The following is a 64526-nucleotide window of genomic DNA, read 5'->3' on the forward strand; positions in this document are numbered from 1 at the left end:
CTCGTTTTCGTCAGTGAAAACATGTCGTTAACGAATACTTTTCGTCATAGTTTTCGTTAACGAAATTAACACTGGTGCACTATGACCCTAAGGTTTGTCGCATGTGGTGACATCACAAGCCGCGACATTGGATCTCCGTTTGCGGTATGCTGTACGTTCTACTCGTCGTTGTGTCTCTTTATCATTACAGTCCGTTGCTTGATCATTTCTTTCACACATGCACATTTACAAACGCAAGTGCAAACACACACACTTGGATGCGTAACGTTATGACTGCACGGAAAAAGAAGTATACGAGCGCGGAGGATTTGGAGCTACTACTCGCGTCCGACGAAGATGAACTTTCCGACTGCTCATCTGCTCCAGTTTCAATCAATTTCCATTCATGTGCGAGGCCTGCCAAGTGCCCCTCTGTGTAATTCTGGACAGGAACAGCCACATGTCTCATCACAGCTAGGCTGTGTATATGTAGCGGTGTCTTTCAGTATGTTTAGGTTTGTTCTGGGTTATTTATGTTTTATTTATTTATTTATCTTTTTGAACCCACAAATTCAAATGCACTCCATTTATGTGTGAAACATGTCAAGAGCCCCTCTGCGTTATTCTGGTCAGGAACTGTCACAAGTGTCATCACAGCCTTTTTGCATCTATAGTTCTGATAAAGTACAGATATTAGGATAATTTATTATTTTACATGGTCTGTTTTAGCCGTTCAATCAACATTGCTCTCAAAAGCAGTATTTTATCTGTTTTACTTCACAACGCACTGTTTACAAAAATGATTATATCTCACAAACTATTTTATGTAAACAGTCCAAATAAATTGTATGTGTTTTTGAAGTGTTTGAAGCAAGTTTTTTACATTGACAAGTATGAGGTTGATATTTGTGATAATTCTGTATTTAGTCAAATATATTGGGAAAAAAACAATTTTCCTTTTTTTGGGGGGTTTATTGCACTTTTGACCTGTTTACCTAGTTATTATGGATCAATTACATACATAGCCTTCAAATTGGGGGTGTAAGGATTGTATTGAAGTATGACATGTGAAAATACTCAAAAGCATGACAGCACAGTATATAAAAATACTAAAATGTACTCTAGCGGAATTGTTCAATGGCAGGTCATAAAGGGTTAATGAACTACAGTTTGACTTAGATAATGAGCATTTTGGTTGAGAAGTTAAATTTCCACTTTATTTAATATGGACTCCACGCTCAGTTTTAAATTGGATTTTGAATATCAGTTTTTACCAGTGTGGTCTTGGGCTTTTGGACATCACTGTTGATTTTTTTCTAAAGTTCCACAAAATTTACAGTTTGATAGATATTTTATCTGGTTCTTTAGTGAATGCAAATATATGTGTTTATTTCTAATTCAAACCTTTATTTTTTCAGAGTGCCTTGTTCTGCAGCCCATTTCCTCCCCTGATTTCCCCCCTGCTCCTTATTTGTCTTATTTTCCCACCACCAACATATTTTGTCTGTTCACTATTTCCTTTTTATGCAGGTGTCAGTGCATTGTTTACATGCCACTTTTATTTTTTGCTGGGAGGCTGTGTGGATGGAGGTGAATGTGTATGGGCTGGGAATATGACTGCTACATTACACAGCCAGAATTATCTGTACACCCCATCTGGATTTAGCTATTGTACTGTTGACAGGAGCATTAATCCGAGAGCACAGTCATGCATGCAATTGTAAATGTTGTTGACTTTCAATTATGAATTGTGACATTCTTTCTCAAATTTATGCCCTGCTAAAGGTGCTGAAGGTCCAATAACATCATGATTTCCGTGTCCATTGCCAAGCTTACTGCTAAGCATGTTCTTAGCAGATGGTTTTTAAATAAATTTACAAATAAACATATGTAACGCGGTCTCTAGGCAAGGAAGGAAGGAGGCGGGAACCGGCGAACATTTAAACAAACTTTAATCAAAAATAAACAAACAATAACACGGAAGTAAAAGGGCCGACAGCCACCTCACGGTCGACTGCCGGCCACACAAACATAAATAAAACTTAACATGTCCGGGCCCAGTCCTCTCTCGTCGGCAGTCCTGTCGCTCGTCCTCTTATGCTCCCGAGCTCCCCCGTGAGGCATGCGGGACCGGTGCGCATACAGCTGATACTCATTATCACTCACGCCTTCCTGCCCTACGGCTCTCGTCCCGCCTTCCTCGCTACAACTTAAATACAGTGGGATTTCATTTGAAATCCAGTTCCTATGTTAATGCCTATGCAATTTTTCGATTCTTAATCAGTCACAAAATTCCAAGGTATATTATCATACCTGCAAACTACTCGCTTTTTGGCGAAATTCGCCGTTTTGAATAAAAAATAGGTAATTTATGTGAATTGTATAAATCCGAAGTTTTTTTTTTCATGGGTAGGTCTTGGCGTCTACTCTGAAGCATCTGAAACGTCTTTGGTCCAGCACCTGGATTCGTTTGGCCAACCAGAATCAAGATAACAGCTAACAGCTTCGTCTTTTTTGGTCCTTGGGCCAACCAGACTCAGCATAGTCTTTTTTTTGTCCTTGGGCCAACCAGAATCAAGATAACAGCATCTTCTTTTTTTGGTCCTTGGGCCAACCAGAATTACGTGTTCTAAACGCATTCAAAAATTTTTGTGCCCGTGAAAAGCATTGCTGAAAGGGAAGAACGCAAAAGTGTCGTCTCGGATAAAGAGAAAATGGCATTGACATTTATTATTCAGTTTGCCCGTGTTGTCACGATCGGCAAGGAAAGAACCCAAATGCAGGCAGCGGTAAGGGGTAACAAAAACAAGACTTTAATAATATAACAAAAACTCCCGCGATGGGGAAAAAACAGGGAAACAGGATAATAAAATAAGAATAGGACGAAGACTGACTAACACTAAACTAAAACAACACTTGACATAGACTAAATTAGACACTTACTATAACCGACGAAACAGGAACAAGTAATAACAACTTTGGACATCAGCACAAAGTACCAAGCGAAACAAACGAGCACAGGACAATGAAACATGAGGGCATTTTAAAAGGTGACAAACAAAGGAAGATAACGAGGGGCAGGTGAAAAACATAAGACACGGCAAGGAGGCAATACGGGAAACGAGAGGGGCGGGACCAATGACAGGACACGAGAAAACACATGGAGTGTCAAAACATAAACACCCCATGGCTTTCTCACACTAAACCAAAGGCTTTGTCACGACTCTGCCACAAGACCAAGAAAACCATGACAAGATAAGGCAGAGTCGTGACAGAAGCCCCCTCTTTAATGAGCACCTCCAGGTGCTCACCAAGGGGTAGACTGACGTGACAAGACAGACTAGGTGACAGACACGATCCAAATACACATAGACAACATAACTAATGGCAAACATGACAAAATGACAGCGGGGTTGGGGTGAGGTAATAAAAATAACAAACATGGGAGGGGGGGGTGGGGCAAAACAAGGGTTCATGGCAGGTAGTCCAAAGGGGGGAAGTCCAAAAGGGTTGGGACTCGGGGAAACAGTCTTGGATCGGGGCGGCGCTTGGGAGCGCGAAGTCCCAGGGGGCTTAGTAGGGGCTGGGGCAGGCTTGGCTGCCGGCCGGACATGGCTAGGTGCCGGCGGAGTCACCGGCTGAAAGGCCGGCTGAGTCACCGGCTGAAAGGCTGGCTTCTGCACCGACTGAAAGGCCAGCTGGAAGGAAGCGACAGGGGGTGTGGCTAGCTCTGTGCAGGAGGAGTCGGACGGGGAGTCCCACGACTCCCTGCATCCCCGCCTGCCCCGGAGGCTCGATGGCGGTGGTGAGGCTGTCGAGGGGGAGGTGGATGGTGCAGAGGTTCCCAGGGTGATCGTGCCCAGGGCGCAGTGCTCCGTGACGGACACCACGCCGGAACGAGAGGAGACCAGATAGCAGCTGGGAGAGGAGCCTTTAACTAGCTCCTCTCGAAGCTGCAGCCATTCCACTAACTGCAGGAACGGCTGATAAACCATCTCCTCCCGCTCCGGAAGGGGTGGAGGGTTGTCCATCCCGGCCACCAGGTAGGTCCGATCCAGCACCTCGGGAACGGACGCCTTCCTGGCCTCGACGTCCTGGGCATAGCCCAGCAAGGGGCGCTGGCACTGGGCAGGGAATGGTCCTCCTCCAGCATGGGACTGGGAGGCGATCGCCTTCCACCACTCTGGATTGGAGGTGCAAGGCCACCGGGAAATGGTTGCACCGTCCATGGCTGCCTGCTGGGTTCGGTAATGGCTCATTTGTTCTGTCATGATCAGGAAGGAAAGAACCCAAATGCAAGCAGCAGTAAGGGGCAACAAAAACAAGACTTTAATAATATAACAAAAACTCCCACGATGGGGAAAAAACAGGGAAACAGGATAATAAAATAAGAATAGGACGAAGACTGACTCACACTAAACTAAAACAACACTTGATATAGACTAAATTAGACACTTACTATAACTGACGAAACAGGAACAACAGGAACAAGTAATAACAACAACTTTGGACATCAGCACAAAGTACCAAGCAAAACAAACGAGCACAGGACAATGAAACTTGAGGGCATTTTAAAGGGTGACAAACAAAGGAAGATAACGAGGGGCAGGTGAAAAACATAAGAAACGGCAGGGAGGCAATACAAGAAACGAGAGGGGCGGGACCAATGACAGGACACGAGAAAACACATGGAGTGTCAAAAGTGTGAAACGTGTGAGTCGTGACACGTGTGATCAAAACGACTATGTTATGAGAGACAGTTGCCATTCTCCCTTTCAAATTTCCACTTCTAGAGCTCTGCCCTTCTAAGTGAGTAAGGCACTTGTGTGCGATTGATATTCCTCCAAAATTTCAGTCGCAGAAGCTGTAGTTTACAGATGATATTTAATAATATTTAATAATATAATTTTTATCTTTTTGAGCTCTTAAAACTCGCATCAATCAGGTCCTGCACATTATCTCTCTTAAGAACTCTTTTAACATCAGTCCTGCACTTTATTTTCACAATTCTGCATGTTTTAAAACCGAAACCAAAATGTCAGACGCGCAAGCGCTTTGCCTCCGATGGACATCCTTTGTATATTAGGAATGACTTAGGAAGGTGCACCTCTCAGAAAACATAGACAAATAAAGATCATTTTAGATGTTTAATTATGACTTGGAGAATTGGGATCGCGAGATGAGGGCAATGTATTTATTTTTTATGAAAATCTCAAATTCTACCAAAATCCATATTTTTCACTTTTTCCTATAGATCAAATTTATTGTCATGTGATTAGCTGCTACTCCATAGGTGTCATGTGGTACACTTGAAAATCCCCCAACCACCACAACCAACCAAACCCATCCCCACATCCCCCCCCGCCTGTCCCCATTTTCACCTCTTCCGAGTTTGCAGGTCTGATTATTCTCTGATAATAACCTCTTAAACTAAGTGCACACTGTGATTCTGATGGTTTGTGTTTGTTACAAAACAGGTATTTAAGCATTTTGAATCAATAATTTTTGTCCTATAATTGTCTCATGTGTTAAGTAGCCATGTAATAAATGGTACATCCAGCCGGCTCACTGTACTTTATCCCGCTTATTACACGCCCACTTACCTCAAAAGTAAGTTATTGAGGTGAAATATTTATTTTGATGCAAAGAAGATCATTCCCAAATCGACAGTCACCATCTCTTGGCTTTATTCAAGGAGTCAAGTTAAATAGGTTGTTTGCAAGTGACATCACGACACTGCGAAGTGCAGATAGAGGGCAGCAAGTAATTTTCTCCATAGGAATTTACTATCTCAAACTCAAAATAACCAATTTCATGAACCAGTCTCTCTGTTTCAGGTAAGCATCAGATATAAAAGGTATGTCCCTTCATAAACAACAACATTGGGACAGCAGTCACTAGGGACAGGAAACTGTGCCACCCTTCCAGGTCATTGAGAGAAAGTGAAAGAGAGAGCAGGGAGGGGAGGGGTTTGGGACATTTCACTGTAGCTGAGAATCAGAGCTCAGTGAAATCAAGCAGCGAACGAGAGCAGAACAGAGCGGGTAGCAGGGCTCACGTTGCAGACTTAACAAAAGACCCAGAGTCACCTGAAAGAGAGATTTCAGCACCTGAGGTAAACTGTAGCTTATAAACTTGAAGTGAGAGATGTGTGTTCAGTGTGCTGGCTGCAGATGCCCAAAATCACTGGCACCAGTTCGCCTTCTCTCTTACTCTTTAAAGCTTTGGTTGTGTGTTCAGATAGTCTTGGAGCTGTTTTTGCGGGTTCCACTCATGTGTGTGCATGTGTGTGCGTGTGTGTTTTAGGATAATGTGGTGCTCTTTCTGAAGGGTTGTAAAGAACTCGGTTTGAGGACCTCACAGCTGTTTGATCCAGGAGATCTTCAAGACCCCTCCATAAGCACCAAAAAGTAAGATGAACAACGTTTTATGTGTGTGTGTATGCATACAGAACCTATGTCTACTTGTTTATTTAAACATTTGACCTCTAGGAACCTTGCCAAAAGGAAAAATGTTCATATTTATATATTTGCCAAAAGTATGATATTTGTAAATCAGACATTTTTTGCTACTGTTATGATCTGCTTACATATTTATTATGTCTTCTATGTGTTTTTAGCTCAAAAAGGTAGAAGTTTTTGATGCAATTACAAAATTACTGTTAGTGTAATAATATGACTCGTGGAACACTGAATACTTTAAACTTCATTAACCAGAAGAACAGATAAACCGGAAAGATCTGACTCTTAATTTTTAGTCTAGAACAGCTCCGGTTGAGTAACCTCTAAATTCTTTAACATTTTTGTATATATTTTTTGATGTAAGAAAGTCATACAAGTTTTGAAATATGCAACGTACACTTGTCAACAATTTCCTCATTTGTGTCCGATTCAAATTTCTACAAAAGCATTTTAGGAGAAACGTAATAGGAAAAGTTAAAGCGCAAGGCTATATAGGGCTAAACATTTTTTTTTGCGTAAACAAGGAAGTATTGTTCCTGTCCCCAAGGATATGTTGACCCCCCTATAATATTTCTGTCTCCATGATCTCGCCATCCGCCTTCAAGGGCGCAGACCTTTTGTTGTTGTTTTGCTTTGTTTATTCAGAAGTCTTAGCCACTATGTGCAGACATTAAACAGAGGTGTGTTTGTGCAGTTCATTTCATCGTATCAAATGTCCTGATCAGAGTTCATGAGTGTACAGTAGCTCTCTTCAGTGAGGAATAAACCATCAGGCATGAGAGGCCAGAGTGAAACTACAGTAAATCGAAGAGATTGCCTTTCTTGTAAGACTGGTTTGCCAAAATAAACGGATAAAAATTAGGCCCTGTGTGAATATGTGGTCAGATTTAAATGTATTTTGACTAAAGGGCATGCCGGATTATTCTGGATAATCCATCACAACTATCAACATCTCTGATAAAAGAACTATATATTTTTGTTGTTTTACATTTAAAAATAAATAAATACTTTTTTGTTTTTGATAGATGCAATTGTTGTTTTAAATTATGTTAAATTTACATGACCAGTGGAATATGTATAATATGTCTTTTCTCCCGTTTGCATGAAAGTTTTATTAGTTTGATTATTTGCTATAATACACAGCACAAACAATGATCTCAGATACATTAGGTGTGTGTTACTGGCTATAGTTTTAATATATTCACATCAAATGCAAAACACTGTCATGTGGATGTATTTTATGGTTATTCGGTGCCAGGATGAATATAGAAATAAGTTGGAAAATGCCTCTGCAACGTTGGTGTACGCTGTTTTTAATGTGTGAAGATAAGGAGCAGAAACTGCTGACAGCGAGTTGTGTTGACGGTAAAACTTCAGACTATCGTGTTTATTATGAATTTACGCTTAAGATGCATGACAGAAGCACATGCACACTTTGGTCAGAGCAGCATAAATGCGATTAAGTCGTTTACATTCTTATTGCGATTAAAAGCTGGAGTATACCACGTATGTTACTTTGATTGTGCTTACTGCAATTTTGAGCTTAGTCCCATTATTTAGATCAAATTATTGTGTTTACATGATGTAAAGTGTAATTGCAATATTTCCAAAATCCTAATATAATCACATTTTGAGGGTGCATGTAAACATAGTCATTGTTGTCACATGTAAGGAGCAACGAGTTCTTGCCAGAAATTGTTGCAATTTTTTTTTATTTTGCTGCAGGCCTCTTGGCAGTCGCCCTTACCAGTTTTAGAGGGATGTCCTGGTCTCCGTATGATCAGCTCATATGATCAGCTCTGTGCTGTCATTTCTTTGAAGTGTAGAATGATCTCATGAAATTAGATTTTTTTCAGTGCACGTGCAAGACTGTCAGTTTTGAACAGTTTTGAAATGCTAATTTTAAATTTAAACCCATCTTGATGCAGCGTAGATAATCTTGACGGTAAGCGGGTCTCTCTCGTTAGTTGGCTCGTGGGCGGGCTCTTTCTTTCCCCGCCATGCTTTTCCGGGAGAATGGCCAATAAAAGGAATAGGATTCCTGCAACGACACAGGGATCCAGAATTACAAAAAAAATTTAAGAAACAAGTTGGAGTGCTGGGGGGAGTGTATCAATTACAGAAATACTACGTCATACGTCCAACTCGTTTTTTAACAAGTTGACCATGTTAAGCATGAGAAGCCAGCATGTTTAACAGTGTAAAGAAGTCAGAATTCATGACATAGCATGATACCCGATCTTTAAGGATAACATATTTTTAATAATAAACTTTCATTCTGATTTTAGTGGATCTTTAACTAATGAATAGTTCTGCCATGAAACTCTAGACGGTGCAGTCTTAAACCTATCCGACATAATAACTACACGGTGAAGTGATTGGTTCCTTCCATATCAGCAGCCAATGAGCTTGCTGCTCTACGTTTAAATCTCGGCTAGTGATTGTTGCAGCAGTGAAGCGCGTTTCAGAACCCTCCTCCTTCCCCATCTCCACTTGTATAGATCTGCTACAAGGACCACGTAAGCTGTGGTTTATTCATATGTTATATGTGCAGCAGCAGCATTCTTTATATGCACACAGCAGCATGTTGTGGATATATTGGCAGTAGCAAGTCTCCTTACTTGCTCCGCCACAGCAGCAGCGTAGCAGATCTATTCCACCAAGACCAAATAGATTATATGTCATGCACACTCCGAGAGTTTGAAAACTTGAAAACTAAAGAAACTTTATTTAGAGTAATGTAATTGGTGTAATCTGTGATATTATTGCAAATTCTGTTTTGACTTGTTGATAATATATCTAACATCTCTAGCTCATCTTTTATAAGACTGTAATACCATATGTTTTGTACTCTATAATATAACGTAGTAGTATAAAATGCCTTCTACAGTATATGCATGTGTACATATGTAGATACATATGAGTATGCGTATGTATTTGATGTCTTTACTTTCTCTATTTGATATTACTTTTAAGGTCATGTCTTTATTTATTCTATGTGTATTTAATGTGTTTTTCTTTTAACATTCTTTTAATATTTTATGTTTTTTGTGTGTGTGGTTTTACTGCTACAGCTATTTGATACAATTTTAATTGCAAAAAGCACTATAAAAATAAAGTTGACTTGACTTAACTTGAAATGCAGAGCACAAATTCTGAATATGGGATACCATACTTGGCTGCACATTACTTTCTTTAATGCCTGTGTCTCTGTACTGTCTGCCTCACACCTGTACTGGCCTGTCTCTTGTCTCTCTTGTATATTGTCTCTCTCTCATATCTTTATGTCATCAGTCTTTCCACTGAAACACAGACTAATCTATAAAGTGAGCTCAGGAATATGGTATGCAGATATTCTGTTTGTTGATGGAAACAGTGAACACTTAATGACAGGTGAAGAGAACGAGAGGTTGAGCGACAGAAGCTGTTTCCAGATCAGAATGATCTAATATGTATTAGAAATGCTTAGAAGGCAAGGCAAGGCAAGGCAAGTTTATTTATATAGCACATTTCATACACAAGGGCAATTCAAAGTGCTTTACATAAAATGATTGACAGAGAGAAATAAGACGTATCTTTAAAATGCAAATGATTTAAGATCACAAATACTTTAGATTTTAAGAGACAATAAAACAGCAATAAAATTGATTAAAAATGTGAGTGTATATATAAAAAGAATAAGAGCAAAAGAAAAAGAAAAAGAAATTAGAGATAGAAGTGCAGTTGATGTAAACCAGTACAGTGCTCAGGTTGTAAACACAAATCACCCTGTCATTGTTTAGAAGGAAAATAGAAAAAATCTATCTCTTTCACAATCTATCTCTTTTTTTCTTGTCAGAGTGCGCCAGAACGCATAAATTGAGTGTAAAAATCACAACAATTTTCTCTTGGGGCACGATGCCCCCAGACCCCCAACAGGAGCTTAAATTGTATGTGTGTTACCTTTTTCACCTCTTCCGAGTTTGCAGGTCTGGCTAGACCCAATGCATCACTCTGCCTATATACACTGTAGACAATTGTTTTTAAAAGTATACTATAGCACGGCTGCACTTATTTTCTCTCTTTTTCTCCTGCAGAGGCCAAGACAGCAAGGGGAAGTTAAAAAGTGTAAGTAAAATCTATCTGTTCAAGTCTCTTCTACAAAAAATGGAGACCGAAAAGCCAGTCTGCATACCATAGTGACATTGTTATAATAATAGTAATAATGATGTAAATTAAAAAAAAATATATATATTTTAATGCATTTGGTTTGCCTTGTAGTTCTGGCATATACTATATACAGTATATTTGACATTGTATAGCTGATACATAAATATGACTTTTTTCTAGTAACGTTGCTCCACTACTATAAGTAATATTCTGTTTAATCTTTTTTATATCAATATATATTTTTACTTTTATATCATACATACCATCTTAATATCACTGTATGGCATCATATTTAAAGCTTCTTGAAAGCTGATCTACAGATTTCTTTGAAGGATCCTTTGTGCTGTCAGATGTAGAAATCAACTCATCACAGAGATATTTTAGATCTGTTTGGTAATGTCTGAATTAATCTTTTGATGAATGGACTGCGTTCCTTCAGATTCTGATCACTATCTATTGGCTGGGCCGAGCAGCCAATAACATCGCAACATATAACGGGCCCACCCTGGACCTGCATGAGTTTGAAGGGCTGCTGTCACAAATGAAAAAGGTGAAGACATCAAAACCTCATGCATTACTAATGCCTCGTTTCGACTGAGTGGTACAGTTCAGTACGGTTCACTACGGTACGCAATTTTTTCAGTTTCCACTGTGAATGGTACCAAAATAGCGAACCGTACCGTACCACTTTTTTGGGACCCTTTCGTAAGGGTACTTAGCACAGTAGTACCAATAGTACAGGAACCTAATGGGTGGAGCTAGTCTCACTGCAGAATGCTGATTGGTTTACAGAGAATCATCACTTGCGCGTGCTACAAGGGGAACCAAAGAGTATAGATACCAAGAGGCGAAACTCAATAGAACGTTCCATTGCGACACCTGCGTTTCCGCCATTTTTGGGTGAAAGCGACTCTACTTTCTGCTGTGGCGATGGCAATATCAGCTGCTTTGTTTAAAAAATAAAACATTAAAGCTGAAATTCAACCTGAATGATGATAATACATGACGACAAAAGCCTTGGCTCGCTAGAAACCTTGTCAGATATCAAGCATTTTCACCCCAAAATGGCAGCCGCGCTGTTTTCTCTCAAAGTTGCGCCTCTTGGTATCTATACTCTTTGGGGGAACGACAACACAGGAAGCGTCATTGTCATTACAGATTGCTTTGTTGCGTGAGAATGACGTCAATCGCTACTTTCCGGCGTACACCAAGCCTACCTGTTGTCAGTGGAAACGCAAGCCTGATAATGGTTACCCGTAACGAAGCGTACCATACTGTACTGTACCGAACCGTACTGCTCAGTGGAAACGAGGCATAACTTTCTAACTTCATCAACACAACAGATCATATACATGTTTTAAAAATGGCTTCAGTGCTATGTACTCACTAATTATGGTTGTTTGTGAAAGGTATTAACATTAATAGTCTTTTTGCATATCCTGTGTTTTCACAAATCCATTTATTACACGGCTCGTTGTAATGCTTGATTCTGATTGGCCAGTCGAGACATTTGCAGGTTCTTTATTCCCAGATAACAACCGCTCAAAACTAATAACACATGGTAACCCAGATGCAGCAAATCATTTTGACAGATTTCTATTACAAATGAAATATAAATATGTCTTTTAATATCATATATGACATTATATTTACAAATGTTTAAACCAAATTGCCTGTTCGTGACATTTGAACATCGTTTCTTACCTTACAACCAAAAGTAAATGGCTTTTCCTCGCGGAAGGTCTGCATTCGGTAAAATTAGCTAATAAAATATTTCAAATTCACATTTCATGTCCAGTTTTTATCTCATGTGGCAAGTAGCTGTGTAATAAACAGGATAATGTACAAGCAACCGGCTGTTATCGCGAAATAAGCCCCTTCATTGTGATACAAGACCCTCCGTGCTGATCACACTGTCGGGGCTTATTTCTGCAATAACAACCGGCTGCCTGTACATCAGGGGCGGAGCTACAGGTGGGCTTGGGCGGGCCTACCCAGTCAGAGCCAAGAAAATTATTTTTTATATTATTAAATATTACTTTTTAACCTTATTTCTAAATTTGAATTGTATAAATTAAATGAAAACATTTTAATTGTTTGTTTATTAATAATAATATCCAAATATTATTAAGAATGTGCTCACGTGACGTCAGTTACGTTACGGCAGTTACGCTGCGTGCCAATATCGCTGCCTGTAGATTCTCTTTCAATGATCCTGTAAACATGGCTAAACAAACAGCTATCCATGTGGCAATTTTTCAAAAAAACACTTCTAGATAAAGAAACTGAAGAAACACACACTGACACTGAGGCACCTGGGCCAGTTGCATAAACTGCTTAGACTAGTCTTAGAAGTTAGTCATCTAATTTTTTTCATCAAGATTGGTCATAACTTCTTTAAATCAGTTACATAAAAAGGTAGATTAGGCTAATTAAAATATGAAAAGTAAGACCGATTAGTCCTAACTTATTGCTAGTCAGTGAGACTAGTTGTTAAGACGCAGTCTTAACTTAGCGGCTAAGTTTATGCAACTGGGCCCTGGAAATGAAGGTGAAATACACACATCAACATCCAATGAGTTGAGTGCTAATGGCAGCATTTGTGCTTCAGCCTTCACTGATATTCTGCTAAATGTAAATGTATTCTCACTCAGCCGGCTTCCGAATTAGTAAATCAAATTTGTCCACCTCCAGATCAGTCCGCGATAGAAGAACAGAAAATATCCGATTACCGTAAATGATGGAAAGCCACGCTCCTTCAGTTCTTATTGGTATGAACAGTTTAAATGGATTGACTATAGCAATACAAAAGATACCATATTTTGTAAAGCATGAAGACATTTTCCTGAGGTACACACCGAGTTTACTTTCACAAGAGACGGGTATAAAAATTGGAAACTCCTCCGACAGGCCTGTAACAAACACGAGTCTAGTAAACCGCACGCAGTTGCGCTGACTTTTGACGCATACAGGGAAAGCCATGCACCGCAAAGCCGTGGGACCTTGTTAAATCAACTGCACGTGATGCCGTTTCATTTGCAGAGCGAAGTTTAGTGAATTGCATTTGACGCCACAATGGGACAGAACACTGGTCCATTAATTTTTCTTAAAAATTACTCTGGTTGAAAGGGAGATGCAAATTATTCCAGCCCACCCACAATTTTACAGGCCCACCTATCATCTACTTTCTGTATCCGTCTCTGCTGTACATTATTCCTTACTTAACTGACGTGAATGATACAGTACCTCAAATCATGTGATCAAAGTTTGCCTGATGGACAAGAAGTCAGACAAAATGTCCCAGAGGCTTACGTTATAGAAAGGATCCAAGAACCATGCCAGTGTAATGGAACTGGGGTTAAGCTATTTTGACTACTGAGTAACCAACCACCCAGAACACCCTAGCAACAGCACAGTAATGGCCTGGCAACCATCCACAATGTGGTGGCAAGCTTTGCATGTGCAGGAACCTCTTCCATGACCTCCTCAAAAATGTTTATCATTCATCCAATAATTGTAAAATGCATTGATTTATTTTTTTACTCTTAAAACGTTGGCCTCAGCACAGGGATTCATCCCACAGTAGATTTACAGTGCATTGTTGGCTTGGAGAATCACACTCCTCATCTGTCCATCATTGCTGATGTCATTATTGGAGGAGAGTAATATTGTCTCTTCGGGACCACTGTAACCATCCAATACTGATCTACAGGGAATACAGATTACAACACATACTCCAAGGGCCAATTAAAGATATCAATGTTTTTCTGTAACGTCTCAACTTATGTCACATTGTTCTAGTGAGTTGGGTGTTTTCTTTTATAGTAAACCACTGGATGGAGGATGATGTCACTGTGCAGCAATGTATTTTTCCATCATGTCGCGTGTCCTTTGCAAGAAAAGTGTTTCCCCATCTGGTCAGATGGTCACAAACTGATGGATCTCTCCACTGTTGCAGGACTGATCTCAGTTCACTTGGTCCAAAGTTTTTTTTTCTGTGATACAACAGTTTTCTGAGAAAGATTAGACTTTTGATTAGATAGTCTTTGTTATTTCTTTAATCAGACTGCACTTCATTTTCCATTTCCTGATGTTTACAGCTCCTTTCTTCACTTCCTCATCCATTTTCTCTGCCACACCATCATTCCGGAGAACACTTTCTTCTCTTTATGGTTTGGTTTAGTGTATAAAATAGTGAATATGTCTTTGAAAGCTGTAAAATGTCACTAAACAATTGGGGAGGGAATTCAGTGAACAAAAGCGTCTAGGTTATGCCTGTAACCTCAGTTCCCTGATGGCGGGAATGAGACGTTGTGTTGAGAGACAGACTGGGGTTTGATCTTGAGAACCTATCATCTCCGAGAGGAATTTAAAACGCCAATGGACTTTGGCGAATGGCACACGCACGCCAGTCCCCGCCCCGTGCATACGGGTATAAAAGGGAGGTGGCGGTGGCCATTCACTCACCCTTTGGGCTGAGGAACCTGAGAGACATCTCCCGGTCGCTGCAGTGGGTCGGCGAAGCGTTGTGGCATGAAGACACAACGTCTCGTTCCCTCCATCAGGGAACAGAGGTTACAGTCGTAACTGAGACGTTCCCCTTCAGTCGGTCTCTCGACGTTGTGTTGGGACGACCCTGCAGGGGAGTCACTACGTATGGGGCAACAGTCCGAGTATAGGGGTCCACCTGAGCAGAGGTGACTCTACCAGTACTAGACTTGGTTACAACAGTCCGCTCCGCCCGGTCTGTTACCATAATTGCCAATGCTTAGTGATGGATGAAATGCCTGTACTTCGTCCTAAGGGGAAAGTAGGGAGGCTAGAATAGCGTGCTAGACTCGCCCGGGGAGGGGGAGAAGGAGCTTTCGCAAGCGTACGCCCAACCCAGTTGCCGGCCTCACACGCCGGTGGTGTGTAAGACACAGGCTGACACTGGTTCCACGCAGAGGTTGTAAAATCTTGTGAAGGTACTTGTGAACCCGCACCACTACATATGTCTGCCAGAGAGGCGCCCTGCGCCCCGGAGGATGCCACACCCCAGGTGGAGTGTGCTCTCACTGCAAGTGGGCACGGGCAATCTTAGGACCGGTATGCCAAAGTAATGGCATCAACGATCCAGTGCGCCAATCTCTGTTTGGAGGCAGCCCCTCCTGGTGCTGTCCCCAGAACAGACAAAGAGCTGCTCAGAGCTTCTAAGGCTCAGTGCGCGCACTGGACACAACACGTTGGAGGTTGGGTCTTCCTCCCCAGAGGGGAGTGCCTGCAGGTTCACCACCTGGTCCTTGGGCAAGTAACCAGGCCGGGGTCTCAGGACAACGTGAGAACTACCGGACCCGAATTTTAGGCACCCATGAGACACGGAGCATGCCTGGAGGCACCCCACCCTCTTGATGGAAACGAGCGCCAGCAAGAGAGCCGTCTTCATCCAGATGAGGAAGACTGGCAGCTCTGAGGGGCTCGAAAGGTCCGTACAGGTCATGTATGACCACACTAAGGTCACAAGAGGGTCGGAGCGCGGTCGAGATAGATTCACCCTTTCCGCGCCCCTGAGTAACCTAGTGACCAGGTCATGTGGGCCGAGGGACTTACTCTCCACAAGATCGTGATGAGCAGCAATAGCGGCTACATACATTTTCAGCGTGTATGGGGAGAGGTTGCTCTCGAGTCTCTCTTTAAGAAGGCCAACGCTGACCTGATCGGGCAACTCCGTGGGTTCCCCCCATGGGAAGAACACCAGGACGAGAAGAGACGCCACTTATAAGTGTACAAACGCCTAGTGATGGGGCTCTAGCCTGCAGGACGGTCTCGTGGACAGCCAGCGGCAAGCCACTAAAGGTCTCCTCGTCCCGTTAGGGGCCAGACATGGAGATTCCAGAGGCCTGGCTTGGGGTGCCACACCGCCCTCCCCTGCGACAGAAGGTCCTTCATAAGGGGAATCGGCCAAGGGGTAACTGAGGAACGGGTTCAAACACATTTTTGCCAGAAGGGCGTCCAAACCAAGGTGTGGAGAATGCCCCGAACCTGGGCGGGTGCCTGGCGAACTGGTTCGCATAACCGAGACGGATCGTCCTCTCTAGCCAGCATGACGGGCTGGTGAGCTCAAAGCGCCCAAGAATCATGACAGTGGAACCAGAGGGGCGATCTGCTTCACTGTGCCGTGGGAGGCTGGTTCGGTGGCTGACAGAGCAGTCACATCGCACAGGGCAGAACCCCAGGGAGGTTGACTGCTCTGCTAACTTACCTGCTTGGTGTTACTGCTGGCCAATGCAACGTCAAGTGGAGATTGCGGAAGGCAGCGAGAAGTTATGTCACCCGGCGCACCGTCGTATTGAGAGTGCTGCGGGGAAGCCCAGAGAGAGAGAAGCTCTTTTGAGAGAGAGTGGGCGCCCGGTCCTAAAAAGGGCCCGGCTTGGGTGGGGGACGTGGCAGGCGGCATCCCGCTTTGACGCGCCGGCGATGACCTGGCCGGGGGATCACCCGCTGTACTCTCAATCCCCCTGGCTCATCCCGTCAGGGCCGCTCCGTCTTTAGGATGGTTCCCAACGGTGTAGAAACTCACTCCCGCAGAGCTCTGCATCTCTGGTGGGCCGTTGCATGGAGGACCCCAATACCAGAGGGGCCACCACGGGGGGGGGGGTGCTGCTGGGGGGCAGGCTATGCTCAGGACCTCAACGACCGATGCAGACGGCGGAGCAGTCTGCTTCTTCACCACAGAGAACCTCCACAGTGTCACCACACAGCCCTGCTTGCGAGATGGGCGCATCTAGAAGGCGGGCCTTCTGAGCGTCACTACTCAAGATTGAGCCACAGATGTCTCCCTTGGACCACTATCATGGACATTGTCCGATCCCAAGCACCCGCCATGACCTCTGTCACACGAGGCGCGAGGCCAGTGGCGGTGCGCAGCCGGGTCAGCCTTCCCATCAACCAGATCCGGGGAGGGTGGGGCCACTACAACCCGCAGCCGCCCGGGCAAGCACGGCCGTCATCTCTGCATCGCCTCATCTTGGGCTCGACCGCCCGGAGGCGGGAGCTCCAAGGGGTCTCCACATCCGATGCCAGGAGGTAGCTGTCTGATGTTATGACAGAAAGTTTGTCCCCATCCCTTTGTCGAGTCTGCCTGCTATGGGACGGTACACCGCCACCCATTGGGGACGAACTGGTGAACGTGCCGGGGCACGGATGATCCGCGAGGCGAAACTGGCGGAGTGACATCCATGGGAATCCCCAATCACCCCCGCCGCTCACCGAAGCGGCAGTCGAACTCGCTCAGGAAGCAGACGGAGTTTGCGGCTACATTCCGGAGAACATAGCCAACCATGACCGCAACACCTTAATCAACGAGCCCTGCCACTTCATGCTGGAGCCCCAACATGCAATACAGGTGTCGTGCCCGTTGGACTCGGGGATGAGTCTGTCATACCCAAGAACACAGCGCAGACTGTGAGAAGAAATTTGCTCTTTTAGAAATATCTGCGGCTCGCTCAGGGGAAGTCCACTACCAAGATGGAGAAATCCGCTGCTTCGCGTCGTAAATCCAGCAGTCTGAAAGAAATCTCGAAGAGATGGAGCACTTGACATGTACGTCATGCAGTGTAATGACCGCTTGCCCTTCTTTTGTTTTATTGGAAGGCGTCACTAGAGGGCGCAAGGGAACTTAAGGGTAGAGTTGCAGCACAAGAGAAGAAGAGTCTCACGTGCGTTGCATAAACTAACTTCAGAGCAGCATTTAAAAGTTTATTTTTTTATAAGAAACCCATAATGGTGCTTAGTTTCCCTTTTCTTGGCAATAACGGGACGAGGTATGTTATATTCATATTGCATTTCATGCTATTGTGTTTATTTCTCATTTTTAGGATGAATTAATTCTGTTTGAGTAAACCACGCTGTGTAATGCTGTGAAGTTCACATTGCATACGTACTGCTTGAGTTTAATTTTATGTTTCTTTTTTGTATAGTTTTACGGTGATAAACGATGCAGTAAGGATAAAGTGCAGTGTGGTGCATTGAAGTGTTGTGATGTATGGAAAGAGTAAAACAATCATGACATTCCTTGAGTTGATTGCATCAAGGCTGAATAAAACTGCAAACACCCATCAAAACTCTCTGCCTCATGTTTCGAATGCCAAAGGGGCCGCTACATGCAGGTTCCGAAGAACAAAGGATGAGTGAATGGCCGCCGCCGCCTCCCTTTTATACCCGTATGCATGGGGCGGAGACTGGCGTGCGTGTGCCATTCACCAAAGCCCATTGGCGTTTTAAATTCCTCTCGGAGATGATAGGTTCTCAAGATCAAACCCCAGTCTGTCTCTCAACGTTGTGTTGACTGAAGGGGAACGACAAGTCAGCACATGGATGTGAATCAGAACGGTTTGTTTCCTTTAACAAGTCCATTAGGTTACATGAACTTTGAATATTTTGTGTGTGGGTTTGTTAGGAGGCAGAGGATCGAGACAGCCCAAAGCGCAGCATCAGGGACAGTGGTTACATTGACTGCTGGGATTCTGAACAGAGTGAATCTCTCTCTCCTCCGAGACACGAGCGAGACGACTCATTTGACAGCCTGGACTCCATCGGCTCACATTCCTGCCAAACCCCCTCACCCGATGGCCTGCTCGCCTGTGGCTACAGCGATGGTGAGTCCTATGCACAACACCATGACCTCATCTAGGGCAGGGGCGGACTGACCAGTAGGGCATTCTGTCAAAGTCCAGAACGGCCGTCCCACCAACAGCCTATGGCCGCAACCAGGGGCGGCCCGGCCATCTGGAGTGTCAGAATTAGCGGTGGTCCGCTAATGTATGGGGCCGTAATGGACGCTTAGGCCGTACAGACGTACGTTATTAATGCGAATACACGCAACGCAAAGGCATTAGCGAGACGGACACGTATACATGTAACGCAATGACACATCACTACCCCTCAAAGTGGGTGGGGATTATAAATTTATCGTCATAGTTGCGCCGCCTCTACTGCTGTAACATCATTGTGAACGCAACATAAACACACGCACAACACAGGAGATATATGGAGCATATCGATGGCAGATGGCAGCCAAACAAAATACTCCTAAAAATACCAGTGAGTTTGGGAAATCTTACAGCCAAGAGCAGACAACGATCGTTTGGTTTGCTCGACAGCGCACAAGGATAAGCTAATGTAACATTTAGCATTGTGTTAAGGGTCTCAATCTCCATATTACTCTCACGAAGCATATAATGTAATGCCAATATAACGTATTAAAATGCGTATTCATGTGTTGCAAATCCAATGACGCTTGTAATGATTCTCTCTGCCCACTCAGTGATCTGTGTGTAAACACGTCACCTTTTGGTATCGGTACAGTACGCTTGGAACCTCAACCGAGGTGGTACTAAAAAAATAATCAGGTACTAGGTACTGTACCCAGTGGAAAACCCCCCAAAAGTGAGCTGTACTGCGCCGTACCATGCAGTACTATGCAGTGGAAAAGCACCATTCGTGACTTGAATCTGATACGGACTTCAACCGGTAGCCAGTGGAGAGAGATGAAAAGGGGTGTCACATGAGCCCTTTTGGGCTCTTGGAAGACGAGAGTGCTGCTGCATTCTGAACTTTGCTACACTTCCTTTCACATATAGAATTAAGTCTTATTCTAGAAAAATAGATTGAGAACAAGAGATTTTGAATTTGAAGGTTAAATTATTTTATTTATGAAATGCAGCTACACATGTTGTATTGCTTTAGCAGATTGTAAAGGGGAACTCCACCGAAAAAAAATCTGCCATAAATTACCCTCAAGTCATTCAACAAGCCTAGGTCATCCGTTCCTCTTCGCAATGAAAATAAAGATAGTTTTTATGAGGTTCGGGAGCTTTCTGACTCCTGCTTATAAACAGCAATACAACTGACTGTTAAGGTCAGTTATAATAGATGTTGCTATTTAAGCTAATGTGGTTAAGAATAGCTGTTTGATCATACTTCAGTGTGCTTGAATAAAGTTGGCACAAATTGAACTTTCATTACTTTCTGTTTCAATCCATATCGGTTTTGCCTTTTGTTCATCAAGGCTTACAGACAAAAACAACAAAAGGATTGTGATGATTTACTCTGGAGTTTTACTGTTCTGTTTTATGTAACCACCATATTCTCATGTATAATACTTTTTAAAATCTTAATTTTTTATGACAAAAGATGTTCATTTTCTGAATGAAATGTTTTGCTTACCAGCTTTTAACCCACAACACCACAGTGCAGTTATGACAGTGGAATTAAATTACTGTCTAATTGCAGACCACGGGAGCGACTCTGAGTGCGACACCCCCCAGAGGAAGATGCCAGATGTGGACAAGGACGACATGCTGGTGCGTCGAACCTCATGCAGCGAGCAAAGGACGGCCGTCCCTTTCAACCAGTACCTTCCTAACAGGAGTAATCAGACTTCATACCTGCCCACAGCGGTACAACACCCACGTGTCGGCAGAGAGGAGAACCGAAAGAGCTGGAGTAACGCCACCTCACCTGTAGGAGGAGAGAGACCTTTCAGGTAAATTCTGTTACATCGATGAGAGAAAGTCATATATTGCTTAAGGGGTATTAAATTGATTTTATTTGAAGTAGATCAGCATATTACAAATGGTGATTTGCTAATAAATCTACGATTTTACTCCAATATTTCTGAGACCTGTCCAGCTAAAATCTTTATTGGAGAATTCATTCATTTTGTATCAGTAGGTCAAGGATCAGGTTTATATTTTTTAGGTATTTTTAACAATTTCATTGTTGCAAAGCAGCTTTACACACATAATTAAAAAAAAAATAATAGTAATAGATGAATAAATAAAATAAAATACAGACAGCACATGGTATTAAAATACCTGGTATTAAAGATTTTTTAAATAAATACTATGTTGGATTGTTAGAAACTGCAAGTTGATCAAATGAAGTATATTATTTTAAATATTATCTCTAAACGAAACTTTAAATTACAACATGCCAGATCAAATTGCAATAATACCATAACATGCAAATAGAATGTATAAGTTAAAGGCACAATCTGCACAAACTTAAAATGTGAATATGAATGTAATAAAGTAACAGTAACTGCATTTATTTTGGTTATAATTGATCGTTTTATTTGGATTATTATTGTTTATTATGAATATTATAAATCATATTTATAATTTTGCTATTTGTTATATATACTGTACTTTGTGCAGCCGTTCACCTTTCAGTATGTATCAGAAGGTAGAGCTGACCGCATCATCTTGTAATTAATTGCAGTTTATGTATATACTCATGTTCACAGTCAAAATGGTCAAAATTCAATAACTCGTGTTTATTTTAAGCACATAAATACAGTACAGTATAAACAGTAAAATTAATTGTAAATGTATACAACCTTATTGTGCTCCGGTTTCCTCCCACTGCCCAAAAACATGTAGGTTAGGTTAAGTGATCAACTTGTGTATAAGACAGACTTGTGTATAGACTGTTTAGTTCTCTCCATGAATATAGCCTTAAATGCTGGAATGGTGTTAAGAATGAAACATTGAATAAATAAATATACAACCTTATTGTAAAGTGTTGCCAACACGTGTATATGTGTGATGTCATATGATTTTTTTTATAGCGTTCGACATACAGTTTTACAGGCGTTATACATATATATCGCAGCCACTGTATATTTTCACCTGATGAAAAATGCATGATGTAATAATTGTGTCTTTTTGTGTCCCATTTCTGTTGTGATGTAACATTGACATTTCAAACCTTTTATGTCCCTTTCCTGTCATTTTCCTCCCATCATGTTTCTGTTTGTGATTTGACACGGTTGTGCCGTTTACTCATGTATCTTGTTTTGTGGGTGTGTAACTGTTTAGTGAGGATGATCTCTTTTCTTCACAATTGTCCTCTATGATAGCAGGAACTGATGTTCAGGACGTAGGCCTGGACCCAGTAGATACTCAGTCTGAAAGTCAGCACTCCAGTGTGTCTCCTCCAAATGACCTACCCCCTAAAGACCCCGATTCTAATAATTCACAATTCAGTGACCCTCAGATTAGACTCCCCCCTCCTCCCTATGACCACTTTCATCCTTCTGTACAACCCCAACCAATAGAACAGAGGCCCTCAGACAGTCTGAAGAAAGAGGAGGAGGAAACAGAGAGAGATGGATGGGTCACTGAAAACATTGCAGCTTTCCTTCACTGCAATTTACAGATGTTGCATAATCAGACTGCAGAAAATGATGCCAGGTGCATAGACTTCCCTCCACCACACCAACATAAAAACAATACACATAACCCAACTTTCATACTGTGTCATAATGTTCTTAGTGTTTTTGTCTTGTTTCCCATTTAATAATATTCTTAAATCAAGATTTTTACATTTATTTGACAAGCAAAAACGTCTTGTTGAAATGACAAAATTAGTTGAAAACCTCACTGGCAGATATTTTTCTAGACATTAACTAAAATGTTGATGTATATTCTCCTCTTCCACTTATATACGAACCTAAAGATCTTTGGGAGAAGTATAATTGTTTTTCAAATCGTTGTTGATCCAGTGAAAATCCTTCAACTTACACAATTTACAGTTGCGTGAGTATTAAAGAGCAGATGTTGGCTTGTTTGACTTTGATGTCCATTACAGAAGCAAATCCACTGTGTGACCAGCAATGCTAAGGAAGTTTGGGTATCTGTTTGGAGAAGTTTGGGTATCTGTCCCACAATGGGTGTCTGATGTTTATAATGTTTTGGAGTGATGTAGGTCAGTCTGAATGATTTTCAGTAAAACTTTGAGGATAGTCTTTTGGTCTGATAGCTCAGATTAGCACGGTTGGCTGAAACTCCTTACTGTGTTTGCATCATAAAGCGCTTTAGCAGTCGAACTTGCAAACAGAGGTATGAGAAATGAGGTCATGCTTTGAGGGTTAAAATACAGTTTGTGTTGCAGAATTAGCTTGCTTCATGAGAAATTAAGAGAAACAAATTGGATTCATCCATGCATTGTCATATTTTTTCACAAATTATTCTGGATCAAGAAAAATGCATACTCAGAATATACAGAATGTACAGAAAATGTGAGCACTGTAAAACAATATAAAATCATCATCAGTAGCATTTACCTCATACTGTAGCCTACATACACTGGACAAAACTAGCATTATGTGTCATCAACTTTACATATAAAGGAAATTAATGTTTTTATATAAAAAACTCATTTGGTGGCCATAACGTATCACGTGTCATGTGCCTCTTACCCTGCATTCCATACCGAAGTGATCATCCCTATGCCTTGATGTGTAAACTCTAGAGGGAAAAACACAATTTTATCTCTTAATTTTGTATCTCTTAAGCCACGCGTATACTTGACTTTCCGCGTCCGTGTCCATCTCAAACGCATTCGCAAACGCATTCGCACAGCTTCTTGAGCATACTCAATCGTGGATAAACGAGTTCGACGCAGACACAGTACGTCACCGAGTGGACTCGGCTGATTCAACATTTTGTTGTGCATGCACTGTTGTACACGTCCGAACTATACATCTGCCTTTAATCTGTCCATTTAAAACTTAATTGGAAAAGGAGTAATAATAACAACGTCATCTTTTTATTTGGAGGGTTGTTTTGTATGGTGTCCCCTTCCCGAAGGGCCCTTCGGAGGGCAATAAATCCCATTTGGAACTCAACGCCAGTGTGTCCTCCATTTTGTATCTCGTCTGCCATTTTGCATCATGTCATTTCCTGTTGCAGTCTGTTTAGTTCTTATCTTGATTCCCTGTTCCCTGTTGATTGTCTCACCAGGGCTGTCTTGTTAACACTTTTACCCCTCTGTATGCATAGCCCTTGTGTTTCCCTTGTTACTGGTTTGGTTTGGTTTTGTGTTTGTTTTGATGCGTGTTGGTGTGGCTGGTTCCTTGTTGTTTTGGACCCTTTTGTTTAAACTCTACTGCTGCACTTGGAACTTGTTTTTGCATTTATTTGCAAATTAACTTAACCTAACATGCATTTTATAATTCCACTGAACAGCTAACTGTACCATACACATGTAAACCATATTTGTATAGCGTACATTTCATCATTAAGAAAAGCCTTTAAATGCTGCACTGTGTACTTTCCCATTGTGTTTGTTTATGAAAATAGCCTCTCAAGCAGCCACACAAGGAACAGCCGACCCACCCAGAGGAAGGCAGGGAATGTGCAGGTTTCCTGTGTTAAGATATGAACTGGGCTGAACTGAGTTCGCCTTGGCACTGTTTGAAATAATTTAGTACATTGTGGCCCACAGGAGGTGTACAAAATAAGACACAACATACGAAAGAGATGTAACATTATTCGAAGGTAAGCCACTGGGCAAGCATCAATATTTATGTTGCTTAAAACAATAAGGCAAGGCAAGGCAATTTATTTATAAAGCACCATTAAAAACAACAGTTAGTTGACCAATGTGCTTGTACAGCTTTTAAACAGAGAAAAAACCATTTCATTACATAAGATACATAAGAATTTAACCTCGGCATGCAACGCATTCTGCCTGTGCTACAGATGCGAATAATACCTCAAAACACCCAGAGACATATCTAGGGTGCAGAGTATTATCATGAGTTTATCGTGGGCTCTTTTGATTGCGCAGTTAATTACATAACAAGAATGCCCTTGCAACCACATACAGTAGTAATATGAGCAACCTCCCACTGTTTTTGGGGGAATATAAAAATCTAGTATGAGTAATGCAAAATTGCAAACACTTCTGTCCCATTTTTCGGAATATAAATGTCCTTGTATAATCAGAGACACCACCCCAGATGTTTATAAGAAATTGCTCCCTCGTCCATAAAAGCTAATTCAATGTTTTAAAGCCAAAGATTCACTGAACTGATCAATAACATTTATATATTTTTATATAAAAGATTTTATACATAGGTTTCTGCTGTCAGCAGTGCTCTTTATTTTGACAAACCTCTTCAGCACGGAATATAATTTAAATTATATGAAAATTGAAAATATGTCTCCACACCTCTATTTAGAAATCACTCAGTACAAATAGAAGTAGGGTGTGTTGTTACAACTTCTATTAAAAATTAATAAATTTGATCAGTTGCAAGATAATTACTATTTGGTTTTTATCTGAAATCATTCCAAATTTCATTTCAGACTAATACCCAACATCTATACTTACTGCTACACCAAAGACTGATAGATAGATACACTGTAACACAGATAGAAGTATGGATTTTGTAAAAGAGAATGTGTCGTTTTTGTCATTTAACCTGTTGGAATTATATGGTATCACACCATTAATTGCTTTAGAAAAATGCAATTACAGTTTGATCGATAGAAAAATAGTATATTTGCCAACACAGTAGAGAAGTTACCAGTTTGATTTTGTTCGCAATTGTGAGGGTAAAGAAAATTAAATGGATATTACGATTCACCGGAATCATTTTGATTTATTTTGGATGAAAGATCTGGACATTGCTTTGTCTGATGTATGTTTGAGTTGCCCTCATGCTGGTTGGCATGTAATAGTGCCAGTGCTCTTTGGCATAAGGCAGTGGAGATTTGTGGCTGGGTAGGATTGACTATCAGTTGATGGGCACTAGGAGCCCTTGATTAAGTCCATAAACACTGGCCGCTTCTTTTATACTGTAGATGAAAGGTTGAATTTAAGGTTCTTTATCTGACATCTGAATATTTCAGATGTGATTTAACACTGAAAGTCAATCAAAAAAGTATACAACACATTAACCAGAAGCCAAATGCACATTTTACTGTGGTGAAGGATAATAGTTTTATTCTTGGCTATTAGAATGGAGAGGAAATAGAGCACTGCTGGAATTTCAGCCCCAACCCAGTTCACACACACACCCACTTTGTTTTATAGAGATCTTGCTTTTAGTCTTCTTGGAAATTTATGAGTTGGAACTGAGAAAACATCCTTTAGTGGTTTCAGTGGATAAGCATGTGTACTTAACCCGTGTACTTACTTTATATTAGATGTCTTTAACTGCTACTGTATGTAACTAAAGAAAAACATTTAAAGGTGCTGTGTGTAATTTTTTGGAGGATCTATTGACAGAAATACATAATAATATGTCTTCGGAGGTGTATAAAGACCTTACATAATGAAGCGTTTATCGTTAGAAAGCACTTGAGTGAGAGTGAAATCCTGGCAGTTCATGTCCTCTAGGTTGTGCTTCTCCAAGGCTCTCTGAATCACCTGAGCCGTCTTGTCCTGACTTGTTATCAAAATACTTTTATACATGTTGCCGTTATTGCCAAATTCCACACTGACCCTGACGATACATGAATCAGCAACCTGCTTGTTGTACAACGGATGCGGGACTGCGTGCTGTTGGAGGGGAGACGATGAAGATGATGATATCGATGATGACGATGATGCAGATGATGTAGGGGAGGGGCTTTCACAGTTCATTTCCGACAGATCTCCATGAAATTTGCCATGTTGTTTCTACAGTAGCCCTAAATGGACAAACTGCTCCATAGAGCACGTTTTGTAAATACAATATCTCCTTCATGAAAGAAGCAAAACCAAAACGACATCTTTGTTCTGTGTCAGCCTCCATAGTGATTCGAAATGGAGGGTGGAGTGAGCTGTTGGTTACAATTTGCAACGCTAAATTTCATGCACTGGATCTTTAATGTGCTATATTTATTGTGTAAATGTTTTACTTACAATTAAAGTTCCTGAATGTCCTTATATATACTGTACATATACATGGTTTTGATCTCAATCACAAAACATTGATCAGACAGTTTTTGCTGTTTGTGTTTTACTAAAATAATTCAAAGACATGAGAAGGAAGGATGCTGATATGTTTGTAGAAAGCATGAATGATGTGAGTGTAACATGAGAAGTAAGAAAACATTTCACCAAAAATTGCATCATCAATTTGGGCCTAAGGGAGAATTCAGTGTAATACGACCAACCCATGACAAGCAATGACATGTCCTGAAGATGCTCGGCTTGTATGTATTTTTATTAAATGGCATTTTAGACCATGTGCCATTAGAGATTTATTTTAAACTAGCCGCAAACCAGCCACACTGTTTTGAATTAATTTGTAATTTGTTTGTCCACACTGAATGCGAATATGACATGAGATAGGTTAAACGTGTTCAGTAAGACTTTAAAACCAGTGAGGTTTCATGTGGGTTTAGCTATTGAGTAGTACAGAACACAGTGTCAGAAAAGTAAAAAGCTGTGCATTTTACCATCACTGGGGTCGTACCATTAAGGGTTAATTTTTTACCCTTACAGGTGCAAAACATAAAATGTTGTACCTTTTTGGTACATTATTGTACCCTAAGAACCTATTGTGTAACTGTGTATGCCAGGGAAACGAAACATGTACCTTCAAAGGTGGTACCTTTACAGGTCCTAAATAATGATACCCAAAAAGGTACAATTTCATGTTTTGTACATGTGTATTTCAAATCTTTGTCCTCATGAATCATTGTCTTTGTGCTTTTTTGTCTCGCCTGTTGTAGATTGAGCCGCACATCTAGTGTTTTTGATGATTCTGAGTAAGTCTTTCTAATGCACGCTGCTGTATGAAACACTCTTGTATGGATGCATACACCCTCACAGTGCTTAATGTCTGCCTGCGCTATCTGTGCATTCAGCATGCCATTTTGGTACAATATGGAGAAACGTTCATAAGTTTTGGTGATTAAAGGCTTTCTCTGCCAAAAAATTAATCTTCTGTCATAAATTACTCACCCTTAAGTAGTTTGACAACCCCAGGACTGCCGTTTATCTTCAAAACACAAATTAAGATTTGTTGAGGTCCGGGAGCTTTCTGACTCTCCCATAGACTGCAACGCAACCAACTTTCAAAGCACAGAAAGTGAGTAAAGACATCGTTGAAATAGCCCATGTCACACTAGTGGTTCAGCATTAATGATACACAGTACGAGGATACTTTTTGTGTGCAAACAAACAAAATAATGACTATATTCAACAATTTCCTGACTTCCGGACCTCAACAAATCTTAATTTGTGTTCTGAAGACGTGCAGAGGGTTGTCAAATGACTTGAGGGTGAGTAATTCATGACAGAATTTTCTTTTTTCTGTGGAGTAACCCTTTGACTTGTTTAGTGGGTTGCTAATACAAGGTAACCTCACTGTAAACTCACAATCTGTATTTGAAAGGTTATACGTAAATTCTCTACATTCTTTTTAAAGGAAATTTATAGTGCAATAGTCTACCTTGCAAAAATCTAAAGTATTTTATGAATAATTTGAAAATAGTTTTGATCATCGGCCGCAATTCATAATAAAATGTATCATAGCATTATCAAACGTCAGACTTATTTATATAGTTTGTATAAACAAATATTGAACATCAAGAATGACAATATTACTGTATCATCACCCCCTAGCAATAAAAAAACATGTTCTGTTAAAAAATTCGAATTTGCCTGTCATTTTAAGATGTTGTCCACTTCATATTCATTCTTTTTGGATTCTTCTGGCCTCTTTCTTTGGATGCATAGGTGTGGCACAGTCCGTCAATAAAAACACTCACCTTTGACTTATAAACAGTGCTTATTAACTGGTCGCTTATAACGTCGCTTGCCTTTCCAGTTCAAAGTGGCTAACAAACAGATTACATTTCATAAAATTAATCTGAGCCAACAGTAACTTGCTGAATGTTTGCTGTCTGACAGGTCTGTAAGTATGATTGACATGAGGAGTGAAGAAGATTTGTTGCCGCCCCATAGTCAAGTTCGACATGAGCTCATGCACAACCAGTACAACAATATGACAGAGGATGATGACCGTTGGCAGGATGTAGGTGTTTTGTACCAGCTTTAAATCTTTGTATTTAGATCTTGCTCACGTTGTTTCATGTTGTTTGTTAGTGGTCTGCTGCAGTATGTATGCGGAAGATAAGTATTTGACTGTAACCGTGTGTTTGTGTGTCAGGATCTGGCCCGCTGGAAGAGCCGCAGGAGGAGCGTGTCTCAAGACCTGATAAAGAAAGAGGAGGAGAGGAAGATGATGGAGAGGTTGATGAGTGGAGACAAATGCTCACAGAGAAGGAAAAGCATCAAGACGTACAGAGAGATAGTGGAGGAAAAGTATGACCATGTCCTGCCCATTTTTGACATATTTTTAGCTGTATTAAAGGAAAACAGCAGCCACTGGACCATTTTGTAATGGTGCTGGAGCTGAGAAACACTGTCCTTGGCCCTTTTACGATGCGAGTCCACTAAAACCCTGTATTTTATAGTGTACTAAATAGGCCAGTGGAAGGACAGGGTCTCACCCATATTTTCCCCAAGGCCTGCATGCATGCTATGAAGTTCTTAAAACTTAACCACTATAGAAAAGGTTAAAAATTGAGTAGTTTTGTACAGCCTTATTTTATTAAGCTCAAAGTATGTGTACAGTTAGTGTTACAAATGAAATAAACCAATTAACTTTGAACTTTTTAAAATCCTGCTTCTCTTTCTCTGTTAGGGAGCATCGTGAGAGGGACCTGCATGAAGCATACCGGAATGCCTGTACACCCGAAGAGGCGTCTGCTGTGCTGCAGCGTTACGCCCAACGCTTCACCCTCAGCGAGGCCATTCTCGAGCGCCTCAAACTCCCCAAGCTGCTGGAGAGGAGCGTATCAGCCGACCCCACCCGCCACTCCTCCCTGCCCGTCTCCCCTAATATTACCTCCAACCTGCTGCAGTACCTGCGACAACAGTCACTCCCCGCTCCCAAATTCACATCCACAGTTGAGGCACGGGTGACGTGTTTCATGGGAGATGTTGAGAATGTTGTGGGTCCTGCTCATTCACTGGATCCAATACCACACAGACAGAGTAGAAATGGCAGCGCTGGTACAGATAAGGTACACACAGCCATTGGATCGACATAAAATATTGTTGAAACATAAAATATTGCCATGCCACAAACGTTACTATAACCAGGACTACTACTGCATCCTGGGTTTAAAGGTTTTGCTCGAGGTCATATTTTAGTAGGAAATACATCTCTAAAACGTCTGACTTGTTCTGCATTCATAGCCAGTGATCATAAACATTGAGAATCACTCTAGTAAACTCACAGAGCTGCTTAGGAAATTCCAACTATGATCTATGCTAAGATATAAAACGTTTCTGCAAACAGAAGTCAAACATTTTAGAAACTCAAATCGTTTCTCATCAAGTTATTCCAAAACTTAATGATCTGGGCTTTGTTCTGATCATTTATAGGCCTATTCTCTTACTTTGTAAACACTTGTCTAATTTATTTCTTTTTTTATTGAACATACAAGATAGACTATTGCACTATAAATTTCCTTTAAAAAAGAATGTACAGAATTTACATATAACATTTCAAATACAGATTTTGAGCTTGCAATGGGGTTACATTGTATTAAATACAAATGCTTAAATGTAAACGTTGCCCTCTGGTGGCTGGAATGAGTAGTGTGTGTTAGTGGGAGTGTGTTGAATGGGGTCTAGTGTTCTGTTGTGTGTATGAATGGACTCTCTTTGTGTTGAAGTGCTTCTTACACAGACAAAAAAGACACACAGCATATGTGAAACATTATAGCCATCTTTCTCGCTCTCTCTTCCCCCCCCCCACACACACACTTTTTATTTCATTTTGGTTAGGGGCTACAATTGACTATCGGTTTATACGGAGTTAATGATAATCCTCACCTTAATCTCACTCACCCACGATTTTCATGAAAATGTTTCATGATGGTTTACTAGTGTGAATTTTTCAGGGATGTACATAGGTGCAGTCATTCACTGGCCAAGGCTTAGCTCATAAATATCATTTTAGATTGTGTAGAAATATGTCATAAATATGCAGTAGAAATGCATTAATCAGGTCTGCAGTACAGTATTTCCACATTTCCAAGGCAAAACTAAAATGTACAAACAACTCATGTCTTCCAGAATAATTGTAATTACACACATTTGAAATCCTTGTTTCTCAAGTTCTCGGGTGAGCTTTGTTCCATGTCATTCATGATGACATGTTTTCTTTGTTATACGCCTCACTCTCTCTGTCAGGTGGATGAGGCAATGTGGGTGAATGGAGTGAGAGATGATGATGTCCACGGCATTGAGGAGGAGGAGAGAGGAGGGCCAGAGAGACACAGAGAGGAAGATTATCTGCAGTTCTTCCCATCTCCCTGCCAGCACACAGAGATTAGACAGACTGATGCTTCAGGAGTCTCGTCCACACTGATGACAGAGGTGAGATGAACCAGAAATGTCCTTTACAATATCACATAATATACAATAGAACAAGACCTTGCATACTGTGATCCCACAAAATGAGAGTCATTGTTTTTCACCCTCAATCTTGAAACTAAACGGTAAGTGAACTATATTTAGTCTTCTGAAGTCATATCATAGCTCTTTGTGAGGATCAGGGTAAAGTTCAAATCATTATTCACCTATTTTCCTCCAGTAGGTGTAATTCAATTATGAATCCTATGGTGTCCTACATGAGTCACATGACGCATAGTGCACTACATGGGAGATGATCCAGATAGCATAAATATCAACATTAAAGTCTTAATTTCACGTCAGTATAACGCGAGCAGTTGCACTTGAGTGTCCTCTGGTTCAGAGATATGATAGCACAGAGCTAATCATATGCGCCTATCATACGCGCAAATCCGCTGAAAAACAAAACTTATCTGACCCGTTTCAAGCCTACACTGAATATTAAATGTTAAGGCTCTATGGAAGAGATCGGACATCGCAGTCTTGATGAGTAAAGGAGAAGACAAATGCCAGAGTCACTCACCAACGTAAATAACAAGCTTCAAATGACGCATCACTGTTATCACTGATCTTTTTATTCTTTCCAATAAACTTTTACACCACTGTGGCTATCACGTTGTTAAATAAAGCTTTGCCAGGTTGACTGTGCCATAAACAAAACGCTATTGGTTATTTTAAAAGGGACCGTGGCCACTCGATATCTCTCGTTGAATTTTCCAGTTGAAATTACATCAACACATCAAATAGTGCTGTGCATTCCAAGGCATTTCAGTGGGCCTTTAAAAGACAACACTGCGACAGCGTTGTGACAACATTGTCACAAGTATTATTTTGTTGTTTAGATTTTTTTGTCGCAACATAATTATTTTATTTTACAGTTTATTTACAGTATTCTACAGTTTTGATGAGCTATTTTTCTAAAATGTGGAAAAAATATGAATGAGTGAGTAAGTGAGTAAGTGTTTGAAAACTTTTGACCGGTAGTGTACGTTGTGACAGCGTTGGGAATATGGGTTAGAAACGACGTAATGTTTATTTTTCAAAAAAGTGCAGTATCCTGGTCACCGCTTCCTCATAGATGGACTATTAGCATAAGATCTGAAGTTAATGAAGTAGAACCTGACTGAAGAGTTTATAAGAGCTGCTGTTCAGGGGTCTAAGTGACTATTACTTTTTGCAGATTGAAGGAGAAATGATTCCGCTGACAGGTGGCGTTTCTATATCCCCAGAAGAGTCTGAACCAAAAACAGATGTAGCAGGTTAGTCAGCTTTGAATTGTGTCTCTTTCCTTTATAAAGCCATGATGAAATGTACATGAATGTACATTATGAAACTGCTTATTGAGTTTCTGCTAATGTAGTAGTGGAAATGAAGATGATCAAACGAAACAAACCAACAACATTATACAACCAAGCACAAAACATAATTTACCAGGATTTCATTAAAAGTATTTTAATGCTACTTAACCAAAACAGCAAAATGAATGCTTAGTTGAAAAAGATTGTGTGGCCAGTGGGTTGTATTTCATCAATATTTCATAAATGATGAATATATACTTTGCCATGAATATATACTTGACATTCCACTGAATATCACACATGAATGGCCACAGATACAACTGATGTCAATCGAAGTGAGTCTGAAGAGAATGTGATCCACACCGATGTTTACGCTGCACAGGTTAGTTCAAATTGAAGCGTTTTGTGTGCGCAATTACTGTAAATTTGGAATATAAAAATTAATAAGTTATATGTGTTAAAGCATTTGTGTGTATTTGACCTTGACCATGAATTTGGTTGTAGGTCAAAAAATTAGCAATGGAGTCCCCACAGAAATCAACAAATGAGTCAGATTCATCCATCCATGAATCTAACAGAACCACACCAATGTGCCAAGTTCCAACAACAGGTAAATCTAAAACAAATGAACTCTGCCAGAAGTAAACTCAACCCATTTTAGTTAACCAGTCATTTGTAAGCTATTAAAATCATTTGTTTATCAAAGTCCTTGTTGTAGAAACTTGATTTCATTGGTTTTATTTTCAGAAATGGCTGAGCAAGCTGATGGAAATGTAAGTAATAACACATCGACACATCTACCATCCAGTTCTCATCTTTCCGCATTTAGATTTTGGGGTTGTTTTAGTATCTTGCTGTTTCTCATTTGGTGTTGAATTAAGAATGAATTATGTGTGTTGCTTTCATGAAGTGAAACGCATTCAAAATACAAAAACAGATTTTTAGTAACACCATTTCCCTCTTAATTTGTTAACATTGTCAGATTTTCCCTGTGAAATGATCAATTACCCACCATTCTCCTTTATGTAATTGAGTATTGCATTTGCAATCAGCTCTCACAATGTGATCAGAAATATATTACAATTGTTGTGTTGTGATAGTGGGAGCTGATTGGTTTGTTTCAAAGCTATCAGCTTTAAAATGCCAAATGGGGAAAAACTTTCATAACTCAAAGCAAGTATAACAGCCAATGTAAACAGCTGATTTGTAAAGCCTGTTGAAGTGCTAAATGTTCTTACCCAGATGAGATGGCAGCAGAATTTCTCCATACTTCTCCCTCTTCACATATCCATCTTGTCTTCCACATTCTCTCCAGTAGAGTTGGTACAGCATGACTACCTTAGGGGTAATAGACCAACTTTCTCTCTATTCCTTCCTTCCTAAACCTTTATTGGTGTGATTTGGTTCGTCCTAGCGTGGCGCATGTCTGTCGTTGCGGACGGTGTGGTTAGGTACCTCCCGCGGTGCTGAATCTGATGAAGCATGCTGAACACTTTTCTTGGAGCCCTGAGGAAGAGCGCAAACGTCAGGAGAGGTGGCAGAGAGAACAGGAACGTATGCTTCAGGTACAACTAACTGCCTGAGCTGAAACTGAGACCTGGCCGAGCTTCACCAGCTATAAACGACCATGACTCCACAAACCAGACTAACCAGGCTTAAGAGTCTTAGGCATTCTTTTAACTCAGTGGTTCTCAACAGGGGGCCCCAGCTTCCAAGGAGGCCTCTATTTGACCAATATTTTAAAATTAGACAAAATTAGCATTGAAATACATTAAAAAACAAAACAAAAAACAAGGTATTTCTTATTATTTGGCCTAAAAATATATATTTATTATTATTTGGCTAATAAACATTATTCCAGTTAATATTTGGTCTAAAATGTTTTATTGGGTAGAAATTTAGAAGTTTTGTGAGTGGGAGGTGGGCCTTTGAATATTGTTGAATACAATGGGGGGCCTTGGAGTAAAAAAGGTTGAGAACCCCTTTTTTTAACTCTAATTGTTATCTTTGTAAGACTTTCAGAACAAAGTAGATGCATGTTTCAGTTGTTACAGCTCACGCTTTTGCCTGTTATTTTTTTTCCAAGCTGTGCACAGCACGATTCACAAATCAGTCACACTAATTCAGTCTCAGGGAGGTGATCGTAGATCAGATTTTTCACAATTAGCAACTAAAATGTGCAGGAAATATCTTGTACTTGACTATAACTAGGAGGCTCTTGGTTCTTCACTCTGATCTTAAAGGCGGGGTAACCGATTTCAGAATTATGCTTTAGACAACTGAGTCGGGCCGAGTACCAAAACAAACTTGTAGCCAATCAGCAGTAAGGTGCACGGTGCACAGGACAGACATTAGCCGAGCTGAGCGCTGACGAAAGTGAAAGATGGGGGTAGGGGTGTGTTTGTTTTGGTGATTTGAACATCAACAACGGCTAAGAGAAATCAGACACCCCGCCTTTAAGCAGCTGAACACAAAGAACATCTAGCATGGCTCATAAATCATAAGTGTGCCTGTCTGTGGGAGGGAATGTTCGTATGCTTTTTACGCAATGTTATTTAAAGGGGAAATCATGCAGATATTTATTTCTTTAAAAGCTTTTTTTACATTTTGAATCAGTGGCGGTTCTAGACTACTTTAACTGGGGGGGCCAGGCAGGGGCCACTTATGCTTTTAGGGGGCACACTAACATGTGTCATAAGTCATTTTTCACTGTCATGTGTTACTGTTTTCTCTAGAAGTAAACTAATAAGCTAATAAAACAAGTTCAGCTCAAATTAATGTTCCATGGTCATTTATTTCACAACACATTGTATATAGTCAAAATAACAATGACAACAATAATAACATTTAGGCACTTTTCTGCATCTTAAATGTACATACACGAATGAAAAACTACCCACAAACAAGATATCCAAAAATCAACTTAAGCAGTCATCTTAACATGAGTCACATTATCAGGTATTTCCTTTACACAAAGAAAAAAAAACATGAATTTCAAAATTTTCACATGTAATATATGTGGTTTTGGCACACTTTCATGTGAATGCCATGTTAACTAAATACTCGTGTAAAAACTCATGTTTTTCACATGGAATTTCAGGGTTACAAAAGTTGTCTGTCATGACTCTGCTTCTTCATGTCATGTTTATTCTTGGTCTTGTAGCAGAGCCATGACAAAGCCTTAGGTTTTATGTGGAGAGAGATTATTGTCCTTTCGGCCTTCATACTCTTTCTCTCCGGTCCCTTGTAAGTGTTTATACGTAGTGTCTCGTTTTTTATTTAGTTCAGTTTTTGCCCTCTCATGGGAAGTGTTTTGTTTTGATTTCTTGTTCTGTTTCCGTGTCCTAGTTATTGTTCTGTTCTTGCACCCCATCGTGGGTTTTTGTTTTGTCTTTTGTATTTATTATTAAAGTCTTGTTTTGTTAACCCCGTCACTGCCTGCCTGCGCTTGGGTTCTTCTCCACGCTTATATCGTGACAGAATCCATGATTGAATCCACAACATGAAGAAGCAGAGTCATGACAGAAGCCCCCCCCCTTAATGAACACCCCTAGGTGTTCACCAAGGGGTAGACTAACGGGACAAGACAGACTGGGAGACAGACAGGACAAGGCAAAACAAAGAAAACAAAATCAAGGACAGACAAGACACAATAACAACAGGACTAGGGTGGGACATCAAAAATAACAAACATGGGAGGGGGGGTGGGGCCAAACAAGGGCCCATAGGGGGCAGTCCATGGGGGTGGGGAGAAGTCCCAGTCCCCGGCTGCGCTCGAGGGCGCGGAGTCCTGGGGGACTTAGGGGGAGTCCTGGGGGGACAGTCTTTGGCCCTGGGAGTTTCCCAGGGACCGGCTTGGCTGCCGGACTGGGGACCAGCTGGAAGACCGGCTGGACAGGGCTTGACGCCGGCTGGAAGGCCGGCTGGACGGGGCTTGACGCCGGCTGGAAGGCCGGTTGCTGTACCGGGCTTGACGGCGGCTGGAAAGCCGGTTGCTGTACCGGCTGGGACGCCGGCTAAATCGCCGGCTGGGACGCCGGCTGGGACGCCGGCTGGATCACCGGACTGGACGCCGGTTGGATCACCGGACTGGATGCCGGCTGGATCACTGGGCTGGACGCCGGCTGGATCACTGGGCTGGACACATGACTGGAGAAAGGACTGGACACAGGACTGGACACAAGACTGGACATCGGGCTGGACGCCGGCTGCACCGGACTGGACGCCGGCTGCACTGGCAGGGTTGGAGTCCGCGCCCCGCTCCACTGCCTCTTCTTCTTCAACCGAACCGCAGGGCCTGTGGTCGGCTGCGAGGCAGCAGTGGAGGGCGTGGCTAGCTCCGCACCAGAGGAGTCTGTAGACACTTCCCTGGACGCCCTCCTTCCTCGCTTGCCACGGAGGGTCGTGGACGGTGGAGATGGATCGGCGGAGCTGGAGGTGGGCGGAACGACAGAGCTTGAGGATGGAGGAGCTGAGTCCCCCAAGGTCACGGTGGCCAGGACGAGGTCTTCAGGAACAGCCAGCGGAGAGGATACCCAGTATGGCGTAGTGGGCCATGGTTCGTCCCGGTTGACCACGTACCTGAGCATGTCACCAAAGTACAGGGGACTCAGCATCCTCATCTCGCTGGGCTTGAGGGGTTCGGTGAGACAGCTACCGTTAAAAATTACGGTAAGATCCTTCTCACCGAACCCCGTCTCTGCCGCCGCATCCAGAAAGGTACGGGCAAACTCCCGTACCCCCCGATCCCCCTGGCGAAGCCCGAACAATAACCTGGTCTGGCAGGCTCGCAGGGAACTGTCCATACCTGCTGGGTTCGTAGAGGGTTTGTGGATTCTGTGTGTATGCTGGTGTTTTGTTTGCCTTCCCTGTCGTGTGCCTTTGACCATGTTTGCTATGTTGCCTGTGTCCCTTGTAAGTGTTTATACGTAGTGTCTCGTTTTTGATTTAGTTCAGTTTTTGCCCTCTCATGGGAAGTGTTTTGTTTTGATTTCTTGTTCTGTTTCTTCTGTTCTTCTCCACGCTCATATCGTGACAGAAGAACCCAAGCGCAGGCAGGCAGTGACGGGGTTAACAAAACAAGACTTTAATAATAAATACAAAAGACAAAACAAAAACCCACGATGGGGTGCAAAAACAGAACAATAACTAGGACACGGAAACAGAACAAGAAATCAAAACAAAACACTTCCCATGAGAGGGCAAAAACTGAACTAAATCAAAAATGAGACACTATGTATAAACACTTACAAGGGACACAGGCAACATAGCAAACATGGTCAAAGGCACACGACAGGGAAGGCAAACAAAACACCAGCATACACACATAATCCACGAACACAAGACAAAGAAACAAGAGGGTATTTAAAGGGAATACAAACGAGGGATAATTAACACAGGGCAGGTGTGGGTAATAAAACACTCAGGGAAAGATAACAAGGAAACGAGATGGCGGGAACAAAGACGCGGACCGGAGAGAAAGAGTATGGAAGGCCGAAAAGACAATAATCTCTCTCTCCTAGGGGTGGAGCCGAACCCGAATACGGTATTCGGAAAGGCACAAATAGCGTGTTTTTTACAAATACTTATTTCGAACAAATACTTAAAAAAATATTTGTATTCGGGAACAAGAAAAACTTTATATCAAAAAGCTGCGTTTTCTCATGAGACCGCAGTGCATGCCCGCATGAGTGAGTGAGTGAGTGAGTGAGTGAGTGACATTAATGAGTTGGGGGTTTTAAAAGAGGTGACTGACACAGGCTGCTCCACACAGCAACAGAGAAGGCTCGGCTGAGCGAAAAAAGACTTCACTGCGTGCATCACTATTTTTGTTGAATCGATTTTTGTACCTTAACTGGGTTCCGGAGGCAGTTTATAACTTTCGGGAAGCGGAGTTTGATCGGGAGATTATTCCATTACGCTGCATTATTGACGTCTGCAGTCGGGTGCTCTCATGTTCGCTCTGTTTACTAGTGATGGGTCGTTCTTGAACGATTCGTTCATTTTGAACGAATCTTTAATGTGACTCGGGAAGAACGAGTCGTTTTAGGGAGTGATTCGTTCAGTCGCGCATGCGCATTGCGCAACATTCTATGGGTCCTGTACTGGAATTCAAGAAGAACGAACGATTCAAACCCGAAGACTCGAGAGGTGAACTAATCAATTCTCTTTCCGGCTCAGACTGCATTGGTTTAGCTTACGAAGCTGTCACGTCGTGAACGAAGCGAGTCAAACCCGAGGACTTGTCAGATATGAGGTGTGGTGAGCTAATCATAGACTAAAGACCCAGGTAAACAATGAATTAATCTTTTCTGTTTCTTATAGCATTATAGTTTTGTATTGTTTGTAATGTGATCAACGTTTGCATAAGTAGTAGATGTGTTAGGAAAGTAACATGTAACATTTTAATTATATTTTGCTAAAATGAACGAAATGAACGATATGACTCGAAAAAAGATTCGTTCATTTTGCTGAACGAGACTCAAAGATCCCAGTCAGTAAAATGATCCGAACTTCCCATCACTACTGTTTACGTACACTATAACGTAAATTAGAAGTGTAACGCAAAAAAATTGGATTTTTACGCCTATTTTGAATTTTACTCGAATACAAATACAAATACTTTCCCCCCCTCAACAAATACAAATACAGATACAAAATTGTCACGACTGGCAGAAGAACCCAAGCGCAGGCAGGCAGTGAAGGGATTAACAGATATTTATTTGAACCAAAACAGAAACAAAACACCCACAATGGGGAAAAACTAAACTGAGAAAAAAGCAACAACCATAAAACAAAAACTTCCCACGAGGGGGCAAGACAAAAAACCAAAGAACACTAAAAACAACTCACTTAACAAAACAGGTTAACGGACAGGACAAGGCAAGGCAAGGCTGAGACGCGGGGTCAAAACGAAACACCAACAAAGTAAATCCAAGAACAGGTGAGCACAGTACAACGCACAACCAACGTAGTACATACACACGCAATACACGAGCACAGGACAAAGAAACAAGAGGGTATATATAGGGAAGACAAACGAGGGATAACGACATGGGGCAGGTGTGAGACATTAACTAATCAACAAGCAATAACGAGGGAACGAGAGGAATGGGGCCAATGACAAGACACTGGAGAGAACGTATATTATTGTCAAACGGACAACAATATGTTTCTCTCCACACATAACCAAAGACTTTGTCATGGCTCTGCTACAGGACCAAGAAAAACATGACTAAGGAAGCAGAGCCATGACAGAAGCCCCCCCTTTAATGAGCACCTCCAGGTGCTCACCAAGGGGTAGACGGACAAGACAAGGCAGACCGAGACAAAGACAAAAACCAGACAAACATGGTGAACATGACAAGGGGTAGACAGGACAACAAGACTACAGGACTGGGGTGGCATAACAAAAATAACAAACATGGGAGGGGGGGTGGGCAAAACAAGAGTTCATAGGGGGAGTCCAAAAGGGTTGGGGGGAACAGTCCCAGTCCCCGGCTGCGCTCGAGGGCGCTGAGTCCTGGGGGACTTAGGAGGAGTCCCGGGGGGAACAGTCTTTGGCCCTGGGAGTCTCCCAGGGACCGGCTGGACAGGGCTTGACGCCGGCTGGAAGGCCGGCTGGACAGGGCTTGACGCCGGCTGGAAGGCCGGCTGGACAGGGCTTGACGCCGGCTGGAAGGCCGGCTGGACATGGCTTGACGCCGGCTGGAAGGCCGGCTGGACAGGCTTGATGCCGGCTGGAAGGCCGGCTGGATCACCGGACTGGACGCCGGCTGGATCACCGGACTGGACGCCGGCTGGATCACGGACTGGACGCCGGCTGGAACCGGCTGGACGGGCTGACCCGGCGCGGCTGGACACCTGCGCACGGCTGGAGCTGGATCACCGGACTGGACGCCGGCTGGATCACCGGACTGGACGCCGGCTGGATCACCGGACTGGACGCCGGCTGTCACCGGACTGGACGCCGGCTGGACACGCTGGACACAGGCTGGACACAGGACTGGACACAAGACTGGACACACGGCTGGACACAAGACTGGACACGACTGGACCGACTGGACACGGACTAGACACAAGACTGGACACGGACTAGCAGACTGGACACGGGACAGCCGACTGGACACGGACTGACACAAGACTGGACACGGACTAGACTACCGGACTGACACAAGACTGGACGCCGGCTGCACCGGAATGGACGCCGGCTGCACCGGACTGGACGGCTGGGGCTGGACGCTGGACGGACTGGACGCCGGCTGCACCGGACTGGACGCCGGCTGCACCGGACTGGACGCCGGCTGGACCACCGGACTGGACGCCGGCTGGACCACCGGACTGGACGCCGGCTGCACCGGACTGGACGCCGGCTGCACCGGACTGGACGCCGGCTGCACCGGACTGGTTGGAGACCACGCTGCCCGCCGTTGCCTCTTCTTCTTCCGCCTAGCCACCCGGCTGGTGGTCGGGTGATGGAAGGAGGTATACGGAACGGCTGGCTCCGGCTGGGACTCCTCGGAGGTGGTACCCCAGGACTCAAGTCTCCCCCGCTTGCCAACGAGGCTGGTGAACGATGGAGAGGCTGCCGTTGAACTCCCCAGGGCCACGACACCCATGACGCAACCTTCCGGGATGGACGCTAGGCAGGAGCGTGGAGCGTCAGGAGAGGAGCTGACAGGGAGGCCACTCAGCAGCTCCTGGAAGGATCCTCGGATCATCCTCTCGCGAATGGCCCGAGGAGGAGGTTCGACGAGACCCGCCAGGAAGTACGCATTGAAGAGCGCCTCTGGCAGAAAACCCCTCCGAGACGCAGATGTCCGGGCATACTCCGCCAGAGGTTGATTGCCCTGGGGTGGAATCGGGCCGTCACCCTTCTGGATCAGGGTTGACGTTGTCTGCCACCAATCGGCCAACTCCCGCCTGGTAGAGGCCGAGGTGCTGCCTGCTGGGTTCATTGAGGGCTCGTGTATTCTGTCACGGACTGGCAGAAGAACCCAAGCGCAGGCAGGCAGTGAAGGGATTAACAGATATTTATTTGAACCAAAACAGAAACAAAACACCCACAATGGGGAAAAACTAAACTGAGAAAAAAGCAACAACCATAAAACAAAAACTTCCCACGAGGGGGCAAGACAAAAAACCAAAGAACACTAAAAACAACTCACTTAACAAAACAGGTTAACGGACAGGACAGGACAAGGCAAGGCAAGGCAAGGCTGAGACGCGGGGTCAAAACGAAACACCAACAAAGTAAATCCACAGAACAGGTGAGCACAGTACACGCACAACCAACGTAGTACATACACACGCAATACACGAGCACAGGACAAAGAAACAAGAGGGTATATATAGGGAAGACAAACGAGGGATAATGACATGGGGCAGGTGTGAGACATTAACTAATCAACAAGCAATAACGAGGGAACGAGAGGAATGGGGCCAATGACAAGACACTGGAGAGAACGTATATTATTGTCAAACGGACAAACAACAATATGTTTCTCTCCACACATAACCAAAGACTTTGTCATGGCTCTGCTACAGGACCAAGAAAAACATGACTAAGGAAGCAGAGCCATGACACAAATACCGGCTGCTTTGCACACCCTTACTCTCTCCACATAAAACCTAAGGCTTTGTCATGGCTCTGCTACAAGACCAAGAATAAACATGACATGAAGAAGCAGAGTCATGACTTGAGTCAATCACCTTGCTGATGGGTCCTCTGTTCTATTGGACTTTCTTCATTCTCTAAGCTTTTGTGCATTTCTGACTTTTTCAGAAGCATCTTCTTTCTCCAGCCTTGACTATTATCTTTAGTTTTCTTATTGAAAAAGGACATTATCCTTAGAATTTTTCTCTTCATTTTAACTGCAAATGGAAAATTATGAAAATGTGTAAATGAAACCTAAAGCTCGACTCTCAAATACACCACAAGTAATATACAGGACAGTATAGAATAAACTGTATTGATTACTTGAACTCTGCTAATTCCTTGGGAATGACAGACCATTTATTTTAATTATAAGGCAAAAGTGCATTTTATCAAACATTCACCCCAATAAATGTAAGTTGCATTTGATCTCATTTCATTAACAAATAAAATTCCTTTAGTGCGTTACGCGTTCTCTGGCAGCAGCTGATTCTTTGTATAGGCACGAGTCACGACTGCTTTATATGTAGATTTAACATGCGCAACACCGGAAAATTTAGGTCAGTATTTTATTATGATGTGTAATGATATGCATTTTCGTTATATTTTTACAAAATATTTCCATTACATGTATGATGTAGACGTAATCTTGCTAAAAACGCACAGACTCGACATTGTTTGTAATGAGTGATATACTTGCTTGCGTAATCTTCCTTTTGGCACACAAGCATCGTTACTGCCACTCGCAGGACAAACTGTGCATTGCACCCGAAATTGCTCGGTTGTGGTAAAAAATTCCAGAAACGATTCCAGATTTAGGTGGGCCAGTGGGGTGCCAAGTGTGCTGACACAGGGGCACTGGCCCCCTCTGCCCCCCCCCCAGAACCGCCCCTGTTTTGAATCTTAAGATCTTAAAGCTGATGATCCTTAAATTCAGAACTTAATATGTTTCATCGATTTGCTATGAGTTCACCTTTAAAACCCCTGAGCCATCTAAGCCCATCTGATCACTTCTACTTACATCTTACCCTTATTCACTCCCTTTCTATTTAAAAAGAACAGAATAACTTTCTGGACGCCAGGAGAAGTGGACATGCAGTGAGGGGAGTGCTACCTAAAGCAGTCCAATATATTCACTGAATGACTGATATGCATGTGTGTGATAACAGGAGAAATATCGACGTGAACAGGAGAAGTTGAAGCAGGAATGGGAGCAGGCACATAAGGAGGTGGAGGAGGAAGAAAGGCGATATCATGAGGAGGTGTAGTTATCTTTGTAATGTTAATAGACTTTTGGAAGTTTGGTACAGTTTTTCAATTCTCTAATATGGTCATAATATTGAATCAATACATGCCTAGAGTTCATAGCTTGTTTATACGTTATGACGTTATTTGATCAAATCAAATCAGACTGAAGAATATTAAACGTCCTATTCAACCTTTATGGTATGGTGTTCATGTTTGGTTACTCAGCCAATGTTTATTAATAAGGGTGAAATTTGTTTCTCTTAAAAACTGTACTATAAAAAGAAAAATATGTAAATTCTTGAAAATATATAATAATAATTTCTTCAATAATCCTGATTTTTAATAATGAACAATTTATTACATCTTTTATTTTTTTAATGATTTTTTTGTGCGTTGAAAACAGGTCCCAGACCCAAACACCACAACAAGGATTAAATTGTGTGCGATCACATGTGTTGTTATTATTTATATATTTTTTATTATTATTTTTAAACTGTTTTGCAAGCAATGCTATGAGTCAAAAGAAACTCGTTCTTTTTTCCAAAAAAGTTAGTATAGCAGCATAGTGTGTTTTAATGATGCCTAAATTTATTTTATTTTACATTAGGCTGACTTTTACAAATGACAAACTAAATCACAATATCTGGGCAAAATTCAGAAAACTGGTGGCTTTTACAGTTTTAGTTATGCTGCAACCAACTTTCCCTGAAATTAGGTTGAGCCACAGCTTAATAACCGCAAGGTAATTAAATATATACACTACTTACGTGACTGATGAGGGGCTATACTGTTACTTGTAAGTCGCTTTGGATAAAAGGTCTGCCAAATGAATGAATAAATGTAAAAAAAAAAATAATGAACAGAAATTCACCAGCATAGCTGCATAGCGTAGCTAATAATTTTCTGTGAGAAATGTAAATGCTTTTTGCAAGTGTCCCAGTGAACGTCATTTTCTGTCAGTACAGGAGCGGAAAATACTGGAAGAGACTGTGACCCCACTGACCCCTTACACATCGATTACACCTTCAGCCCTTGGCATCACCCATAGCATCACCCATTCCCAGCCTGAGCAAGAGCGCCAGCAGAGGGCACAAGAGACACAGGTATGAGTTACAGGATTTACAGTAACAGTGCTTCAGCATATTAAAGATACTGATAGTATTTCGCATGTCAGCGCTCAGAGGTCTGCAGGCAAGGAGAAAACATCATCGGTGATGCAGCCCAAAGACAGACGTCTTTACAGATGACAGTAAGGTCTGGGAACAAACTTTAAGGGCTTTATCCAAAAATGCAAATTCCTCCCTTCATGTGTCACTTCAAACCCATTTGCTGTCAAGTTTCAAAATAAACAAAAAAGGCCATTGTTTTTCATCATCATTGAACATAGATTTCAGATGCAATTGCTTGTCTTAACTAAATGTTGGTGTGTCAGTCCAGTTATACTGAATAGAAAATGAATTCATTAATCAGACTCGCATCTGTTTCTCACCACATCTTATAGGTTGCATGAGGGTAAATAAATAATTAGAAAATTTTCATTTTTGGATGAATTGTTCTTTTTATCCATTTTATACCCATGAGTATAAAATATTATAAAAACATATTGTTTTCTAATGCCTCAAGATTTTTATCATTTGCATACTCACTTTTTCATGTATTAGTTCTCCACCCCAAGGCCATGGGTCTGTGGATCAGTCCTATGGCCAGAGAGGACCAGAAGACAAGAACCGAGAGAAACCGACTACATTGCAGTCTGGTCATGGTGAGTTTAGTCTCACCAACTTGTTTACTTGCTAATTTTGAATATATTTCAAAAATAGTTTTGACTTGATAAAATCTGATTAAAATGTGATGTGACTGATTAAATATTAGACACCATAATTTTTATAAATTGCATTGATGCCAGACTGTGTGTGACTGAAGCTTGCCATTTTCACCAGTTCTTGATATTTCTGTATGCAAGTACAGAAGATTTATTAGTATGTTATAAATAATCAAGATTACACTTGTGAAGCTATGTGTGCATTTTAAAGAATTTCATGCCCTGCCTTTAAATGGTTCAGTCATGATGTTTTGAATATAATTATGATGTTTTGAATATAGTTATGATGTTTTGAACATAAATGGGGAAAAAAAATCTGAAAGGTGTTTATTTTCAAATTTTGTCAAACAAAGATGTTTAAAAAACATTTGTATAAATCAAATGTTCAGAAAAAAAAATATTTGACATGTTTGACAAGTGTTGATATTAAAAGTTTATTGTTTGTACCTGATTCTTTGTTGTTTTTCATAGTGTGATTTTTAGCTAATTGTATTGAATCCATTTAGGATCAATTTGAATCAGTTCATACAAGATGTATCCAAAATCGAACAGTGCATTATTCTTTGTTACAGATGTGCCACTGAGCAACAGACAACAATCGCAGCAAGCTGAGACCTGGAAGAAGAATACATCACAGACAAAACCTGGTGGACGCAAAAGGTGTGTGTGTGCAATCTTGCGACATTTATTCATCTAATTTAATTTTTTTATTTATTTAGTTCACATGCTGGTTGGACGGATGTGCAGCATTTTGTTCAATTGACAGTTTTTGTGAATTCATCATTCAGAACTTGTGTAAGCATGTATGTGTGTGCATCAGGGCTGAACCCTGCATGTGGCTATCCATCCTTAGGTCTGGCTCTATAGAGAAAAATGTGGCAAATTCATCTATATCACCCTCATTCACAGGCACACAACCACCTATATCACCAAACAGGTACAACACAGTTACTGTACTCACTTGTGCAGCTGTCACACCTACTGACCTAGAAGTCTCAGCAGAGTTATAAAAGCCAAACACACTCAGTCAAATCAACACTGTTCTGTTTCAACCCACAAATACACTGCTGTCCAAGGGTTTTGGGTCACTCTACTAAAATGTAAAAATCTTTTGATCTAAACTTGGTATTTGCTTAAATATCTTGAAATATTTTTGTAGACAATAATATATTTGTGCCAACCATAGGCGTAGCTTGACATTTGAGCTGGGAGGGCCGGAGTTGTCTGGCATAGCTTATATGCTAAGTGTTATGGTTTTTAACGAAAACTATAATTAAATATAGCTGCAAGCAGCAATACGGAGCCACGCTGGCGCAGAGCAACGAGAGCAAAAAAGGCAGATAGAGAACGTGGGTGAAAAACGGACTGGTCGAGAAGAATAGGTGAGAACAAAGTCAAAGCGCACAATTTACACACAAGTGACAATGATAGAAAGAATGTCATTTTATACTTCATTTATTTCTGTTTTTATATATTTGCATATATCTCACTCAGTTGACATGCTTGACCCAGGATCCCGAGGAGAGCTTTCAGAGCTTCAAACATTGACATGGGCCAATCCCCGAAGGGGCTGAAACGAGAGCGTAGAGCAAAAATAACAGAAATACAATGTACAAGAGAAACAGATATCAGAAGTGACAATGAATGCAAGAATATAATTTTGCATAGTAATGCACAACACGTTAAATACGGTCAGAATAGTTCAATACGAGGAAGAGACAATGTCACAGGCATTGATACATTGATAAAAAATACACCACTTTTGTCAAATGAGCAGAGGAAAAAAAGTTTCTCATATGCTTTGCAATAAGTTAGGAACCGAATGTTAGAAAATGACAAACGAGGCATCAATGGAATCGACACGCACCAGGTGAAATAATGTCAGAAAACGAATTTCAGACAAAGCGTTATACAAAAGAATTATAAGCAATTATATAAAAAGCTTCATATCTAATTAAATGGCGCATACCAAATTTGGTGCAGATATATCATACGATTCAAAAGATATTACGATTTATGACAAATTTCAAAATGTCGGACAGGCCATTCAGCCAATCGTGACAGAATCATAATCATACGATACGGCATGACCGGAGGAACTCATAGACACTGAGATCACAATTTTCTGAGAAACATTTCAAAGTTTCGAGCAAAAAGTTTCCCAAAATTGGCACGGACCCCCCAGTCCGAGGTATCGATGAAGCGTACTCAGTTTCGTACCAATAGATCGAAGACTTTTCCGAGATACGGCCTCAGATCCATGTTTGGGTCAACTTTGAAATGTTTGGGAAGTCATAACTTTTTAACAACGGCGAAAATCGCAGTTCCGTGGGGTCACGTTTGTGCGGCTCAGTCCAAAGATCGTATGAGCCAATTTTCATAACAATCGATCACAATTTTAGGACTAGAAACAAAAAAACGAATACTGTACTTTTCAAGATGTCTTAATGTAACACATGAAATGTAATGAGCGTGACAAGTGGATGACATGTGCTGAGTAGAATTTCTGTAGATCAATGGGTTCAAAAGTTACAGCTGTTTGAAAAGTGAAATTTTGAACTGCTGGTGGCGCTATAGAGGAAGTGCTAGAGACCCCATACTTGGCCTATTGGGGACCACCACTACGAGTGTGCCAAATTTCATCATTTTCCTACCTACGGTTCATAGGGCTGCCATAGACTCCCATTAGGTAATAATAATAATAATACCAACCGAAACAGTAGTGGCCATAGCCCCTTCGGGGCGTGGCCCCTAATTAAAAATGTTAGATAAAAATGCTTATCAAATTAAAAGGACAACTCTTGCCTTTAACTGAAACAAAAAATATATTCAGAAAATAATAAGCCCTTAAGTACAAAGCGTTTATTGTCATATGCACAGTGAGGAAAACAAGTTTCCCTATAACGAAATTCTTTCTTTGTTGTCCACAGTGAATACCAAGACAAAAATGTACACACACATATGCACAAACATAATAAATAAACTATGCTACACAAGTGGGAATATAGCCTACGTAAATATAGAAATATAGACTGATTTGGCAGATAGTTTGTTTAATCATAACACATTAATGTGAGAGCCTGGAGTGCACTCGGAGACCAGGAACAGTTGTACAGGTAGAATTTCTCAGGTCATGAGTGCGGTATTTTGTCCGGCCCCACTGTAAGCGGATTTCCATCACTCTGGTTTTATTCGCATTTTGAAGGTTCGCATCAGAAACGAGTGATGGAAATGGCAAATTTCGAATTAAAAACCCTTAATTCGCAAAAAAGTTTTTATGCTCGCTTGAGGTGGTTTTTCTTTTTTGCGAAAAAGGGTTAATGCGAATAATGGGAGATGGAAACGCATTTGCCGAATAAATTCCTCCAAAAAGTCAAGTAACTGCACTATGAGACGGAGTAACCTAACCAGAGTACTGATCTTGTTACACACACAGCATGAGAAATGTTGTTATGGTCATTCTTAAATGCCTCAGCAAAGTCGTCAAAGTATTCTATAATTATGTTGGCTTGACAGAGCCAACATACTGATCTTGTATCTAAGCTTATTATTATTATTATTCTGATCCCCCAAATTTCTGACTGCTACTCCTCCTAGAGCTTTCAAGCTACATCCACCAAACTTTCCACAAACCTTCAAACTGGTCTGACTTGAGTTGCTATATCTTTTCTAACTGATCCGGGTTCTGGTTTTCGAAAACCAGACTCTCAAACCGACCTAATTTCCCATTGCTTTAACATTGCGACTAACTTTGAAGGCTCATAACTCAAAGTGAGGATGTCGTAGAAACTTGCGGGTTACCACGTTTGAAGAAGCTGGCAGGCTCTGTAAGAACTTACCTCACAATGGGGTGTAAGTTGCACCCCTGGGGCGTAAGAGCCCCCCAAAAGTCCCCATTGACTTATAATGGGACAGGAAACATGCCCATATAAGGCGTCATAACTGTCCCATGTTGAATAACTTCGCAGTACAACCACTTAGAGACAAGGGGGAGGACTCATTTTACTCAGGAAACCAATCAGTATCCCAGGAACTTCCTTAAGCTACGAAGCCACGCCCATAGCAACCATTTACAGCAACCTAGCAACCGCTCCCATAGACTCCCATTATAAAAAGTCCATATGGATATCTTTGCAACACAGTGTCGTAGAGACAAGGGGATGGGCTCATTTGACTCAGGCAACCAATCAGTGTAACAGGATCATCATGAAGCTATTAAGCCACGCCCATAGCAACCATTTACAGCAACCACTCCCATAGACTCCCATTATAAAAAGTCCAGATGGATATCTTTGCAACTCAGTGTCGTAAAGACAAGGGGTGGGCTCACTTGACTCAGGCAACCAATCAGTATCCCTGAAACTTCATTAAGCTACGAAGCCACGCCCATAGCAACAAAACATGTTAATTTAGCAACCATTTAACAAGACCTATAACTCTTCATCAGAACATCGTAGAGACATGGGGATTGGTTCGTTTCACTCATAGCTTAGAGTATCATCAAATGGCAGATGCTAAGCCACGCCCATAACAACCAAATAGATTAGCCTAGCAACCGTTTTGCAATACCTATATCTCTGCATCACAACATCTTAGAGAAATGGGGTTTGGTTCGTTTCACTTATGGCTTGGAGTATTATCAATTACCAGCTACCAGGCCACGCCCATAGCAACCAAACAAATGACTTAGCAACCGTTTAGCAGGACCAATATCTCTGCTTTAGAACATTGTAGAGACATGGGGGTTGGCTCGCTTCACTTGTGGCTCAAAGTATTATCAGTTGCCAGCTGGCAAAGCCACGCCCATAGCAACCAAACCCAAGACCTTAGCAACCGTTTAGCCAGACCTACAGTATATCTCTTCATCAGAACAATGAGAACAAAGTTTTACGATAAGTTTAATCGATAAAACCTTTCAAACTATTTCAAACTCTTCAGGACAGGCTTTGTCAAGCCGACATAAAGTTTGTACTCGAACTTTACTTTCTAGTTCACTCTTAGAACTGTCATGACTGTGTTTCCCAAACAGCAGGCATCCACAAAAGCAGCGCATTTATTGGAAGTTTTATTATATATGAAAATTATTATATTCAGTGGCTTCTCTTACTTTTCTTACTGATATTTAGTAGCAGTTTATTAGGAAGTGATGGTTGACTAGTTGGATGGAAACAGTGCTTATTCGAAAATGTTTTATGCAATATTCCAATTTTGCGCATAAGCTAAATTCGCAACTTTGGATGGAAACTCGGCTTGTGATTGGACGTCTGGTTAAAAAGTGATATTGACGAGCTCCGCATTTCAACCAAAGTCAAAAATCTTATGTATGTCAGCTTTACTGTCACAAAGTTAATAAGTACAAATATTATGACCAGTAATAATCCATTTTAAAATGTATAATATCCCAAATTAATGTGTATATTTGTATTGAAGTTGAGAATATAACATTTTTTAAATCCTTAGAGACATCGTTTGGCCAATGGAGGGCCAGGCTCCACCGCCCAAGCATCCCAAATTGCAAAAGCAAATTCTAGGCAGTTAATTTGTTTTGAATTCTTTGTTTTGTTTTGCAGGTCTGTCAGTGGAAGGAAGCTGTGTTCAAGTTGTGGCCACCCACTTGGCAAAGGGGCAGCTATGATTATTGAGACTCTCAGCCTTTACTTCCACATTCAGTGCTTTAAGGTATTTGTGTGTGTAGATATATATCAGTTGTAAAATTACTGGGGGATTACAATATACCAATACATATCACAAAAAATATGCTATGACAGTGGTTCTCAAACTGGGGGCCGTGGCTGCCTGGGTGGGCATTTTATAAAATATGGAAATTTATCTTAAATTTTATGCAATCAAACATCAGAAAAATAAGACTACCAGCCAAATTAATTGATGTTCCGGCATTGTATAACTGAATATGTTTTTGGTTGAATTAAAATTTTAAGTTTAAGATTATAATTCTTTATTTGGGAGGGCTGCAAAGCGATGCACAGTACGAAAAGGGGGCCTTCAGTTTGAGAGTTTGAAAAGTTTGAGAACCACTGTGGTATGGCAATTGTAAAACCATTTTAAAACAATGAAAAAATAATACAAAAAGCTAATTCAAACACAACAATAAAACTGTATAAAAAGTGAAATGAAACTATAATAACTCTGGTCATACCTTGGAGTGTTTAAGGGTATTAAAATGTAAAAATTGGAAGAACATTTTTTATAAACATAGAAGATAGCGATACTACTTTCTCATGGCTAAGCAAAAATAGAATAACATTGTCAATTTTCAGGGTTTTTAAAGATGTATATAGTTTTAAAGGATTTATAAAATATTTTATATTTTATTTATATTTATTTATTATTTTTTTAATTCCCTGTGAATAAAATTACAAAATATGACAACATTTGGTGTGTTGGGGCAGTAACATTAAACAGTTGTTTTAAGTATGTTATGTTTTTCCTATCATGATTCTCTTAGTGTGGAATCTGCAAGGGCCAGCTGGGTGACACAAGCACAGGAACAGATGTGAGGATCAGAAATGGACTCCTCAACTGCCATCAGTGCTATATCCGGTCCCGCTGTAAGTCTATCTCCCAATATCAACTTTTAGAATGCTAATGCTGTATTCAAATTCATGATCTTAAAAAGGATTTTCAAACCTTAAAAAAGTTTTTCTGAATATAAATTTGAATAATATTGAAAATGTAATACTAATAATTGATATGAGTCCAAATAGTGTTCGAATTGTGTGTTCTTAGGGGGTCCCCAATCAGCCCTTTAAAAAAGCATCAATGATGACTACTGCACAATGAAATTGTGAAAAGCGCTATATAAATAAAATTGACTTGACTTGACTACTCAACCAATATATAGCCTATATAAAAGTACTGCCTTTACAGAGATGTCAGTACAAGCATCAGTAATCTGATAGTTTAGATCACAGTGATTTGATCACGTTAAACACAATAAATGTATTAAAAATGTTGATAATCCATTAAGAGATCGATATGAATAGATGCAGAATAAAAAAGGAAATTCCTTGGAGTGAGAGCAGGTCAAAAGTCAATAGTCACTGTACAAAACAGTATTTTGACTGTTTCAAATGTGATTAATCTCCTAATAATGTTGATCATGCGTAAGTAGAAATCCATATGAACAAATGAATAGTTTATTTGTAGTTATTTGTATTAACTATTATATAGTTTATATTTAAAATATTTATATTTAAAAACTTTATTTTTCAGTTTTTTTTGCAAGACTACATGCATATTAAAATTATAGTAACTGTTCAGTTTTAAGAAAACTTCTTCAATATTTTGTTTGAATATATTCAATAAAAAAAAGAGGTTCCGCAGTCTGTCAATGTCTTTTGTGAACAGCATGCGGCTTGCTTGAGTTTAATTGAAATTTTGTTAGCTTCTTATGAAATATGGACAGATAACAAGCAATGTTGCTTTGTTTTAGCGCAATAATTTAACAGAAATATGTTTTTTTACTATTATAGTTTTAAGACTGGGGACCTCCCAAGTTAATTATTTCAGGCCTTATGGGTGGTCCTTTAATGCTTATGGTAGGTGCAGGATCCCCCAGGCCCCCCTCGGTTCAAACACTGTTGAGCATTATTAAGGTTTATTAAATTCCGTCAACAGATTTTCAGTGTCACATGCTCTTTATTTTTCTTGTCTTTCAGCCGCTGGACAGCCCACAACCCTGTGAACTATTCAGTTTGTGAGCTTAAGAATTATACACAACACTTCATAACATCTTAATTCCCAAGTAGGGTTGGGAATCGAAAATCAATTCCAATTTGAAATCGGATTTAAAAGGATAGGAATCGGATCGGAAACAAAAGGAAAGAATCGGATACTTGAGATTAAAATTTGAATTCCTCTGATCAATTCCTGTGTGCATGTTTTAAGAAAAGTACATGCGTTGAGTGATCTGCTGATATCTCAATAAAAGCCTTTATGAAAATTAACAATATTTTTTACCATAGTAAGCATAGTTTAACTATAGTATTTGCATTAAAAACCGCAGGAACCACAAATTAACCATAGTTTCATTATAGCTACTACAGTTTAACCATGATGTAGTTCAGCTATGGTAATACAAATTGTAATAAATCAGAACAAAACATGGTTCTATATGTATATATATACACAAAACAGTGCTCATAAATATATAGATATAATTATAATAATCTTATTGATATAAAAAAATATCAATAAGCAGGCTAAATTACCATACCGGTTGATATCTAAATGTTTTACTTCAACTGTGGAATCGATAAGAATCGAAATCGATAAGCAGAATCGGAATTGCAATCGGAATCGATAAAATTCAAACGATTCCCAACCCTTTTCCCAAGCACATTTAACATGAAACCACAGCAACACTTTTGTTTCCCACTAAATGCATAGTGAAAACCATGTTTTCATGTTTCTGACATTGTGACAGACAAATAAGCAAATGTTTATTATCTGAAAAACAGTTTTAAAGAATATGTGACACAATAAGGAGAAAAATAAGAATTGAGCTATTCAATCAAGTGGATAAATTTTAAAACACTTAAGATGTGTCTGAATCAATCTTTATCCTGATTCTGAAATGTATTTTATTTAAAATGTTTCATCCATTTTTTTATTTGTTTCTCAACTGCATAATAATCCTGCCATTTAGAAGATTAAAACAATTGGATATCAATGTGCCTTATGAGAGATGCAATGTCTGTACAAGAGACATTGCGACAAGAGTGAATGATATTTTGGATCTATAGACTTTGCACACTGGAAAAACTGTTTGATCATTTATTCATTCTGAACATGACAAAGCAATACAAATGTTTAACACAGTCTTAAGAATAGGCTTATAACTGTTTACTCATTCATTATAAATACTTGACCAGAATGGGCATAGGAGACTTTTGGGATCTGAAAATTGATCACTCTCATCATGTTGGCTGTTTCTTCTGTTCTTCTGTAATCAATTTATTTAGCCAGTATTTATGTGCTTCGGGAGGGTTGTGTATGTTTAACTTCCCATAACTTTAGGTTGACAGAAGGTCAAAACATTTGCCGGTGTATGATATTTAGGAAACAAAGCAGTTACCTTGGATAATATATATATATATATATATATATAGAGTGAGAGAGAGAGAGAGAGAGAGAGAGAGAGAGAGAGAGAGAGAGAGAGAATCTAGGGTATGATATTTATTCAAATATACACTATCCAAAATAGAAAAAAATAATGTTCAAATGCATCAGCTGTATGTTTATTAATAAAGTATTTAAAACATGTAATTGAGTTTGTTTCTTTGTTTCACAGTCCACAAATGTTAAAGATGTAAATATTGATACTTATAATATATAAAACAACTGTGCAAATCTTGACGTTGTGCTGCATTTGATACTACAGTCCCCATTATCCTTCTGAATAGGCAAAAAAATGCTGCCATTAGTGGTATTGCTCTGGCATGGTTTAAATAATATTTATCTGACCGTTTTTGCTTTTTTGCCAAAATCAGTGAGGTGTCTTTTCAATCAGAAGTTCAGTACAGAGTGTCACATGGCTCAATGTTAGGACCTCTGCTTTTCACACTATATATGCTACCCCTAGGAGCTATAATTAAGAAACATGTTAGTTAGTTTTCACTGTTACGTTGGCTGATGATACTCTGCTCTATATCTCCTCAAGCCCTCACGAAACACATTAATTCACAACAATGGATGGCTAGCAACTGCCTACTAGTAAATTCAGAATGTTTGGCATGCTGTCCAGGGGGAGGGCTCAAAGCTCTGAATTTTAGCCCGAATTTTAGCCCTTGATTCACCCCTTAACTGGCATAGATACCAACAGAGAACGAGGTGATGGAATGCTGCAAAACTGTCACGGGACCAAGGTGAAGGGATGGCTTTATAAAGAGTCTTCTCCGTGGTGATTGGATTACATAACCATGCTCCTTCCGAACTTGATTAATTAAACTTCTGGATGCCAGTAAGTTACTGTAAAAGTGTTTACAGTAAACCATTTACAGTGTTTACTGTAATGTCTTTTCACAGTAATAATACTGTCTACTGTATTTTCTTATATTTACTGTAATTACATTTTACAGTAATAATATTGTCTACTGTATTTTCATATCTTAACTGTAATGTCTTTTCACAGTAATACCACTATCTACTGTTTTTCATTTATAGTACTAGAATTTATTTCCTATTGCAGAATCAGGATTGGTTTTACAATTTGGGTTTAACTTTAAACAATACATTTTCTATACCTGTAAAAAACTATCTATAATTCACAAGTTGCAATAAAGTTGAAGAAACAGGTCTACTCACAGCAGTTAAAGTTTTATTTTAAACAGAATTTCATTTAAAAATACTCAGAAAACCAGGGAACAAAACAATGCATTGAGAACTGACAAAAAAATTAAGGAAACAGAGTTAAAAACATACAAACCACTTAATGTTTTTACCAATGCCAATCTACAGGTTGTTTTAAAAATGTCATAGGTCAAAGAGCATACGGGTCACATGACAATAAACATGCATGATGCAGCATGTCCGAAATGTAATAATACTACTCCCACAAAAACTATAGAACATACTGTTTTAATGGTAGATAGGTAGGTACTTAATTTAAATCAGTACATACTGTTGCAGAATGCAGTTTGGATGCAGCATAGGTCAGAGAACTCAAATCAAACAGCAAAAAAAAAACATGTTTGTTTTGTTTGTAGTGTTGTCGTCAGTAGTGCTTCATTTCATTACTCAACTAGCTCGTTGATAAAAGATGCCACAAGGATTCAGGCTGGTGATTTTTCTTCTGTGTCTGGCTTATATGTGATTTTGATTGGCATTTGGTGCTATCAGGGTGTGTTCTCAGAAAAACCTGCAAGCACAAGAAAAGAAACACATTATTTAAGCATTATTTATAAACTGAATTTACATTACAATATTTTCATTACTGCTAAATGTATAAATATCAATATTTATAAACTGTTTATGAATGAAAAATGAATAAAATGAAGACACAATATTATTAAAATACATTTAATTCCTAAATATTTAGGGAAAACCAGACCAAAATCTAACTGTTGAGTCAGGGCAGAGATTCAACTGACAGCTGTCAATTTCAGTATAATTTACAGTAACACTGCTCAAGTGTTTTAACAGTTAAAGGGATAGTTCACCCAATAACGAAACTTGTGTCACCATTTAATCTCTGTCTTGTCATTTAAAACCTTTAAGACTTTTTTCTTCATCAGAACACAAAAGAAGTGTAAATTTTGGTAAAACAAAACCATATGCCCCCATTGACTTCTATTGTATGGACACAAAACTGAAGTCAATGAGGACCAACAGTTTTCTGTTACCAACATTCTTCAAAATATCTTTTGTGTTCTGTTGAAGAAAGAAAGTCATACAGGTTTGAAATGACAAGAGGGTGAGTAAATAATGACAGATTTTTTTTGGGTGACCTATCCTTTTAATTTGTGTTCCGAAGATGAACGGAGGTCCTATGGTTGTCGAATGACTTGAGGAAGAGTAATTTTTGGGCGGAGCATCCCTGTAATAATGGTTAATTAGTTGGCCGCTTCCTGGTATTGCACACTGAAAATCTGTTAGCTCTTGTGGCTCTATGATGACTCTACCCTCCATTGTCAGCATCCATTTTTGGCATGGAAAACAGAATCTCCTGTAACAGACACCATCATAGCAGCTTTTTAGTAAGGGTAAGGAAAAACTATTGCTACAAATCATGATTCTTGAGACTATTTTTCACCATTATTTTCACCATAATAAAAAATCTATATTCACATGCTAATATATTATGATAAAATTATTCATGCAAATACAAAAATTCAAAAGTTCCTTCTCCAGCACTACCGGTTTGTATGGTGTGTTCCATTTAGTATTGATTGTCCTTCACCTTGCAATTTAATTTAAACATTTTCCATTAGCCATGGTATTTAAAAAAGCATTTTGATAAACTTACCAAGTGCAATCAGTCTTGGGGTGCTGGGCACAGAAAGGGATCCCTCTACATCTGCTGGAGTCACCTAAAAGTACAGCAATTAACAAGCTGAGAGAGATTCATTACATGTATAAAGAATATACTTAAAGTGATATACTTAAATCTGTTATCATTTACTCGCCCTCTTGTCATTTCACACCTGTATGACTTTCTTCCTTCCACAGAACACAAAAGATATTTTGAAAAACGCTGTTAACTTGACACCTTTCACTTGCAAATAGTTTTGTGTCTATACAATAGAAGTGAATGGGGTCCAGTGCTATGGAGGACCGGAAGAGTCATATTAAACTAAGAAATGCTTTAATACTTTACACAAGTAATTCTACAATAAAAATAGGCATTAATACATTTGTTTACAACTTAATTTATTTATCCAAATATAAATAGGTGAATTGATAAAGTCATTCATTATTTAACGCTTTAATGGGCAATAAAAAGCGTGATTATAAAAATAATTAATAAATGAAATATTAATCCATCAATAAATACTTCAAATTAAAAAGGGAATTAAAAAAACAACATAAAACAATCAATAAGTACATCGTTATAAACAGGGTGTCACGATTGAGGTGCAGAGAACCCAGATGCAGGCAGGCGGTGGGTAAGGGGTTAACAAAAATACTTTATTTTACAAAACAAAAAGACAAAGCAAACACCCACGATGGGGATATAAACAAGAAAACAAGATAACAGGAAGCAGACAAGACGTAGACTAACTAAGACTAAACTAAAATAAACAACACTGGACAAAAGCTAAACTAAAGACTTACTAAACTCAACTTGACAGGGGTTTTCACAGACAACAGGAACACAGCACACATGGCAGACGAAAGGCACTCGACGAAACCATACACAACGTAATACTGAACAGAGTACAATCCAACAGCACAAGACAAAGAAACATGAGGGTATAAATAGGGAGAGACAAACGAGGGATAACGACACGGGGCAGGTGTGGGTAATTAAACACTCAGGGAAAGATAACGAGGAAACGAGATGGCGGGAACAGAGAAGAGACACTGGAGAGAACGCATATTATTGTCAAAGGACAATAATATGTTTCTCTCCACACATAACCAAAGGCTTTGCCATGGCTCTGCTACAGGACCAAGAAAGACATGACTAAATGAAGCAGAGCCATGACACAGGGCCGGATTATCCAATAGGCATTATGGGCAGGGGCCCATGAGCGCGCGCTTGGGGCCCAGGCAAGGGGAAGAAAATTTCACATAACAGCGTTTACGCCAAATTCATTTGTGTGCGCACATGGAGGTGCACACACAAAACATTGTTTCTGAATTAGAAAATCTGTCTTTTGATTTAGTCACTTTTACGAGCCATCTAGCGGCTTTTGTTCAGAAGAAGCACATAGCGACAAATCTATCCACTTCTTGGATAAACCTTAGCTTTCATTCAGTGGGAAAATGTCGCCAGTGCTGCCCCGCGAGCGCGAGGTCTCTCTTTCCCGGCGCAGGGATCCCTTCTCACGGCGTCACACTGTACAGTGAGCGGCAGGAAGAAGCACCATGGTACGACAGGTGACCCGTGAATAAAATGAGTACGAAACAGCGTTTCCAACAACCCGTCACTGTTATCGACTGTTTGGATAAATAAATATGAACAAATTTCATCCGTAAATATGCACATGGTTACCATGAGGCTGTGTGAAAGATCATATAACGTTAGCCGAAATCACCGCTTTTTATTGTGAGTTGTTAGATGATGTCGCGTCATGAACTGACAACAGAAATGTCTTGGTTACGGATGTAACCTCGGTTCCCTGATGGAGGGAACGAGACGTTGTGTCGAACCGACAGAATGGGGTTTGTCTTGAGAACCTATCATCTTCTGAGTATTTAGAAAAGGCCAATGAAAATTGGCGAATGAAATTTGCATGCCGGGCTCCTCCCCGGATGTCCGGGTATAAGAGGGAAGCCGGCGTGCTCATTCATTCACCTTTGGTCTGAGGAGCCTAAAGCATCCTCCCCCGACCGCTGGGGTGGGCGGCCAGTGTTGTGGCATGAGGGACACAACGTCTCGTTCCCTCCATCAGGGAACTGAGGTTACATCCGTAACCAAGACGTTCCCTTTCTGTCGGTCTCTCGACGTTGTGTCGAACCGACAGAATGGGGTTCCTATGGAAGACGCCACAGCACTGAGCCGCGTCACAATCTCTGCGGAGCGACGTTGACTGGCCTGGGCGAGTCAGACGAACACGCTAGCGCAAAATTATGACCTTCCAGTGGAGAGGAAGGGGGACCCAGAGCTTTCCACAAAAAGTTGGGAAGCCCCCTAACGCCGGCCGTCACGGGCGGAGGCCTGATTCTCTAAATGGCGAGAAGCCGCCCGGCACCGTACGGGCCACTGGGTAAGCATTATTCCCCCCTGGGGGGGAAAAACGCTGCAGAGGCCACTACCTACCGTAGGGAGGAATTAGTGGAGACACCACATGGTCTCACCATCAGGGGAGAACTCATGGGAGGAATGTGCGGACTGCAGGAGTTAACCGCAAGGTGGGAGTCCACCTGGGGAGGTCATGGGTTGCCAAGGTGGGAACCAATCATGAGGATACATCAGACGGAACAGCCCACGGAGGGGGGGTTACCACGTCTGGAGCACTAGGTCCGGTTAGAGCTATGTGGAATAACTCAACTGTTCCCCGGCCTAAGGGGGCAGGGCTGCTCTGCCCAGCCTGTCCCCTGGAAGGGTGCTTAGTGATGGATGGAATGCCTATTCTTTACCCGAGGGGAAAGAAGTGAGGCTGGATCGCCACTGCTCCCCCCGAAGGGGGAAGGGCTTCCGCAGGCGTACGCCCAACGGCTGCCGGTCCTACCTGTTGCCCTGCAGGACGCGGGCTGACACCGGTTCAACGCGGAGGTTGTAGAACCTCGCGAAGGTATTGGGCGTAGCCCAACCCGCAGCTCTGCAGATGTCTGCCAGAGAGGCGCCCTGAGCCAGTGCCCACGAGGAGGCGACACCCCGAGTGGAGTGCGCCTTAACTCCTAAGGGGCAGGGGCGATCTTGCGACCGGTATGCCAAGGATATGGCATCCACGATCCAGTGCGCCAGTCTCTGTTTGGAGACAGCTCTCCCCTTCTGCTGACCTCCAAAACAGACAAAGAGCTGCTCAGAGCTTCTGAAGCCCTGCGTGCGGTCCAAGTAGAGGCGCAGTGCGCGTACTGGACACAACACGGAAGGGGTTGGGTCTTCCTCCCCGGTGGGGAGCGCCTGCAAGTTCACCACCTGGTCCCGGAAGGGAGTGGTGGGAACCTTGGGCACGTAGCCGGGCCGTGGTCTCAGGATAACGTGAGAGTCTCCAGGCCCGAATTCTAGGCAACCCGAGGACACAGAGAATGCTTGTAGGTCCCCTACCCTCTTGAAGGAGGCGAGCGCTACCAGGAGGGCCGTCTTTATCGACAGGCGAGAAAGATCGGCCTCTCCTAGGGGCTCGAAGGGGGGCCTCTGGAGGCCCTCCAGGACCACTTCGAGGTCCCAAGAGGGTACGGGGCGCGGGCGAGGCGGATTCAACCGTCTCGCGCCCCTCAGGAACCTGGTGACCAGGTCGTGCTGCCCTAGAGACTTACCAGCAACTGGGTCGTGATGTGCGGCTATAGCGGCAACATACACTTTCAGTGTGGAAGGGGAGAGGTTTTTCTCAAGTCTCTCCTGGAGAAAGGACAGTACGTACCTGATCGAGCATCTCTGCGGGTCTTCTCCGTGAGAAGAGCACCAAGACGAGAAGATGCGCCACTTGAAGGCATACAGTCTCCTAGTGGCCGGAGCCCTAGCCTGTATGAGGGTCTCTACCACCGCCGGGGGTAGGTCGCTCAGGATCTCCTCGTCCCGTCCAGGGGCCAGACATGGAGGCTCCAGAGGTCTGGCCTGGGATGCCAAAACGTGCCCTTCCCCTGAGAAAGGAGGTCCTTCCTCAAGGGAATCGGCCAGGGGGGAGTTGTTGTCAGGCTCACCAGCTCTGAGAACCAAGTCCGGTTGGGCCAATAGGGCGCAACTAGTAGCACTTGATGCTCCTCTTCCCTGACCTTGCACAGGGTCTGTGCAATGAGGCTCACTGGGGGGAAGGCGTACTTCCTCTTGTCCCGCGGCCAGCTGTGCGCAAGGGCATCCGTACCGAGGGGACCGTCGGATAGGGAGTACCAAAGCGGACAATGGGTGGAGTCCGGGGAGGCAAACAGGTCCACCTGCGCCCGACCGAACTGCTCCCATATGAGCTGAACCGCGTGAGGGTGGAGTCGCCACTCTCCGCGAGGTGACCACTGACGAGAGAGCCTGTCTGCTGTCTGGTTCAGGTCGCCCGGGATGTGTATGGCTCGCAGGGAGCTGATCACCTGCTGACTCCACAGGAGGAGGCGTCGGGCGAGTCGTGTTAGCTGCCGTGATCGAATGCCACCCTGGTGGTTGATATATGCCACGGCAGCTGTGCTGTCCGACCGGACCAGCACGTGTCTGCCCTGCACGAAGGGTTGGAACCTCTTCAGCGCAAGTAGCACAGCCCACAACTCTAGGCAGTTGATGTGCCATCGCAGGCGGGGGCCCGTCCACCGCCCCGACACTGCGTGCCCGTTGCACACAGCACCCCAGCCCTGAAGGGAGGCATCCGTCGTTACCACGACGTGCCTTGACACCTGCCCTAGGGGGACCCCCTCCCGTAGGAAGGCCATAGACGACCAAGGGGTCAGGGTGCGCCGGCAGAAAGGCGTGATGACCATACGCCTGCTGCCGGTGTGCCACACTCTCCAAGGAACTCGACTCTGTAGCCAGTGTTGGAGCGGTTGCATGTGCATCAACCCGAGGGGGACCACCCCCGCCGAGGATGCCATGTGCCCCAGGAGCCTCTGAAATTGTTTTAGGGAGACCGCACTGACCGGGCGCGCTCTGTAGTCAGTCGCGCTGTCATGGAGATGGAGTCGAGTTCCATACCGAGAAAGGAGATGCTCTGCGCGGGGGAGAGCTTGCTCTTTTCCCAGTTGACCTGTAGTCCCAACCGATCTAGGTGCCGGAGCACCAGGTCCCTGTGTGTACACAACAGATCTCACGAGTGAGCCGAGATGAGCCAGTCGTCGAGAGAGTTGAGTACCCGCACACCTTCTTCCCTGAGCGGAAGGAGGGCGGCTTCCACGACCTTCATAAAGACCCGTGGAGACAGGGACAGACCGAAGGGGAGGACCCTGTACTGATATGCCCGTCCCTCGAACGCAAACCGCAGGAACGGCCGGTGTCGAGGGAGGATCGAGACATGAAAGTACGCATCCTTCAGGTCGATTGCCATGAACCAATCCTGACGCCTGACGGACGTCAGGATGAGCTTTTGCGTGACCATCCTGAAAGGCAGCTTGTGTAGGTGTCTGTTCAGAACACGCAGATCCAAGAAAGGGTGCAACCCTCCGCCTTTCTTGGGGACAATGAAGTACGGGCTGTAGAACCCGCTGAGCATCTCGGCCGGTGGGACGGGCTCGATCGCTCCCTTCACCAGAAGGGAGGCGACCTCCGTCCGCAGTACGGGTGCATCTCTGCCTCTGACTGAGGTAAAAAAGACACCCCGGAACTTGGGCGGACGTGTAGCGAACTGAATCGCGTAGCCGACACGGATCGTCTTCCTCAGCCAGTCTGACAGTCTGGGAAGCTGAGCCCAAGCTCCCAGATACTGAGACAGGGGGACTAGAGGTTTGATCTGCTTCATCGCCCCCGCGGAGGGTGGTTCGATGGCTAGCAGTACGGATTCCTTGCCGGGGGAGGACCCTCGGGGAGGAGATCGGCTCTGCTATTTTTCCTGCCTGGCGATTGTCCAGCTCAACGTCTGTCTGAGAGTGCTGAAGGCTGGTGTTTATACTCGACATCGCGATTCGCCGTGACGCAACGTCGAGTTGCCGTCCACCGTCGACCAGAGGGTGGGAACGGCTGTGAAAACCCAGAGAGAGAGGAAGCTCTTTTTGTGAGGAAGTGGGCGTTGGCCCCCCAGGGGGGACCAGCTGATGGTAGGACGGGGCAGGAACCATCCCTATCCGACCCAGCGATGGAGTGGCTGGAATCGGGCCCGGTGGTAGTCTCAATCTCACTGGGGTCGCTTCTGCTTCCGCGACGGCTGCTGACGGGGAGGCGGTTTCCTCTTCGACGTCCTTTTCCGGGAGGCAGCCTGAGAAGGGGACACTGGAGCCAGAACCGGAGTCGAAGAGGGCCGAGGCTGCTGGGAAGCAGACACCACTCGGGATCTCGAAGGCCTGACGGCGGCCGAGTCATGGCGGGGCAGGATGTGTCTGATTCTGCTTCTTCACCGTCGAGAACTGCTGAGAGAAATCCTCAACGGTGTCACCAAACAGCCCTCCCTACGAGATGGGGGCGTCGAGAAAGCAAACCTTCTCGGCGTCCCGCATCTGCGCAAGGTTAAGCCAGAGGTGCCTCTCTTGGACCACCATGGTGGACATCGCCCGACCCAAGGCCCGTGCCGTCACCTTAGTCGCCCGTAGAGCGAGATCGGTGGCGGTACGGAGTTCCTGCATTACCGTTGGGTCGGTCTTACCCTCGTGGAGCTCCTTCAACGCCTTGGCCTGATGGACCTGCAGGATGGCCATGGCGTGGAGGGAGGAGGCGGCCTGACCCGCAGCCGTGTAAGCCTTCG

At 42.1% G+C, this 64526-nt stretch overlaps 1 protein-coding gene and 1 long non-coding RNA gene across 7 annotated transcripts; one reads left to right on the plus strand and one right to left on the minus strand.

Annotated features, from left to right (window-relative positions):
* The first annotated feature begins 5966 nt into the window (after nucleotides 1-5966).
* limch1b (LIM and calponin homology domains 1b) lies at nucleotides 5967-55155 on the plus strand. Of its 6 annotated transcripts, XM_057326625.1 has the most exons (25): nucleotides 5967-6094; nucleotides 6286-6389; nucleotides 10517-10547; nucleotides 11029-11139; nucleotides 19027-19225; nucleotides 20862-21114; nucleotides 28085-28120; nucleotides 29268-29391; nucleotides 29527-29681; nucleotides 30064-30445; nucleotides 31623-31808; nucleotides 33025-33103; nucleotides 33457-33524; nucleotides 33647-33752; nucleotides 33890-33915; nucleotides 34594-34707; nucleotides 43967-44059; nucleotides 45011-45148; nucleotides 45220-45299; nucleotides 45707-45807; nucleotides 46440-46527; nucleotides 46721-46804; nucleotides 51438-51546; nucleotides 52334-52436; nucleotides 53547-55155. In XM_057326625.1, the coding sequence occupies exons 4-25, from the start codon at nucleotides 11131-11133 to the stop codon at nucleotides 53570-53572; spliced, it is 2559 nt and encodes an 852-aa protein (XP_057182608.1). In that variant the 5' UTR covers nucleotides 5967-6094; nucleotides 6286-6389; nucleotides 10517-10547; nucleotides 11029-11130; the 3' UTR covers nucleotides 53573-55155. The 6 variants fall into 6 exon arrangements, 4 of the variants coding, with proteins under 4 accessions (XP_057182608.1, XP_057182610.1, XP_057182607.1 ...); XM_057326627.1 differs by lacking the exon at nucleotides 28085-28120; XM_057326624.1 differs by lacking the exons at nucleotides 5967-6094; nucleotides 6286-6389; nucleotides 10517-10547; nucleotides 46721-46804 and having other exon boundaries at nucleotides 11034-11139.
* Nucleotides 55156-56196: 1041 nt separating this feature from the next.
* Nucleotides 56197-59725, minus strand: LOC130549412 (uncharacterized). The gene is made up of 3 exons (XR_008962185.1): nucleotides 57854-59725; nucleotides 57510-57553; nucleotides 56197-56746 (listed from the first exon to the last, which is right to left on the minus strand). It is a non-coding gene; the product is annotated as an uncharacterized LOC130549412 (long non-coding RNA).
* Between the last annotated feature and the right edge of the window lie 4801 nt (nucleotides 59726-64526).

This window comes from Triplophysa rosa, unplaced genomic scaffold (assembly GCF_024868665.1).
Source record: "Triplophysa rosa unplaced genomic scaffold, Trosa_1v2 scaffold116_ERROPOS1553232+, whole genome shotgun sequence".
Classification (NCBI taxonomy): domain Eukaryota; kingdom Metazoa; phylum Chordata; class Actinopteri; order Cypriniformes; family Nemacheilidae; genus Triplophysa; species Triplophysa rosa.

Coding starts and splice junctions, on each gene's coding strand:
- limch1b (XM_057326625.1), top strand. Junction 30,446..31,622: donor GCAGCGCTGGTACAGATAAG/GTACACACAGCC, acceptor TCTCTCTGTCAG/GTGGATGAGGCAATGTGGGT. Junction 45,808..46,439: donor TACATTGCAGTCTGGTCATG/GTGAGTTTAGTC, acceptor TCTTTGTTACAG/ATGTGCCACTGAGCAACAGA.